This window comes from Hemicordylus capensis, chromosome 3 (assembly GCF_027244095.1).
Source record: "Hemicordylus capensis ecotype Gifberg chromosome 3, rHemCap1.1.pri, whole genome shotgun sequence".
Taxonomy (NCBI): domain Eukaryota; kingdom Metazoa; phylum Chordata; class Lepidosauria; order Squamata; family Cordylidae; genus Hemicordylus; species Hemicordylus capensis.
The window spans coordinates 320532611-320604360 of NC_069659.1; the positions used below are offsets into that span (position 1 = coordinate 320532611).

Here is a 71750-nt window from a genome sequence, read left to right on the forward strand (position 1 = left end):
GGGGGGCTTCCTGTAGGCCACGGGGGGTCCGTGAAGGTTCCCCTCCCCCCGCCAGCCTCTTAGATTACCGCCGCAGCCGAGTAAAATGACTATCGGGCCTCGGTAAGTGCACACAGCGGCCATTTTGGCCACCATACATGCATAAATGGCCTCTGTGAGGCCTGGCATGGCCCACAGCCTCACAGAGGCCATTTACGCATGCACGGTGGCAGCCAAAATAGTCGCCACGTGCAATTACCATGGCCCAAACGGGCTGAAAAGAGTCATTTTACCCAGCCGTGGTGGTGATACACTAGGAATACACTAGGAAAAATGTATGCCTAAAGCAGGGTTGGCCAACCTGAGGGTCTCCAGCTGTTGTTGAACTACAATTCCCATTGTCCACAGCTATTATTTACTACAACTGGGGATTATGGGAGTTGTAGACCAACAACAGCTGGACTACTCTCAGGTTGGCCACCTCTGGTCTAAAGATTTGATTTGCTGCTGTTCCTTTAAATAAAGATTTAAAACCCTGCACACATTCATTTTAATTCTTTAAAATGTTTGCTATACTTGCTTTGCCTATACAGGAGACTCTTGTTAACTGCGGTTTCACAGATTGCGGTTTCTTGTATGTGTGGATGGGACACAGAGACCTAGTTTCTTTATCCATGGCATGAAATCTAGGCAGCTTTTGTCTATCTCTGGTTCCTGAGTGGCCAGAAATGACTTACAATGTCATTTCTAGTCACCATTTTGAAATACAGAGCCATTTTTGTGGCTCTTTTAATTTTTTTTAAAAAATATTTAAAACAAAAATATTTGGGGGATTTGGGGAGGGGCATTCCTGGAAACCTGGAGAACAAGGTACTAGGGATGTGCATTTCATTTTGGATACAAAATGTTTTGTGCACAAAACAGGCCATTTCGGCTGTTTTGTAGCCAAAACAAAACACCCAATGCTCAAAACAGATTTTTTTTTGGCCAAAACAAAATGTCCCTGTTTCAGATACAAAACATTTTGTTGTTTCGGCTGTTTCGGAACTCCATTTTGCAATCGCAGAAAGTCTTTCTCCTTCAGTCTCCATTTTGAGTTTTGACATCTGTTTGAATTTCCAGCCCTTCCAGCCTGCAGATTGGCCAGCGAAAGCATGGGCTGATCTGCTGGCAATTGCCTCCTTATTCCTTTTAAGCAAATGTAAGGGTAAATTTTACCTTCATTGGCCAGTGGGGCAGTGTGCATTTCATTGTTCTTGTTTCACACTATTGTCTGTAGATCAATTGCATTTCGGGGGGTGGGGGGGGGATGTAGATGTGCATGACCTTTGGAAATCTGCCTGATTTTTTCCAAAGCTCTGCTGTCATTGATGTGTGATGTTGATGTTATTTGGGGTGGATTGGGGGCAGAAAGGGGGCTTTAGGGGCAGAAGAGTGGTTCAGGTGGTAGTGCTCCAATGGATGCCTGCTGCCACTCAGATTCCAAAGGAATTGGGAAAAGGGCTGATTTTTAAAGAATTTCTGAAGTTGAAATGTCTTTGGGGTAGATTCGGGGCAGAAATGCAGCCTGAGGGGCAAAACAGTGGGTTGAGTGGCAGTGCCCCAAGGGGTGCCTGCCACAACCCAGATTCCAGAGGAATAGGGCAAAAGGCTGATTTCTTAGGAATTGTTGGAAGTTTACGCTTCTTTAAGGCCCCCCCCCCCAGGGAATAATGGAGGTTTAAGCAGACCCATAACTCCACCTGGGGGGCACTGGGGTGGCCGGGAGTGAGTGGTGGTGTAGTGCACATAGGGTGCCAACCACCCCCATGGGTTGCTAATCCATGGGGTGCTGGGTTCTGTTGTTTCTGAGGTGTTCTGAGTGTAGATTCTCTGGTAGCATATGATATTTTCAATGACAAACCATGAATCCACTCTCATATGCTACCAGAGAATCTGAATCTACACTCAAAGCATCTCAGATTAGACTCTTCAACGGGGTCATGACGTATCTCCGAAGTGTGCTTCCACACTTCGTGTGTTGTGACACCGCAGTCCCTACGCTGACAGCAGGGTGCCGTTCACATTTCCGATGCCTTGTTTCAGATTTAATTGCTGCAATTTATTGCTATAATGTTGTATGTCCAGCATAAAAAGGTTGCTGTATTTTCCAGTTGTTAGTTTTCTCGAGACTGCTCCCCCTGCTGGGTGCTTTGCGATTTACATTTTGAATGCAATTTGCCGGAACCGAAGCATTTTGCCACTGTTGAGCAGGTAATCTGGAAAGCGCCCAGATGATGCTGAACTACAATTCCCACCAATAAATTGTGTCTGGGGATGATGGGAGTTGTAGCAGCTGGAGAGCCAAGACTGCCTACCCCTGCTCAAATATAACCAACTTGTTTACAAGAAGATTCTTAGGACCAAACTAGACTTGAATTTAATCATGTCATTGGCCTTGGCATGCCTTAAGAAAAGCGGGGGAGGGGGGGGGAAAGCAAGCACAGGACCCTAATCCAGATTAGGATCACAGTGCAAAGAGTAAGAGGCTTTAACCATAATCCCACCATAGTCCCAATCTGGATCAGACATTCTGTATATGCTATTAGCCCTAGAAAACGCTTTCTACTGGCTCCAACTGGAGTGTTTCTCCCCAGGGAAAATAGCAGGCATAGGGGGCCTGATATGAATGGCAGGGTAGGATTAAAGCCCTTTCCCCACTTCTGTGGAGCTGATGATCAGGGGCCCAGATGTGCTATTTATAGGGAAACACAAGTATGCAGGGCTGATAGCATCATTAAAAACAGATCTAGTTTGGTCTTCAAAGACACAAACCATGCAAGAAAATACCACTTGTTTCTCCAGAACAGGTCTGCACAACTTTGGCCCTCCTGTAGATTTTAGACTCTAACTCCCATCATACTTGACTATTGGCCCCTGTGGCTGGGATTATGGGAGTTGTAGTCCAATAAGTTGGAAGGCCAAAGTTGTGCAACCCTGCTCCAGAACATGTTCTTTAAAGCCACCTCTCTGGACTGCCAGTTCCACATTTTCTGCTTTCTATCAGCCTTCCCTTACTGCAGAGGTAGCCAACCTTAGCTGTTGTAGGGATGATGCTATTGTGGCAGAGGATGATGCGAATTGTAGTTCAGCAACAGCTGGGGAGTCAAGATGGCTTACCCTTGTCTTGCTGTTTATCCATGTCTTTTCAAGTTCCCCATTCCCCAAGCCTTATCACATTTACACTGAAATAATTCCCACCAATTTCAATGAAATTTAGTTTTTTTAAAGAAGTGCCTAGGAATAGATTGTAGTCTTAACCTCTGGGCTGCGACCTCTGTATAGATTGTATAATCTATAGATTGTATAATCTGGTTTTGGTTTTTAATAGCAGTATTTTTCCATAGCAGAAATCAGACAGGCAGAACACATTAATGTATAACATTGTTGTACCTTACTAGATTCTGTCACTTTCTAACATTAGAAGTGATGCCAACAGCTTGGCATTATTTCCTCAGTAATTACACATCAATTACATTTCCATTTATGTACTGCGTCCTCCCAATATATCTTCTTCACAATTGCTTGGGAACAGCTCATTTGTTTCCTGCAGTTTAGAATGGAAGCCTGTAGTCCAAGCTGGTTGATAACAGAATAATAGAATGTTAGGGTTGAAAAGGGCCTTGAAGGTTTTTTCATCCAAACTCCCCACTCAGTGCAGCAGAATGCGACAGCAGTTGATAAATCAGCATTGGATCCACTGAAGGCAAAATCTCCCCCCCCCCCGAAGGGTCCAGGTGAGAGAGCCCCTGGAAACAGCACATTCACTCAGTCTCATTCCTCAGAAGAATGGGGCAGCCCCATTCCAGTTGATGGCTGCACCCTCCCATTTAGTCCGGATCGCCATTTCCACAGAAGGGAATCTCTTTTCTGAAGCGCAGTCCTCTTCATAGTGATTTTCTTCCCAATGATGGGAATGAGTGTCTGAAAGAAAGGCAAGACAAGAGCACCAGTATTTGACTGGACAGTGAATTATCTCTCATTTGCTCTGCAGAATTACAGTTTTAACTGGGGCAATACCGTTTTGTGTGTGTGATGTTTGGTTCTGCTTTATTTTCTTATAGTGTTTATGTTTTTGAGACTGTCAGCCATTATGGGACTACAAATTGCAGGAAAAGTGGGCAAACTTCAAAAAACAAAACAAAACCCTCCACCCAAACAACTGTTTAAAAACAATATATAATAAATGTAAAATAGAGGACCCCAGTATTGTCTTCTTGACTCTTCTCAAGCTCTGTCATGTTTTAGCTTTCTGCTTTGTTGCTTTCTTATACTGATGACTACTTTTTAAAAGCACTGTACCCTTTCCCCATGGGTAACAACTTTTTAAAAAGATCATGAACTATACATTCAAGGTATTAGTAGTCCTGATGGGCTTAATTTAGCCAATAACAGCTAGATCAGGCCCCCCTGTGGACTGAAATCATGGTGGGAGGTAGGGTTAAAGCCCCTAGTCCCCTATCACGATACCAATCTGTAGGAGGCCTCCTATTTGGCTGCTATTGGCTAAAAAGAAAACCCAAAGCTATCAGGACTAGCACCACTTGTTCATTTATTTATATATTTACTTGAAATGTTTATACTCCCCCAGACCCCCGGCCCAGCACACTGCTGCTCGGGGTGGCTTACAATAAAAGCATAAAAACATAAAATCCATGATAAAAGAATAAAAATAAAAGACAATAAAACACGACAAACCGTCCTAAAACACAGTGAAAGCCTGAGCAGTGGTGGATTAATGGAGACGGCAGAGGAGGCATTTGCCTACGGCGGCAAAATTCGAGGAGCAGCAAATTTTGCCCCTCCTCAAATTTTGCCACCCCTCTCTGGGGTGGAGTGGGCGAGGAGAAAGTCCCCCCTCTTTTACCTTTTTTTTTTTAAAGGCAAGCCTTTTTTGTTTAAAGAAAAAGGATGGCAAAAGCCTTTTTGCCTATGGGCAGCATAAAGCTTAATCCGCCCCTGAGACCGAGCCGATAATGAAGTCATTCACATGACTGGGCGGGTGGGGTGGCAGGCGGGGTGAGGGGGAGGCTGGTTAAGCTTACCTTCTCCCCAGACAAGCAATGGCCTGTTTCTCGGAGTGCAGACTGCCCCCTCAGACAAGCAGTGCTGTGTACCTGCAGTGCACAGTTCCAGAGGCGAGGATGACATATCCTGGCCTCCTGGGATCCCACGATGCACTGCACGATGCATTGGGGGATTCCCCCAGGAGACAGGCACTCTAGGCGCCCGTCTCTGTCTCCACTGTGAACACACAATCTGCAGTGAACACACAATCCGGGAGCCCGGGTTAAGGGCTCGCTCGAACCGGGATTTTAAATGGGGCTGGGCCCAATCTTGGGGGTTCTCATGCACTGCCTAACCCAGGCTGGGCTTCCCCAGCCTGGGTTAGGCTGTACGAGAGAACAGCCTCAATATAAGACAAGTGGAATGCTAAAACGTAACCAAGGTACCCTGTCACGGTCTGAATGCTCCCATGAGTGAAAGCAAACAGGAAGTACTCCTACCAGGCAGAGGATGTCAGAAAAAACCACTTGGCAGCTGCACTTTGAGGCACCTTCTGCATTGCAGGCATGCTTCCTGTTTGCCTCCACTTATGGCCTACTTGTATATATATATATATTTTTTAAAGTACAAAAAAGGTCATAAGTCTCCAGTGCTCTTTCATCCAAAGGAATCTAAACCAAGTCGCGCTGTCCCTAGAGATGCTCAGTACTTGGGAAAGGGGGCATATGCACTGTGCAGAGTCACTAGCTTCTCTGATTGCAAACTGCTGTGGCTTCCATGCACCAGGTGATGCCAACTGCAAATTGCAATGGCTTTCATGCATCAGGTGATGCCAGATTTTCCCAAGCTGCTTTCTAAAAAATCTGTGCATCGCTCGTCAGCCTGTTCCTTATTCTGCATAGCAGCACGGTACTTTTTTTTTACATTCATTGGCCATTGAGTGCTTAGTACATAAAAGGATTTGGACTCTTAATGGATTATATAGCCTAAAACGACTGGGGTATCCAACCCCCCATTGATAATGCTTTCAGAATTTCCCCCAGGGACCATCTTTCTCTTTAGAAATGTCCTCCTCTCCTAATTGCTAGTCTTCTTTCAAATCCACTCTCCATCAGAGCTGCATTTTGTGTACTGTTTACTGTGACTTGCCTAGGCTTTGGGCATTTTTGTAAGTGTTGCTAAAAACACCTTTTATTCATGAATGCATCACTTCTGAGTGTTGTTAATACAGTATGGGAAGGAGAAGAGAGCCAACTAAAAAACCAAAAGGTGCATGCAAGTCAATATCATCCTTTCATTTGATTTATGGAAAGGAGGAAAGGCATAAAAGTGGATTTAAAGCATCGCTTGTGGAACAGGCCTTGATGGACGGATGAAATTGAAATAATGACAAGGGTATTCATTTAAAGGTTCTCCACCAGAAAATGGATATGCCTACCTATTGTTAGATGCACTGTTGTCTTCTGCGAGGGCCGCCCATTATATAAATACAAATCAAAAAGATGTTCCATTTTCCAGTCAGACAAGAGCAACCTGTTAGTACTGAAAAGAACACTATAGGTCCCATTGATGTTGCACAACCAGATGGGCAATTTAGGAGTCTTCAGCATGCTTCCAACCTAAAGAGAAAGCATGAAATCTATATGCAGTCACATAGAGGGAAGAAGATTTAAAATAAAAATTAAGGATTTTAAAGCACCCTTCAATTTGAGAATTTGAGAAAAAGGGGGCGGGGTTGAGGCTGATTTCTGCAAACAATTGGTGGTGTCACTTGTAAAATATGTACGTACCTTTAGGTCCAAACAATGCTGTTTATTAATTAACAGGTTAACAAACCTGTTATTTTTGTAGCCTACAAAACCCATTTTGTAGGCCTGCAACCAGCACAGCAGTTCAGGAATGCATATTGAACATGCTCAGTAACTGTTGGGGGTTGTAATTTTTAACCCCAGTTAATCAGCAGAGCACTAAAGAAGTTACCTACTGCAGTTACAGAGTAGAATGCAGAGTTTAGTTGTTGCAGGTATTTAGAGAAGACACATGGAGATTCTTGTAGAATAAATACTAAGTATTTATTGGTGAAGTACACTTTGGATAGGAAAGACCTAATCCTTAATCTAAAGAACTACATAATGAATAGGTAGGGAGAGAGAGATTTGTTTCCATCTGCTCTCTAAGAGGAAAGGAAAGGATTCTGAATCTCACAGGAAATACCTGAAGAGTCATATCAGGGGTCATTGAGTAGAGACAGGCAGAACAGCTAGGGAGACCCTTACTCACTATCTCTACTCCCAATGCCCCCCAGTGGTCATTAGGATGGTTAGTGCAAAAGCACTGGAAGTCCATCTCCAACAGTAACCACAATGAACGAGATTACTTCAACAACCTAGAGGCTATACTCCTAAGATATACTTTATCACTTGTGTCACTGTATGGAGATGTGGTCATTCTGGCATTAAATGTTGCCATTTTGATGGAGCTGAGATCCCTCTGGTTCTATTACCCTGTTTCCCTGAAAGTAAGACCTACCCCGAAAGTAAGACCTAGCAGTAATTTCTGATGTACCGCTAATTGCCCTAGTGCATTTCTGGGGGCTAAAATTAATAAAAGACACTGTCTTATTTTCGGGGAAACACGGTATTTGTCTTTCTTTAGGACAATTGTGATGGTGTGCATTATTTTTAGTGTTTGTGAAAGGTTTTATTTATATTGTATGTAATGTTAATGCATAGAACTGGGTGTAAACTGTTATTTTCAGTATGTGCGGGAGGTTAACTGACAGCAGCAGCAGCAGTAGAGACCCTTGCAGGAAGGACAGAGAAACCCTGCTTGGATAAGGCAGCTACAGTGAGAGAGACAGTTAAAAATCAGTTGAAGGACAGTTGGTCAAACAGTGAGGAGGGGAGAAGGTAAGCTAGAGGCTTGGATTAAGAGAGGAGAAGTGAGGGAGAGGCAGAGAGTAAATCTACTCTCTAATAGAGAGCCTATTGCCTGTTCGCAAAAAGACCGGAAAGTCCTGAGAGTGATCAAGTCAGACTGATCAAGCCAGGCAACCAAGCCCTGTGTGGAGAAGAAAAAAAGGAGGAAAGAATCTTAACTGTGTAACTTCTGCGAAATGTTATAAGAATGTTGATGTCACTCTGAAACCACTACACTTGTGTACATCTGAAACCTTGTAACCATCACACTTTTTACAGCCTGTGTTAAAACAATAAGCCTTGATATAATTTCATCAAGGAATATAGTCTGTAAGCAAATGTACAAAAAATAAATAAATAAAAATTCTATGGGATCCATGATGATACAAGAATAAGTGAGGTACCATTCTTTTCCTTAGAGCATGGAGAATCAAGTTTTGGATGTTGATAGCAAACCCTGGCAGATAAACGTTATAGGGGGGAAACAAAATGGTGCACTATCTTGTGGTCTACAGAAAGGCTTTGGAGCCCATCACAATCCAGAACCCGATTTTCTATGCTCTAATGAAAAGAATGGTAACTCACTTATACTTGTACCATCACGAATCTCACTGATATACATTTGCATACAGGGGTTGGCAGCAATTTTGTCCCCCCCCCCCCACCATAAATTTATCTGCTGGAACTGAAGTTCTGAGCAAGATTACAGTCCCCAGAAGCCTGAGCATCCTCCCAGCCGCCACACGAAGTTCCCAGTGTGCACGGCATCACTCCCTGCCCACCTCGCCCAACTCCCGAACATCACTGTGCCGCCCAGTTGCCCCTGCACCAATGCCAGGCGGCCAGTTAAAGGACAACCACCACTAGTGCACTACCTAGGGCAGTTGCCCCATGCTCTGATGCCTCCTAGTGGTGAGGACCAGAAATTTTTTGTCAGAATTTCTGATTTTCTGACTTGCACAGGCCTGTAATTTGTTCACTCTGGGCAAGATCAAGCCAAAGCCTGATTTCAGTGTAACACTGAAGCATGTTCCTGTACTTCCACCATTAAAATCAATAGGATTTTAAAGTCCTTAACTTTGGATAGATCATGGTCATTCATACTATTTCTGCATATATTACCCTAAATATATTTTAGCCCTATTACTTGCCCTGAGACAAAGCCTGCAAAGCCTGTATCATTCTTTTTGCCATCTTACTGTTTCAGAACTTAGCTGAGGCATGTTATTAGAGCAGATTCATTTTTAAACATAGCAAATGAAGCTGAATGTTATATGAATGACACTCCTGTATCCAAAGATACTCTCAAGAGCCATCTGGGGATTTGAGTTTTTGTCTCACCTGTGGGAGTTTGTAATGCTCCACTTCTTCTTTGCTCCAGTGTAAATAGCCCACATCACTGCGGGACAAGATTCCGTGCAGTAACTTTTGCACACTGCCTTCAGTGTCAAGCTTCTGGAACCCATTAAACACATGTGGACTTGCTCTGCCTGTTAGAATGATGTTCAGAATTGCCTAAAGGGGGAAATGACCCAAATCATTCATTCATTCACTCATTTATTCATTTGATTTCTATACTGCCCTTCCAAAAATGGCTCAGGGCGGTTTACATTAAAACAACAAAAAAAAATTAATTAACAATTAAAAACAGGGACTATAAAACACCATAAAACAATTAACAGTTAAATAATTCAAAGGAGTTTAAAAACCCTGGAAAATCAGGTTACAGCAAGTTAAAAACATTTCCAACAAATTAAAAACCCCGGAAGGCCAGGCCAAACAGAAGACCAATGATGAATTCAAATTACAGATTTATGCAAGGAGTACATCCCACAGCCCAAGGGGCAGCTACAGAGAAGGCCTGTCTCTGAGTTGCTACCAGACGTACTGGTGGTAACTGGAGACGGACCTCCTCAGATGATCTTAACCTGTGGTAGGAATCATGCAGAAGAAGGTGTTCTCTAAGGTAACCTGGACCTTAAAGCCATACAGGACTTTAAAGGTAATAACCAGCACTTTGTATTTTGCCCAGAAACATATCGGCAGCCAGTGCAACTGTTTCAAAACAGCATAATATGGTCTCTCCAGGTTGCCCTAGAGACCAATCTGGCTGCCACATTTTGAACTAACTGAAGTTTCTGAACTATGTACAAAGGCAGCCCCACGTAGACCGCATTGCAATAGTCAAGCCTGGAGGTTACTAGCTGATGCACCACTGCTTTGAGGTTGTCCTCTTCAAGGAATGGACGCAGCTGCCGAATCAGCCGAAGTTGATAGAAAGCACTCCTGGCCATAGCCTCCACCTGAGATACCAGGGTGAGGCCTGGGTCTAGGAGTACACCCAAGCTGCGTACCTGCTCCTTCTGAAGGAGTGTAACCCCATCCAGGACAGGAAAATCTAACTCATCCCTCAGATTCTGAACCCTTACAATGAGCAACTCCATCTTGCTTGGATTCAGCTTCAATTTGTTATCCCTCATCCAACCCATTACTGCCTGTAGGCAGACATTTAGGGAATAAATGCTATTTCCTGATGATACAGATGAACACCCAGCACCAAATCTCCTGATGACCTCACCCAGCGGTTTCATATAGATATTAAAAAGCATTGGTGACAGAATGGAGCCCTGAGGGACCGCATATAACAGCTCCCATCTTAAGGAGCAACTGTCACCAAGCTCCACCATCTGGAATTTGCCCTAGAGACAGGAGCAGAACCACTGCAAAGCTGTGCCCCCTATCCCCAACTCTCCCAGGCAATCCAGAAGGATACCATGGTCAAACGCTGTTGAGAGATCCAAAAGAACCAACAGAGTTACACTCCCTCTGTTGATTCCCCGGTAGAGGTCATCCATCATGCCACCAAGGCTGTCTCAACCCCATAGCAAGTTCTAAAACCAGTTTGAAATGGGTCTAGATAATCAGTTTCCTCCAAAACCGCCTGTAGGAAATTGCACTTTCAGGTTTCAGAGCAGAAACCTACCTCTAGAGTTGGCTCCACTTTCTGTTGATCAGGTTTTAGCAAGATCTTTCTGAGAGTGATGCCAAGTTAGATGTGGATATTGAAGTTCTGTTTATTGGAACCCAACATTTCCTTCCCCTAAAAACAGCTGCAGAGGCAGGGTTTGGGACTGGGGCCACAGGGTGAGGCAGTGTCCAACCATTTCCCCCTCCACTGCAGCCCTGATCTGTGTTCCTTGTAATAGGGATTTCCAGATGTTGCTGACTACAACTCCCATCATCCTCAACTGCAGTGGCCTTGGTTGGGGATTATGGGAATTGTAGTCAGCAACGTCTGGGACTCCCTGTTACGGAAACACTGGACCTGATGCAGATGCACCTCCTTCAAAGCTGCTATTGGCCACACAAGAGAAAACTCATAGCTAATAGCAGCTTTTCAGGTGGTGGTAGGGAACTTGGTGTTAGAGAGCTTGGAGAGGAGATTTATTTATCTACCCCAGCTGCAGCAGAAGTGCATGAGTAAGGAGAGCACTTCTAATTAATATTGTCTGGAGACATGGAGTTAAAGTTCTGAATAAAGTAGTTATTCAGGAAATCCATCAGGGAGATAGCTAAGGCCTACATGCCTTGCTGCTAGCTACATACAAGAAGTGGGGAAGGGAGAGGAAATATCTCTCTTCAAGCTCTCTAAAGTTTGGAGCAAGACTATGGTACGGGGGAAATGGTTAGAACTCCCCTCAGGCTCTGGCCCCAATCCCAGGCAGGCCTTCTTCAGTTCTGTGACTGGGGGTCCTGACTCCCCCCTCCACATTAAAGCCAATGTGGAAGGCTCCGGTTTGCTTGTTGGTTTGTTTATCCTACTGTAATACCACCTTTCTGCCTTGACCAAGGCACCCAAAGAGGTTTACAATATTAAAAATAAACACACGTTACATAAGGTTCACAAAGCAGCACTGCCTCAAGCCACTGGTGGTCTTTTCAGGAGCAGAGAGCAAAAGCCCCCTGACCTGGGTTTTGATGAGAGACGTGCAATTGCGGGAGGGGGTATTTACTCCTTCCTTACACCATTTTCCTAATCTAAATTGACCTTCTCAACCTACTGTAAAATCCAGGGGGGGGGGGAAGAAAGGGATGGAACTGGTCCCTGCCTTCTTTGCCCTGTGAATTTAACAGCTTGAATGAAAATCAGAGTCCCCCTATGGCTGCTTTAAAGTGGAGTGAAAAAAAACCCCATGAATACAAATATGACAAATATTTATATACTGCTTTCCAACAAACATTCCCAAAGCGGTTTACATCGATATAAAAAACAAAACAAAAATTTGGGGGACCTCTTGCGTCACCTCTGTTTCAGCCCACAGTCACATCTGTGCATTTTATCTTTTAATTCTGTCTTTACCAGCCTGGCCTTAAGAGCTGATATGTCAGTTAAACAATTTAATTGGGTGGTTCCAGCAGCCATGTCAGGATGTTATGTTGGCTGTGCACTGATGCAAATATTTAGGGTGAAGGCAAGAGGCATGCGGGAAGAACCTGACATCCAACTATCACCAATAACAGTAGCAATTCTAACAACTAATTAGCATTAGCAATGCCAGAGTTAATTAGCCACAAATTAACTGTGGCCAGCCTCCCTCACAGGAATGTACAATGAGGTGGTCCTTGGAAGAACTAAATTGCTTACTTCATAATGTTTAGCATTTGACCACTAAGAAGTGGGACATGATTTTAACATCTCTCTGGTCATACCAGGGATCACCCCTTTTACTATGACACTTTGCTTAAGGCTCTTCACAGCCTGCTGTATTCGTTTACTCTACACTGGGTAAGCTTTTTACTGATTAAGAAGTCAAGAGGCTGATTGTACTTTGGGGATGGACAAACTTATACTACAAAAACATAACTGGTCATGGTTAACAAGTGGTCATGGTTAATAGAGTGGTTCTCAAACTTGGGTCTCCAGAAGTTGTTGGACTATCATGCCTATCATCTCTCTTATACTCAGTGGCCTTCCACATGATCATCTGAGGGTGGTTATGGGAATGGGAAAGCCCTAAGCCTGATGCCACAGATGACCAGAGCCTCCATTTGGCTCTCCTAACCCACCACCTAGACATAGGAACATAGGAAGCTGCCATATACTGAGTCAGACCATTGGTCTATCTAGCTCAGTATTGTCTACACAGACTGGCAGCGGCTTCTCCAAGGTTGCAGGCAGGAATCTCTCTCAGCCCTATCTTGGAGAAGCCAGGGAGGGAACTTGAACCTTCTGCTCTTCCCAGAGCGGCTTCATCCCCTGAGGGGAATATCTTACAGTGCTCACACTTCTAGTCTCCCATTCAGATGCAACCAGGGCAGACCCTGCTTAGCTAAGGGGACAAGTCATGCTTGCTACCACAAGACCAGCTCTCCTCTCCTAACAACTGTGGCTGCTGAGAGCTGGGATGAGGGAAGATCTTCCAAGTATCAGGTGAGACTTCCCACAATGCACCATGCTGCTAGCTAGCTCACAGAATGAAAACCTCAGTTCTATCACAACCACCCTCTGATTGCCCACAGGAGAGAAGGAGGCTGGGCAAGCCCCATTCAAGCCATTTTGAGCAAGCAGTCATAGAGTGTGCTGTGCGGAGTGGCACATTCACAGTTCCCAGGCCCTCTAACTGCACCACTCTCTGACAAACATGGTGGCTGGCAGCCAGGACCAGCAAAAACAGGGGAAAGCAGACACACAATCAACAACCCAAGGTAGGGGGGTTCACTAACTCTTCACTAACCTAGGTTAAGATTTGAGGTTAGAAGCAAGTTACCCAGATTCAGACTACCAGGGCTTGGGCAGTTGGAGCTGGTTCTCATGAGCATGCAACCCTGTGTTATATGCCCCTAACCCAGGTTCTGATGGTCGTGTGAAAAATTCCCCCTCCCCTCTGCCTCGTGCTGCGGGGAGGTCCTTTTCCCCAGCCCAGCTCAGCACGAGGACCAAGAAGGGTCCTGATTGGCTGGCCGGGCTTGGTGGGCGTGGTTTCGGCCGAAAATGGCCGTTCCACGCTCTGAGCCGACCAGTCCTTTTTGGATTGTCCCCTCCCTCCCTTCCCTGGTGCAGAGAGGGTCTAGAGATTGGTCGCCTCTGGGGCCGAGTAGGAATTTTTTGCCCTTAACCGATTGGCCATGGTTGGGGTTTTTTTCGCCTACTCCGTTCTGTATTCAGTGAGTAGTTAGGTTTTAGGTTGGCCACGTTAGCGGTAACAGTGCGGGCTGAGGGGTAAGCAAGGTATAGTATCGGTGAGCACCCTTGGATATTTAAAGGTGGATTGGTTAATCGCTCCTTTGTTGCCTGTGCGGCGCGGGGAGTAATTGATGGCCATGAAACCTGCTCCAGGTCTTCACCATCCTTTGGGCTGCGCGGTCCGGGGGGGTGAATACCTGGAGCTGTCCAGGTCCCCTCTTCTAAGGGGGTGGTTGGCTTTGATGGAATAGGGCAGGGCGTGCCTGCCCCTTTCCAGAGCCAGGGTGTGTCGCCCAAAGTGGCAATGGGTAGGATGAGGGTAATCCTAGCCCTTGCCTAGGAGCCCGCACTGTTTCGTTGGTGATTCATCACCCACTGTTCAGTTCGCCTTTGCTGGTTGTTAATTAATCAATAAAGAGTGGCCCTTTACCCATAAAGAATGTCTAAGTGTCTTCTTGGGCTGGGGTCTGGGGAAAAGCTTAGTGTCAGAAGATCTGTCTAGCTCAGTATTGCCTACTCTGACTAACAGTGGCTCTCCTGGGTTTCAGACATGGATCTTTCTCAGCCCTGACCTGGAGATCCCAGGGAGTGAACATAGGACCTTCTACATGCAGAGCAGATGCTTTACCACTGAGCTATGGCCCCATCCTCAAGGCATTTGAAACCAATCACAACAATATATATATGTTATGCCATGCCACTCTTCTTTCCCCTTTTACTCTAACAGTAAACTGCCCAGAGACATAGGTTTGGGGCGGTATAAAATATGTTAAATAAATAAAATGAATAAATAAAAATAAATAACAGACTGTGCAAAAGTTCTTGGATTTGCACAAGAGACAAGGGCCCTCTTTAGGTATTCCAGCCCAAATGGTCTTCCACAAGACCAGGAGAGCTGGTCTTGTGGTAGCAAGCATGAATTGTCCCCTTTGCTAAGCAGGGTCCATCCTGGTTGCATCTGAATGGGAGGCCACATGTGAGCACTGTAAGGTATTCCCCTCAGGGAATGGAGCCGCTCTGGGAAGAGCATCTACATCCTTGCATGTAGAAGGTTCCAAGTTCCCCCCCTTGCAAGTCCAGATAGGGCTGAAAAAGACTCCTGCCTGCAACCTTGGAGAAGCCGCTGCCAGTCTGTGTAGACAATGCTGAGCTTGTTGGACCAATGGTCTGACTTGGTATATGGCAGCTGCCTGTGTTCCTATGTTCCACAGTGGAGAGGGAGATGGGATTGCTCTGGTGACCTATGCCCTTGCGTTGATGATGTGCCATCTAACCATACCCTGGCTCTCTCTGCATTCAGTGCTAGTCTGAAGAGGAAAGTGCTGAATTCAGGAAGAATTTATCCCCACATTCTAGGATCTTGGCCTGCCAGAATAATATATGTGGCGGCCAGAATAATATATGTGGCGGCCAGAATAATATATGCACAGAAATGGAAGAGCAATGAACTGCCTTCAAAACAAGATTGGCTGATAAAAATTTTGGAATATGCGGAGATGGCAAAACTTACAGTATTGATAAGAGACCAAAATTTAGAATGTTTCAAAGATTTGAAACCATTTTTAATGTATTTAAAGAACTATTTTCCTAATATTGATTTTACAACAGGGTTTGAAATTTAGTAATATTAGCAGGTTGGGTAGATCAAAATTGTGTTTGTAAGGTTTAAATCTATGTTTTGAATTATCATTATAGCAAGAGTTAATTTTATAGTTGGTGATTCACGAGGAGGTGTGAGCGGGAAGTCCATGTTTGTTTAATGTGTTATAAATGATTATTGTTAAAATTAATAAAAATTTAATTTTTTAAAAAAAAGGATCTTGGCCTGCCAGGAAACTGGTAAGAACTGTGTGTGAGCATGGAGTGTTTCAGTACAAAGGTCTGGCTAGCTAGAATACTCCTATTCCCCCTTTCTCCACACTCAGGCTGAACACGGGGATAATGTCTGTGGAGATCTAACCTCACTCAGAAATAGACTTTCCAAAAACATTCAAGTATTGCAAATCCCTGAAAACTGATGGGTTCTTCAAATATGTTCATTCCATTGGCATTACTTGTGAATGACTGGGAGCCTTTGAGTAAACCAGCATCATGCATGAGAAAAGCATTGAAAGGAAATAAAACCCCATCCACAAACCTACTTGTCTACAGCTGAAATTTCCAAGCCTGCACTGTAACAGATGAGTTGTTGTGAAGTCGAGGTCTTTCTGAAGCCTATCAAACAGAACCAAACACAAACAAAATATTACTGTCTGTAGTTTGATGTCAATGTGTTAGCCATCGCTAGCCTACATGCCAGAAATCCTGAGCCAAGTTCTAGGCTTTTTATGGGGAAAAGCCATCTTATGAAAAGGCCTATATTTTCAGGGATGGAACAGCACCAGAATATGCTGCACTGAGTTGTTTGGGAACAGTAAGATAATGGATGACATTTTCAGCTCATAGGATGTCTCTAATTCATAGAAGCTGAGGGTTTCAAAGGAAAGTGCATTACATATCATTTTGCTGGGAAAAGGCTGGTACTGAAGGATGGTTTTTAAAAACTCCTAATAATTAAAGTTCAGCTGTATATGTGTGCACTGTATGAATGAGTACCCAACTGCTGATGTGGCTATGAAGCAATAGCCAGCTCTTCCAGCACCTGTCATCTAAACGTAACAGCTACTGGGGACTGTCATTAGTGATTTCTTCCATAAAGGCTCCAGAAGGGAAGGATGATGCCAGGCTCACCTAAAGAGGTTATCTGAATTCTTTTTGGTCTTTTAAAAAAATTAGAAATGATATAAACATACAACCAAACATACGAAGCTGAACATGCAGTTTATAAAACAGTAAAGAGTCTTGTGGCACTTGCTTCAGCAGTCTAACAAGACTACCCCCTGACAGTTTATAAAGTTAAATATGGAGGCTATTCCCACGATCAGCCGAAATTGGGCTAGGGGAGCCTAGCCCGATTTTGTCTGATCATGGGAGCCACCGGGTTGGCAGGTGGGTCCGGTTGCCTCCCAGCGGTTAACCCACCAAACAACCCCTCCCCTTAAACTGGGTTTACGGAGTGACCGCTCCACAAACCTGTTTTTTTTAAATCTTGAGTAGCTGCGGCGTGGCTCTGCGCCACAGCTACTCATGAGTAGACCCCCGGAGGGGAGGCGGAAAGCTGCCTCCCGACTCTGTGGGTTTCTCCAGTATGCCCTGCGCGCTTGCGCTTGCGCAGGGCATATTGAAGCTTCCGGGGGCCACGCGGCCCCCGATCCTCCTAGCCCCCTCCGGCTCTGTCACGGAGCCGGCAGTCGTGTGGGCGGCCGCTGCGGCCGCCCAGAGCAGACTGGCTAGTCATCTGTGAGGAGAGTGGGCTTAGCCCGCTCTCCTCGCAAACCCCATAGAGGCTCTTCTCCATGATCGTGAGAAAAGCCTCATGTTATTCTAGTTATAGTTAAGTTAATTATTAAAGTTAAATATGTTAATAGTTAAATATGTTAAATATGTTAAATATTTTAAAGTTAATAGTTAAATACGTTAATAGTTATAGGACAAATATAAAAAGTAAGACTGACTGAGATTTTTAAAGTTGTGAATAAAAGAGAACATTGCCTAAATTGGGTGGCTGTCATCCTAACAAAGTGCTTGTGCTTCTAGGGCAGGGGTGTCAAACTTCAGCCCTCCAGCTATTGTTGGCTAACAACTCCCATCATCCCTACTCATGGTGGCCAGTAGCATGGGTTGATGGGAGTTGTAGGCCAACACCTGCAGGAGGGCCACAGTTTGACACCCCTAGTCTAGGGGCTGTACGGGGTGCGACAGAAGCCCTCACACAACTCCCCCTGCCGCCCAGCACAAGCACTGTTGCGCAAGAGCCTTTAGTGCTCAAAGAGCTCTGGAAGGTCTCTGCAAGAGTGGAAACACTCAAACCACTGTTAATTACCATCAGAACCAGGTGCGGAGCCAGCCAAACGGCAGCCTGGGTCAGACCCTGCCTGGAGGCCCCTCTAGTGACATCCCGTGTGTGTGATATCATGTGCATGGGGTGTGGCTCGGGCTCCTGAAGAGCCCCGGTCATGTGCAAAGGGGGCATGGCCTTGAGCTCTGGAGCGCCTGAGCTCTCCCCTGTCATTTCAGGCAGCACTTGCTGCCTGAAAGCATCTATTTCCACTTTTCTCCCTCACTGGAGGGAGAGACAGGGAAATAGATGCTTTCAGGCAGCAAACGCTGCCTGAAAAGGACAAGGGAGCACTCGCTCAGGGCTCTCAGTAGCCCAGGCATGGGAGGTAGTGGGGGGAGTTCTCTCGGGTCTCTTCTGAAGCCCGAGCCATACACCCCTGTGGGCTTCAGCGGCCCTTTCCACTGGCGGCCCAGGTTCTTTGAACCCGTTCGCACAATGGTGACTCCACCCCTGATCAGAATATCACACCATGGGTGAGTTTTACACTTGGACTTGGCCTATGTGGAGTTGGACTTGGAAATGTATTTGGTTTCTTATTCTTCAGTGTTCCATTGGATTTTCTTTCATCGTGTCACGTTCCTGTTATCTGCAAGAGCCTTCTCCAGAAATAAGAAAACATTACAAATGTCCAGTTAGCATGTTCAAACCATTCCATGGTTTCCCCTTATGTTTTGATTAGTATGCTGGCGAATCATTTTCTTCCTTTGAATGTTTTTTCTTCAGTAAAACTTTGATAAGATGCCATTTTAAGGTGAACAAACTGCTTTGTTGCTGAACTTAAATCTAAGTATTAATAAAGAAAAAATAATGTTTTACCTTTCAAATGTTCTTGAGAAAAGTAAACTATATAGGAATAAGATGACCCCATGACTTCCTTCACAGTTCAACTGATGAAAATAAAAGAATTATGAATATTGCTCAGCCTTTTGTTGACATAATGCTTACGCTGCACCTCTTTGTAAAATTTAGCTGAAAAAAGGTCGTGCTAAATATAGAAAGTAATCCTAATCGCTGTGGAAGTTTTAATAGCCAAAAGGTAGGATTTTATAATATTGCTTTTATTAGCAATATTTTATTTATATAATAATAAATTATATAATGAAGATAATGAAGAAAATAGGGAGGGGTGGAGCTGGGGGACCCTCAGGAGCTGGGCCCCCCAGGGTTCTTTGAACTCACCTGCTCAATTATAGCTACACCCCTGCCTGCGCTATAGATTCCCACTGTTGAATATCTTTTCTTTTTACCAGTTCTCCTTCATTTTGGTGCTATTGTCCATATTAGGGAGGGCCACAGCTCTGCAGCAGAGCACCTGAAGAACGTCCTGCTATCAATCCCCAAAGAATCTAAAGTAGCTGTAGCTAATGTTTGCAATGGTCTGATTCTTCCTGCTTGATGGGAGGTAAATGGCCTGAGGGAGGCACTGCAGTGGAAAGGGAGGGAGGGAGGGTTAAGCATCTTCTATCCCCTGCTGCTTCTCCCTTCAAAATGCCCCTCTCTCTAACCCCATTCAGATGTTTGAAAAAGAAACTTCGCTCAGAGTTACAGTGCCTAAATGTGGGTAGGAAGTCCCGCCCCAGGCTGTCACTCACTCTCTCCACCACGTCCTTCACAATTACAGAGCTGTTTGTGTGAAAGAAGTACCAGAGCCATGATGGCCAGCACGTCTGTGATCAACTACCTGGAGTACTCCAGGTTGCTGATCGCGGAATGCCGGGCCCGCCATAACAGTTTTGGCCCTTCTCCCTTCACACAAACAGCTCTGATATTTTTCAAATCTCTGAATGGGGCTAGAGTATTCCTGTTATTTGGCAAACACAGGGATAGAAACCCATGCTTACAGACTTAACATAATTCCACCTTTAGGTATAGCTAAAAGCAACCCAAAACTAGGCAACAACAAAAATTTGAAAAGAAACTGCATATCTTTCACTTACACAATGTATGTGATCACAGAGAAATTGCTCAGTAGTTTCTTTCTCAAAAAAGTCAAACAGCTGAACCTGAAAATTAACATTAAGAAGTTCATGAACTTTAGAATGAAATATTAGAAAATGGGTCATCCGAAGGACTAATTAACTTATTCCACTTGACTGCAGGCAGTCACTGTCTATTCCAAACTTCTGTTTTGCTCTGAACATACTGTTATGAATACGAGTTTTGTGAACAAAGATCTTGCTGATTCTGGGGTCCATCTCTTTCAGTTCAGGCTTGTGTAGTATACAATAGGGGTGTGCAATTCGGATTTTCGGTGTTTCGATTCAGATCCGAACTGAAACACCCCTGTTCTGTTCTGTATCTGAATATGGCCCATCCGAATCACCCCTGATTCGATTCAGATCCGAATTAATCCGAATCCGAATCGATTCGGATTAAAAAGCAAATGAGATTTTCAATGAGACACCATGAATCCACTCTTATTTGCTATCATAGAATCCACACTCAGAACACCTCAGAAACAACAGAACCAAGTACCCCATGGGGGTGGTTGGCACCCTATGTGCACTACACCACCACTCGCTCTGGGCCACCCCAGCACCCCGCAAGTGCACTTATGGGGCTGCTGAAAGCTCCATTATTATACCTTATGAGGAAAAACCTTAAAGACACGTAAACTTCAACAATTCACCAAAAATCAGCCCTCTGCACAAATCCTTTGAAAAAATTCAGGTAGCTTCCTTGCCCCTACCTGGCACTACCACCAACCCCACACCAGTCTAGGCCACCCCTTTCCCCCCGAAGTGAAGCGATACACCCTCCAATATACCTAATGGGGGAAAACCTTAAAGACGCATAAACTTCAACAATTCACCAAAAATCAGCCCTTTGCCCAATCACTCTGCAATTGGGGTGGTAGCCTCCACCCATTAGGCACTACCACCCCACCCCACTCTTTTGGCCCAGATCCCACGTTATGCCCCCAATCTGCCCCAAAGACACTAAAACTTCAAAAATTCACCAAAAATCAGCCCTTTGCCCAATCCCTCTGCAATTGGGGTGGCAGCCTCCACCCATTAGGCACTACCACCCCACCCCACTATTTTGCCCCTGGGACCCGAAATTCGAGTAGAAGAATTTCAGACCTTTTTGCATTGAAGTCAATGGGAGGCAAAAAGGCAGGAAATTCAAATAGACATCAAAATCCGAAAATCTGAATATTCGGAAATTGGCTGTTTTGGGTACAGATCGTTCTGTGCCCGAAACATTTCGCACATCCCTAGTATACAAGGTTTTCCAGATGGCACACAGAAGGTAATGGTTGAGCTACTGCATATGTTCTTTCTTGGACTCCATATCTGGGATGAATTTGCAGGCTCAGGGAGTTCTCTCCCTGAGCCTGCAGATTTGAATGTATGCAAGCCCAGAACCCATTCTCACTGTTGTGGTACTGTATGATCACTGATCATTGAGTGAAACCTCTGATCAGGTCCCAAGGCTGCAATCCTATGCATGCTTACTGGGACTTGAGCACAGTGGAACTTCTGAGTAAACATGCATAGGATTGTGAGGGTAATACTCTTCTAGAATTTCTTGCCAGCTGTCCCTTTCTGGTGCATATCAGCTGCCTGGAATCTTAATTCTCCCTCCGCTTAATCTGCCAAATGAGCAATTATACTTCAGAGACATTGGGCAATATCCAGACTAGTTAATTATGAATGAATAAGCACCACTGGCATCAATGACACAAGTTATTCATGATAACTTAATTCCTAGTTAGTTAGTTAGTTAGTTAGTTAATTTGTCGTATTTGTATACTGCCCTATATAGAATCTCAGAGCGGATTATTGTAATTAATTACAATTAATTAATTAATTAATTAATTAATAATAAATTAAATTGTAATTAATTACAATTTAATTAAACAGCAACTAAAACCTAAACATCATATAAAACAGATTAAAATTACCAAAGCAAACATTAGAACTTTAAAACATCAGTGCAACATAGTCCTGACTAATTTAGCCTGAATGTTGCCTATTTGTTTGTTGGTTAATAATGAAAAAAAGAGTTCTTACTCTTTCAGTAAAATGATCCACTTTGTAGTCCATACTTGGAGTAAAATAAGTATCACTGGTGATGAGACAGACAGTAGCCTTCTGACCTTCTCCTGCTGTCCACAGAATATCTGCCACAGCTGCTGCAAGGGCCTTTTCTTGTTCTTTTTGGCTTATTTCACATAAACTGCAAAGCCAGATACAAAAATTGTTTTGTAAACCACCCAGAGAACTTGCATTTTGGGTGGCATTAAAATGTATTAAATCAATCAATCAATCAATCAAACAAACAAACAAACAAAGCAACAACAATGGCAAACCAACACACCACAACACAACTCCTTGGCTTTCAGTCTCAGAAGGCACACTGGATTTATTAGCTGTAGCTGGATTGAGCTACAACCAGCATATGGACTTGGTACTGTTCATGGAACCCACAACTCTATAGAACATAAGTAAACAGTCCATTTATGATTTCCTTGGATTCACTCTTACCCGTACCTTTGAAGGTGAATGTTTTCCTGTTTGTTCTGTACAAACAATAAGTATTTAATGATGTTCACCTGAACGGCCATCTGGACTGCTGTTGCTCCTCCCTGAAAGAAAGCATTAACGGACTGTATGTAAATTGGGCTGTACATTTTTCTGTGTAGTTCCTTAAATTCAGAGTAGTGGTGACCTACATCACATATAGAAGAGACCCAGGCGCATAGGGAGGCTGGTGGTGGCCCATGTGCTGCTGCTGCCACAGCCCCCTGGCCCTGCCTCCCACATCTGATGCCAGACGCAGGGGCCCAACTAGCCATGCCCCCACATCTGACATCAGATGCGGGGGCATGGTCTCCCTCCCAAACGGGACCGCGTGGCCCCATTTGGAAGGGAGATCGATCGGTACCACTGCATTAGCAGCGAGACCAAGAGCGGCTCTCCCTGCCTTTAAGGCAGGGAGAGTCACTCTGGCCTTTTGGCCTTCTGGCCAAAATAATGCCCCCCCTGCATCTGACGTCAGTCGTGGGAGACCTGTTTGGGGCCGTGCTCGCTGCCCCTGATTGGCGGTGGCCTGGGTTCTTTGAACGCATTCACCTAATGGTGGCTCCACCCCTGAAAAGACCAAGGAATCTGATTTAATTCAGACCTGAAGCCACCCTCTGTTTCAGCCAATATGCTCTCATAGAAAATGTTCAGGAATCTATAGGATATTTCCTTTGGGTACTGTTGCCAGGAGGCTTTTCACACATGGCTCTATTCCTCTGCATATCTGAAGAGCGAATCTGTTTTGCAGTGGTTTTGAGGCATTTTAATTCGAGGGTTTAGATGGACCATTTGCACAGCCATCAGCACCTCCTTCGCATAGCCATCAGCACCTCCACCAACACTTTCGAAGAAAGCAGAAGCCCCCCGGAGTTTTTTTCAAAAGCTGCTGGAAATGGAGGATTTTTTTACCCTGGACATATAATGGGCTAAGCCAAAATTTGCAGCCTCCATTCAGGGAGAATCAAAGTCCTGTCTGTCCTGGTCCCTGATAGGCCACAGGGAGGTCGGGTTAAATCCAGCGAATATGTGGACTTGCACACTCCAATCAGGATTGGGTTCAGGGGGGAAGCCCTGTCCGTAAAACCTCCAGGTAGTTTTAATGTAAACTGCCCTGAGCCTTTTGGAAGGGCGGTATAAAAGTTTTCATAATAATAAAAAATAAATAATAGTGGAGGGGGCCGCTGTGGCAAGACTTCTGAGAAGGCTGAAATGGGACTCTCTAGCTGGTCACGGCAATGATCAAAGTGTATCGCTGCTGCTACAAGCAACTGGAGGCTTCTGTACATGCGAGGGCTGATCCTCATACTTGACCCAGCTTTGTCAGGAACCCATGGGACTGACTGGGAGCAATCAGATCTGTATGTGGCTCTAGTCTGGAACATCCCCTGGGCAGTGAAGAGTTTTCTGGAACGGCTCTGTCCACCTTGCCTGGCCATTGGGCCCTCCTAAGCAGTAATAACTATCCAAGGCTTCCTATTTTGGCCGAGACTTTGCCTGGCAGCCACTTTCATGGCTTTGTTTTGTTTGGGTTTGTTCCTCCAGCTGCTTTCCTGGCTTTGTTTTGTTTGGGGTTTGAACCTTCTGATTCCCCAAGCTCCTCTTTGACAGCTGCCCTCAGCCTAGCTCTTACACACTCTTGCATTCCTCTAGGAATATCCAGATGTTTTCAAGGTCTGCCCCAGGGCTCTCAAATGGGCCCCCAGATGTTGTTGGACTTCAGCTCCTATCACCCTCAGCCAGAATGGCAAAGGCCTTTATGAGGGAAAGATGGAGGGCCCCTGGTCTACCCTAATATGGTATATAACTCCTCAGATGAGAATTTGCTCTACAAGAAGTCATTTTCATCCTCACAATTCTGTGAAGGAAGTTATTCTAGTTCCCATTTTACACTGGGGGAACTGAGCCAGTGATTTTGGATTGAACCATCTAGTGAGTGCACAGCTGAGCCAGAATTAGGCTGAATCAGAGAATGATGGCTGGCAGAGATACTACCTTATCGGTCTCAAGTGCATAGGCCAGGTCAGCATGTGGCTCATGGAATCTGAAATAGGATCTTTTCCATTCATAGCTGAAGACATGGTATGTGCTTCCAAATAGCATCCTCCGTAGTCCCTTAAAGTGAAAAGAATAACAGTCATTTCTTACAATAGAGATATTTTGGGTTTCTTGGGAATGAATCTATATTTCACTAAAATGATCACAGAGTTGGACCATCCTGCCTATAGGGAGAAACTAAAGCATTTGCAACTTTTTAGCTTAGAACAAAATATGACTACAGGTGGACCTTGCTATTCGCCGGGGTTCCGTTCCCGGCTGCAGCTGCAGATATAGAAACTGCAAATATTGAATCATTGGGGCTATGGGATTGCGGGGGTTAGGTTCCTGGCTGGCCAAAAATGGCCGAAAATCGGCAGATTTTCAGGCAGAAACATGGGGGGAGCTTCATACACTGCTTTGCTGCTCCCCCTGAGTCATGTCCTGGAATGCCCCCCAATTGGCAAAAATGCTGCTTTTTTCTTTCTTTTTTATTAAATGGTGCAATTTTGTGGCTCCAATGAACAAAATGGCAGACAGAAATTACCTCCGCGGCCACCCTGACCCACAGATACGTGAGGTCAATGTGTTTTTTTCTCTTTTCTCCCAGCGTATGCCGAGGTCAGGTGTCTTTTACCCGACCATGGATATGCGAATATGCAGATACCGAATCCATGGATAACAAGGTTCTCCTGTATAGGGGGACATAATATAATGGCCAAACTTCCCTAAATGTGTTCCCTAAATGATAAGCTTTATAAACTTATGCATAGTGTGGAAAAGGTAGAGGAAAGTTCTTATTCCTTCTTTTAATACTAGAACGTGGGGTGATTCAATGAAACTGACTGGCAGTAAATCCACGACAAAATAAAAAATTAGTCACAGAATGCATAATTAATCTATAGAACTCACTGCCACAAGATGAGGTGCTAGCTTAGATGCTTGTAAAAGGCGATTAGACATACTTCTAAAGAACAGAGCAATAAACGTCTGTTCATCATGATGGCTAAATACAGCCTTCATAATCAGAGGCAATATACCACTGAACACCAGTTATTGGGGGGCAAACAGAGGAAAAGGGCTATTGCCCTTGTGCCCTGCTTGAGGCTTCTTGGAGCATCTGATTGTCCACTGTGGTAATGAGGATGCTGGCCTAGATAGACTTGTAATCTGATCCAGTGGCTTTCTTCTGTGTATATGGTCCAATGCCAAATTACAGGGAGGCCAGAGAAGGCCAGACCCTCAGCCACTACAAATTGGATCATTTTACTGAAAGAAATGGACATATCTTGGGTATCAGCCAAAGCTGATAGAAAACCCTTCTGGCCACTGTCTCAACCTGAGATACCAAGGAGATGTTTGGGTCCAGAAATACTCCCAGACTACATACCTGCTCTTACTGGGGGAGTGTAACCCCATCCAGAACAGGCAGATCTAAGCCATTTCCTAAGTTCTGACCTCCCACAATAAGTACCTCTGTCTTACTTGGATTCAGCTTCAGTTTATTCTCCCTAATCCAGCACATTACTGCCTCCAGGAGGGATTTAGGGATGTTAGGCCATTTCCTGATAAAGTTGACATGGAGAAATAGATTTGGGTGTCTTCAGGATATTGATAACACCCTGCACCAAATCTCCTGACGATCTCTCCCAGCGGTTTCATGTAGATGTTAAAAAGCATTGGAGACAGAATAGAGCCTTGTGGGACCCCATACAATAGCTTTCATTCTGAAGAGCAACAATCTCCAAGCGACACCATATGTAACCTACCCAAGAGGTAGGAGTGGAACCACTGCAAAGCAGTGCCTCCCTCCCACTTTCAACCCCTTCAGGCACTCCAGCAGGATACCATCATCGATGGTACTGAAAGCTGCCAATAGTTCCAAAAGAACCAACAGAGTTACACTCCCCCTGTCAATTACTAATTGGAGATCAGCCAACAGGCTGACCAAGGCCATCTCAACCCCACAGCCTGCTCAAAAGCTGGTTTGGAATGGGTCCAGAAAATCTTCTTCTTCCAAGACTGCTTGGAGCTGAAACACCACCACCCTCTCAAACACCTTGCCCAACCATGAAAGGTTGGAGTCAGGCTTATAATTGCCTGAGGGATCCAATGCAGGTTTCTTCAACAGTGGTTTCTTCTAATAATTGCCCCCTTGAGACAAGGAGGCATCCTGCCTTCCCTCAGAGAAGCATTAATGATCTTAACAAGACTCTCTCCAGTGACCGCTTGCTGGACTGTATGAGCCCTGTTGAGCAAGGATCAAGAGAGGAGAGGTAGTAAGATGAAGTGTCCCAAGCAGCTTGTCCACATCTTTGAGAGTCACAAACTGAAACTGATCCAGTTTAACCATACAAGGGGAGCTGCTGGACACTTCCACAGTTGACTCTGCAGTAACCGTAGAGTCTACTTCAGCTCAAATACGAGATATTTTATCTGCAAACAACTCATTAAAAACATCACAGTGGGTAACTGATGGATCCAAATTCTCATTCAAGGGAGGAAGGGCATCTACCAAGTACCAGCCTTTTCACAACCCTAGAGAACTCTGCTGGACATGAGCTTGCAGAAGCAATGCGGGCAGAAGAGAACTGCTTCCTTCCAGCATGCATTACCAGAACATACTGTAGATCTTCAAATCTGTTGGATTCAAGCCTAGTCTTTCTTCATTTGTGCTCTAGCTGTCTACCTTGCCACTTCAGCCCCTGTAGTTCTTCCATATGAATTTAGAAGCAGATTGGAGAGGGAGTTTAGGAGCAATTATGTCTACTGCCCTAGAAAGTTCATTATTCCAAGTCTGAACCAGGGCATTGACAGAATCGCTGACAGAGCCAACCTTAAAGCTTCCCAAGCCTTCTTGGAATCCTATTGGATCCAATGGTCTTTTTGAGGGGACCATCCTAATAGGTTCTTCACCCCTGTGGAGGAAGGTTGTGGCTGTGAGTCCAACCTTAACCAGATGGTGGTCCATCCATGACTATGAGGAAATCACAGGAATCTCCACCCACAAAACACCATCCTGATCAGAACAAAAAACCTTTTGAAGTCTGAGGTGCTGATCTGGCTAAAACTGGGGGAAATCAGTTATTACTTATTTATAAATAAACCAAATATTACAAAGAAATCCTCTAGTGATCTGTCACCCAGAGGAAGCCCATAAGAATAAAGAAGTGAAAACATTACATAACAATAAAGATCTATATAAGATCTTTATAAGATATGCCTAATTTTGTGTATTCTTCAACAGCAGCACCCTTGAATAGAATTTCAAGTAAACAATTCTCATTATATTCCTTTTTAAATTATTTCTAACGACGAAGAACAGCCTTGATTCCAGCAGTGCTCCTGGATACGATTTCTGTGCCTCTTTAATTCTGGTGAGATTACGTTTCAGCTCATACTTAATTGACAAGGTCTGCCTTACCACTGCCATTTCCAGGGAGATGGGCTGCCCTCCTAGGTTTGATGAGACTGTGAGAGCTTTGGGAACTAGGTAAAGAATACTGGATGGAAATCGGTCCTGTTTTAGGGAGCTTGTAGTTTGTGCTGCTCCAGCTGCATCCTCTTTGTCATCTTCAGATTTGTGATCTTGACACTTCTATATAAATAAACCAACAAACAAAAACCAAGCAGTATGGCATATTCCTAATTGTGTTCTCATCATGTTATTCTCTTCCTGACTCCTTTTCATAGCATATGCTACCTAAACAAAGGAACTGTAGCAAAATATTATCAGCTTATATGTTCTGTCTTTTGTCTGCAAGGAGATAAAAGGTTTTGTATTGTTTCAAAAGTGTATGTCAAGAACCTAACTGCCTTTTCAGAGTTCTTAATACATCACTTTTAAACAGTACAAGATGGCAAAGATTGCCAGCAGCTTTACACAGAGCACTGTTTACAATAGTCATTTTATACCTGCCTTCTCAGAGCTGCATGTACTTAGAAGTAGCTTCCACTAAGGGGACCATGGGGACTTACTTCTGGGTAAATATAGTCAGGAGTTTAGGCCTGAGTTCAGAGCCACATAAATTGTTGCTACAATGCTGCACTGTGGTAAACAACAAGCCAGAAACAACTCTCATGCCTGTCAAGAAAGAGTTGCTTTCTTTTCTGTGGCAAAAAAGACACACATTTTTTTACTTACTAGTTGACTCTTCCTTACTTCCTCCTGCAAAATTTCTATGTAACTCAGCCTGGAATCTACCCATCTTTTGACCTGCTGCACTTTTGATCCACTATCCATACTGTACCAATCGAACGAAAGTCGTCACAAGGAGAGTTACCTAGTGACAGGTGACACTTGGAAAGGAGACCCGCTTTGGCTCCTATCCTGGATTACCAGAGAACAGCAGCTCTCATTCTTGTTTAGAAACAAACTGGCTTTTGTCAATGTGGCAGAAGCCTGAAAATAAAGATAGCATTGCTTTCAGGCAGAAACCTTAAAAGGTTCTATTCACCATAAAGACTCATACTGGTTCTCCTTTTTTTAAAAAAGCCATATTTTATTTTTCCTTCTGTTATGTATCTGAGGTTGATTCAGAGCACTAAAGAATTAACAATTGCTTTTTTGTCATTCAAAATTCAACCATCTGAATCTTGGCAAAATATATTGAAGGCCAGTAGCTGAGGGGCAGGGGATGTGCAGGGAAACTAGATGTAAAATTTTATAGAAAAATGTACTAAACGAAAACTAAATGTAAATATAGATTTCAAAGTGAATTCTGTTCTACAACATACATCATCTAAATCTCAACTTTATTCCAAGTCAACCCATTTATTAATGTCAGGATCCTTAAAATATACACTATTTTATTTCAAAAATCCATGTTATAAGCATGCTGGCTACAATCTAATACCGAGTAGAGCACACGTGCCTACTGAGTTCAGTTTGCTTTAGCATGCCTAACACCATATTAGAGTGTGGCCACTAAAAACTCCAGTAAGTGGAATGTAGTTCTATTTTGTTGTGCTATTAATATGATGTTTCAAGATGTAAGGGCAATTGCTATGTGGGCATCTATTTTGCCACACTCTCTGAAATAGCCTTGGTTTATGCATGCATTCTGTCAACATTTGTCTGATTTACAAATATGCTGGTTCATGCAATATCTTTTAAGGAATATTATTTCAAATACACCATGGCCCTAATCCAGCAACAGCAAACCATGTATGAAGGCAAGTTAGAAAGCAACTACCTGTAAAATTGGCAACCCTATCACAGTGTGACTTCTAAAAATTATGTGTTTATATCCTGCCTTCTCATATGTTCATATCTATCTATCTATCTATCTATCTATCTATCTATCTATACATACTCTAGGTGGTGTACAGATATATCAGAAACATGTGATATAAACTGCTATGTATGCATGTATGTATGCGATATAAGTACATTTTAAAAATCTCATCACTGTTATTTAATTTCACAAGGGAATGAATTATGAAAACATCTCCGAAATCCATTTAAAAGTTTCAGAAAAGAAAGATTGGCATATGAATACAACTCAAAAGCCTGTTTTTACAGTTTGCTTAATTTGTTTCACAAATGAATGCTGTCATCTACTGTATTGCCTTCATATACAAGTCATCTCTTAAATGTGGTTGCTGCTGGCAAGACCATAACATTAAACAATCTGGGGGAAAGTTACCTGTTGGGATGTATGACTGATTTCCAACCTGAAAATTGAAAATAAATAAATAAACACAACTTAAGCAATTGAAAGCACTAACCTACCAAAAATATTTCTTTGGTTAGCAGGGAAACTGCTTACATAAATGATGACTAATGCCATATTACCACTCAAAGTTGTGCTTCTCTGACTACATCGACTACTTCAAAGTAAATTCCATGGAATTCAATAGGACACTGTCAGGAAAGCATGTACAGGATTGTGGCTATGAAGGTGATCTAATTATTGGGACATGCAAGAATAAAGTAGAAACAAATTTCTTACCCATGGAAACTAAAGATCTTTCTCCATTTGTCTAGAGTTGATATTTTGCTGGATATCTCCTCTAGCTCAATTTGTTGGAAGTTGGGTGCATCACTGGATATCTCCTGGTCCATCTGTTCGCTGCACAAAATGAAACATAAAAACATGTGGTAAACATTAAAAATCAGGTTGGAAGCTCTCCGGCGCATTAAAAAGTCTCATCCTCTTTTAGATGAGAGTCCTCAGTTTACAAAGTGTTCTGATCTTAGGTTTAAATGGCAGGAACCTCACTCTTCTTTCTGTCTCCACTCTGCACTTATTGTAAACTCAATACTGTCACATTGCAATTAAACTTTCATTAGAGTTGGACATTGTCTGTGTTTTTCTGTCCATTGTATATACACAGTATAAATGTTTAATTTCAAACACAGATTTATATAAAAACAGGCTGCAATTACATATCTATTTCAGGGAAATCGGAATTTTTAAATAATGCATGGCATGAACCATGGTACAATACAGTAGGACTGACAGATTGCTTTTCATGCAGCAGGATGGGGTGGCAGTGTGCTTAAGGGTTAATGCTTGATTCTGTTTAAGTTGATAGCAGAATGCCTGGGGGAAGAGAATGAGACCCAGGTTTTATCCTGAACGAATGCCTGACAAATACATTTCCTGAAGATCTCCTTGCTGTAAACCCTAATATGCTTTCAAAAGGTAAGGTAGTGTTCTGTTTAGGAACTGCGAAACTTAAACTGAAGAGAAGCACTTGATCTTTGATGGACACCTGCTTATTAGCAGCTACTGTTGCTAGCTGAAGGTGAAATGACCAGATTCGTGGCACAGGTGGCTAAATCTGGGGAAGCTCAGGTGTTTCAGCTTTCAGGACTTAGGTAGTTGGTTATTTTAAAAAACAAAAACAAAACCCACCCTCAGTTTTGTGAGATTTAACAGCTTTGTGTGTATTACTGAAAATTCCTGTCTTCTGTTGAAGTTTCAGCTTAAGTAAAGCACTTTGTAAAAGCTTTAGCTCAGATTTTACCCTAACTGAAGCTGTGTTCTCATGCAGTGGTTACTTTTTCTGGTTGGTTGGTTGGTTGATTGATTGATTCCATCATTGACCTCAGAAGTGGGTGGCAGAGGAGTCTAGAGTCCCTCCTAAAACTGGCCAGGGTAGATGAACCCAACCCGAAAGATGATCAAGGCAAAAATGTCTGCGGTTGTAGTTGAGGATGCTTGATAGAGGATGAGGTGCAGCCCATTCTGTAAGACCCTGCAGCCAGCTTACAAAAGAAGAGCCCTGCTGGATCAGGCCCTAGGCCCATCCAGTCCAGCATCTGCTGGGGCACCCACCAGGTGCCCCTGAAAAACCCACAGGCAAGATATGAGGGCATGCCCTCTTTCTTGCTGTTGCTCCCCTGCAACTGGTATTCGGAGGCAACTTGCCTCTGAGGCTGGAGGTGGTCTATAGCCACCGGACTAGTAGCCATTTATAGACCTGTCCTCTATGAATTTGTCTAAGCCCCTTTTAACGAATCCCCTAGTTCTAATGTTGTGAGAGAGGGAGAAATTTTTCGCTCTGTCCATTCTCTCTACTCCATGCATAATTTTGTACACCTCTATCACATCTCCCTGTAGTCACCTCTTTTTCAGACCAAAAACCCCCAGATGCTGTAGCCTTGCTTCATAAGGTAGCTGTTCCAGGCTCCTGATCATCTTGGTTGACTCCTTCTGTACCTTTTCCAGTTCTACAATGTCCTGCATGTCAAATTGTTTAAAAGTGTTGTTTCAACAGTTTGTTTTATTTTGTCTTTGTTTTGAACCGCCTAGAGCAGAGTTTCTTAACCTTGGGCCCCCAGATGCTGTTGGACTACAACTCCCATCATCCTTAGCCACCAAGGCCATGTCTGGAGATGATGGGAGTTGCAGTCCAACAACATCTGGGGGCCCAAGGTTAAGAAACCCTGGCCTAGAGCCTTTAGAGTCATGCACTATATTAAACAAACAAACAAATAAATATGTTTGCAGAATGAATTTGTTACAGCATGGCCATTTGTGACACACCCACACAAGCCCATTCTCCAGCAGATATATCAGGAGATGCATCACACACCCCAATGTCTCCAGGGATTTCTATTATTTTCCTCCCCCAAGGCCCCCTTCCCTGACCCATGCTTGAGTAGTGATGTATAGGAAGAGGCTAGAGTCATTTATGATTTGCCCTTTTGGTTTTTGGTGATTTTAATCTATTTTTGTACCATTTGGGAGGGGAATGGGGGGGGGCTCTACCGATCTCTTAATTATTAATTGGCCTGTAATTGCCATTGAAATAATAGCTCACAGCATTCTCTGCAGGAAAAGCGCATTTAAAAACAGTTGCTGCAATGAACAATGGAAGAAACTGTTAACTGCTGTGGACTATAATGAGATTTCATGAGAAATGGAGTGATAAAGAAGGCAGCTGGAACTGGAGAGCCTAGTAAGACATGCAAAGGGGAAGGCTTTGGACAGTGAGAGAGAACAGACCGCTGTTGGAGCAAGCTGTGAAAGGAGCCCAAAATAGCTTTCTTTGAAGTGAATTCATTTTAATGTGGGAATTTTGCTCTGTCACTGCGAAGCTTTGGCTTGGCTCCAAAGAGCCATGGAGGGAAGAAGAAAATGTATTTGTGCTCTTCGGTGAGGACTTTGCGAGTGCTAGTGGAAGGCTTCTCACAGCGCAATTCCACAATGCACTAGGGGTTGTATTGCAATTTTTAAAAACACATGGTGAGTAATGAAGATACAAGCTGTAGCATACAGTGGGCCATTGATGGGTCCTAAAAGTAGCCTGGGCAAAGTCTTGCACAGCAAGATAACTTCTCTGATTTGATGCCGCTTTTCTCCTGCAATGTTCTCTGGCTAGGTGGAAACTAGCAACTCTTCCGTGAGTGGGAGTGGCTCCCTGCTAGTGGAAAGGCAACTCTGGATCCAAGCCATCGTGTTCAATTATGTAGAAAAGACTGTATTTCATAGGCTTGTTCACATGACTGCTGGCAGGGTAGGAGCAGCACCCAGCTTAGGTAGGAGAGCAGGGAGAACGATCATATGTGAGGTGGCAGCTGGGTAGGACGGCTTTTCCTGCTTCCTCGCTAAAATGCTGGGGATGGAATCTGGGTAGGGTGTGCTCATCCTACCTAGCTGCTGCCTCACTCATGATCATTCTCCCTGCTTCCTACCTTAATGCTTGCAAGCACACGATCAAGAATTGGGAGCGCACCCAGACTGGGTGCTTCTCCTACCCTACTGACAGTCGTGTGAACGAGCCGACTGTATGATCATGTTGCCATTTTTAACATCTCTGCACAGACTTGTAGTGAGAATGATCAGAAGCTAATATCTGCTGTAAATAATAGTATCAAATCAGTATTTCAGCTACACCTAGAATGACTGAATAAAAAGGAAGGCAGGGCTGCTTTACCTTCAATATTGGTACAAAAACAGATCCAATACAGTTTTTCTCGCCCTTGCCTGACAAGTCTCACCTGACAATTTGTTTGGCTTTGGATTCAGTCGCATCTTTCCATCTCCTTATGTATTACCATTTATTGGGCTGTTAGCCCCAGTTATATATGGGTACTGTGATCCTAAAGCTGGAAATTTGGAAGGGATTGACAGATATCTTCATGGGTCCGCAGATTCTGGCTGGCGTTGATAGACAGGTAGCCAGAATATATGACAACCAGGCCTCTGCCACCTCTTGTGTAATCCTGTACATGTTTGCGCAGAAGTATTCAGTGGGGCTTACTCCCAGGTAAGAGTGCATAGGGCTGCTATACACACTGACCTGGTAATAATGCTCTTTGAACTTAGTGGGATTTACTTCCAAGCAGACACATAGAATTGTACTGTCCCTTTACCTATAACACCTTGAACAGTTTGGGCCTGGGGTTTTAAGAGAACACCTTCTTTTCCATGAACCCCATTGTTTATTAAGATAATCTGGGCAGGTCTGCCTATGGTTGCCACCAGCTTGTCTGGTGGTGACTCAGGGTCGGGCCTTCTCTGTAGCTTTGGAATGCACTCCCTGCCAAAATAAGAACTTCAACATCCCTTACAGTTTTTTAAGATGCATCTGTTTAACAAGGCCTTTGATTATTTGCAGTGGTGCAACTAGGTAATTTTGGAGCCTGGACCTAATTGCTTTACCCCCACCCCCTGCAAGATAAATATCTTCTCCCTACACACACACACGGAATCTGGCTAGTAATTTTTTTTTTTGAAGACCCACTTGGTTATGCACGTTTAGACATTATGAAAGCACCTGCATAATACACAAACTGTAGCAAGCAAGGTCTCAAAGGAGGAATAGTATTCTTGTGGGTTTACAGAGAAAACAGAGGCATTCACCATCATTCTTGTCAATGTTTAAGTAGCAGTGACAAACACAAATGTACAGAGAAACACTTACCCCCGGACCTTGGGGACCCGGTCCATGGCCTCCAAGGTCCAGGGGGGCCTCCTGCTGCCACCCCACCCCACTGCTGCCCCGAACCGTGGTGCCGGAAACTTCAAGAATTCTAGCTGCGCCCTGTGTGTGGCCGGGGTGTGGGGTGTGTGTGGGTGAGCCAAGCAGGCCTCCCCCACCCCCATGGTGGTGGTGGTGCCATTGGCAGGTGGAGTGAGAGCGGCTGCTGGGCTTGACCATTCAACCAAGCGGCCCTTGAGAACTGTGGGGAAACTCCGTTGTACCTGCTCAGTGAGCAGGCAGAGCTTCCTTGCAGTTCTCAAGGGCCATTGGGCTTGACCATTTGGCTCAGCAGTCACTTCCTCTCCACCCAACGATGCTGCCACTGCCACCACGGGGGTGGGGAAGGGCTGTTCTGTGCACCCCCACACACCCCACACCCTGGCCACACACATGAGAATTCTCAAAGTTTCCGGCACAGCGGTTCATTGCAGCGGGACAGCCATGGGTTGGGGTGGGGGCAGGAGGTCTCCCTGGGCTTTTGTAAGCCCTCCTGGACCTTTTGGTGCCCTTCAGGTCTGGGCACCAAAATTATCTAAGTGCACCCCTGCAGATGCACTTTCCTTGTGATGAAAACTAGGCAATGGGCACCTTCTCCTCGACTATGCAGAATTAGTTCAAACAGATACAATTGTTCCAAGTCATTTTTAAAAACTATTGATCCCAGCTGAAGGTACATAAAAAGTACATAACTCTAACCCACACCTCTTACAGATATCAAATTTTGCATGGACAATCCTGCCACTAGAATCACTGCAGTTTTCACAATACAAATTTCTTTTGGCTCAGTAAAGTGAAATGGAGTGCATTAGAAAACATTGCATGGGCATTGCATCTGCAAATTCATATCCAGAAGAGTTGTCTAGGGTTGTGAGAGGGCTAATACAAGCTCACCACCCTCCTTGAATTTAGAACCATTAGTTACCCGCTGTGATACTTTTAATGATTTTTTTCGCAGACAACATCTTTTGAATTTGGGCTGAACTGGATTCTTCATTTAGGGCAGAGTCTGTTATGGAGGTATCCAGCAACTCCTCTTCTGTGGCCAGACTGGATCACTTTAGGTTTGTGACTCCTGAGGATGTGGGCAAGTTGAAACACTGTTCATCTACCATCTGCTCTCTTGACCCTTGCCCAACTTGGCTTTTATATGTATTAATCAGATTGTTGGAGAAGGTCCAACGACGACATGTTGGCCTTTAATTCCTTTCCCAATTCTCATCCCCTTAACTGCCCAATAAAAGTTGAACACAAATAGATTCCCCCCACCCCCGTTAATTAACTGGCGTGATGCTGCACCTCAGGCCTCAGGGGCCACGATCCCCTCAGGAACATTTCGCAGCCCGAGGCTACCAGCCCTACTCAGCATTGCGGGATCAGCTAACATGAGGGCTCCATGTCTCTCCTCCTCACAAACACACAGCAGCCACCCTCCCTGACTACAGTGTCGGTAACTAGCAGCAAGGTGGGAACAGCGTCCTCAATAAACTGGGCGTTCACAGGCTGCCGCTGCAATCTCTTGCTCACCCGCCGGTGTGTTCCAGCTAATCATGCATGTGCGGTGCCGACGCATGCGTCCACCCACCAGCCAATGAGAGCAGGACGGGGCAAGGACAGGGAAGGAGGAGCCGAGGCAAAAGGGTGGAGATGGGGAAAGGAGGGAGGGAGGGAGGGAGAGAGAGAGAGGAGGAATATGGTACAGAAGAAACGGAAGGATTCGGAATACCAAAGGAAGCCTGGGCGGGCTCTGGGGAGTCATGTCACGTGACTTGCCTCGGGGGGGGGCTTGAGGCAGCGGGCTGGGAGACAACTGTCTCCCCTTGCCCAATAGATGGTACGCCCATGTTTCCAATGACTCCCAGGCGGCAGCACAATCCAACACAGAATTAGGGCACGCCCAGTGGGGTTTATTATAAGAATTTCTTCAAAGTTCAAAAGAAGCCAGTGCAGCCCCCCCTCTATTCCCAATCTGTGAGCACCTCCTAAACTATTTCTAGTTCAAAAACAAAAAAGTAATAGGGAAGAGAAACAGCAAATGAATAGAAACTTAAAAGAAAGAGACAAAGAGCAAGGAGGGAAGGAAGGGTAGGAAAATAAGAGAAGGAAGAAAAAAAGAAGGTGCCTTGCGAAGTATGGATGAGATTATTTTCCTTCCCAAAGTATAATTGAGGACTGAGACATTTTCCTCTCATCTGTTTCTACAACTCAGCTCCTTATTAAATCCTCATATTTCCAAATGCACTAAAACCTAGTTTATACTGCACACTTCCCCCACTACTACGGCACAAAATGTGTCCAGCTGTATTTTTATTATTTATTTTATTGTTATATTATTTTGTTTCTTCACCAGCCATTTCACAGCTTTGTGTTTTTGAGGGGGGGGGAGGGTTGAAAAGAGGCTGGGACTTCATACCAGTCCAGGCCCTGCCCACCCCCCACCCACAAAAACACCCAGAAAGCAGATAATACGAGTTGCAAACTGAAAAACTACAATGGGTGGTTTGTATAACAACTTTGCTCAAACCACATCAATAGATGGAAAGGAAAACTGTATAGTTAACCTGTGCCACTAATTGAGTCATCTTGAACTGTAAGACCAGGGGTAATAGGGTTGCCATATTCTGACTTTCCAAATGCGGGTGCCTAATTTGCATATCACGTAAATTGGCTTGAAAATATTTTTGCATATGCAAATTAGCAGCTGTACTTTCCAGTTGACTTGTATTTGCTTGGGATATCTACCAACAATAGTTGGGGAAGACTTTGCCTGAACATTTCCCTTGACATATTAACAGCAGCAATAGAGCCAAAAATAAAATAAAATAAAATACACAGCTTTTTAATTAAGGCTGCAATTCTGTACACACTTATTTGAGAGAAGAGCTGATTGAAACCAATGGTGCTTACTTCTAAATAGGCATGCGTTTAAAACAAAGCCAAGAAAATCCTTAAACATTACAATACACAGCCTGGTAGGCAGGCAGTGATTTACATCCAAAGCAAGCTATCCTCTCAACTGTCTGAAAGAGATCTGCTACTGATAAAAAACAAAGGCAACATCCCTCCGGGGATTATTGTACTTGTCAAAGTGAAATCCTCTCATCGAGCCTTCTGTGCTACCTCTCTTAATCCAAGTCTAGTGGTTGAGCAGAATAGTGACTGCACGTTTTGCTCCATAACTCCACTTCTACAAGGAATAGAGCTTAGCTTTTTTATTTTATTTTAATGAAAACTGAAATCCGGGCAAATCCAGGTGGGCTAAGCAATCCAGGTGAGATTCTCAAAATCTGGGTGAAATTCGGAATTCCAGGGGGCATGGCAACTCTAAGGGGTAAGAGGTCTAAAACCTCTTAGGTACACTATATTAATGGGCATGGCAAGCACAGCATTTGTTAAATTATTTGGCTAACACAGAAGGTGATATTAGAAAAAAGTGTTAGAAGCTGTTTATATTATACAAAATAAAAGCATTTCTTTCAAAAGTTTTTGTTGCATTTATGAATGACTGCACAATACTTTTGACAAACTGTTGTATCAGAAGCACTTAAGAAAATGAAATGGTCATAAAATCAGGGCAAGGACTAAGATTCTGCTGCTCCTGGCTGTTTTTGTTTGGGGAAAGGGGGTTAGAATTCACAATGGGGAGATAAATACAGTCATCCCTTGCCAACCGCAAGGGTTCCGTGCAAAGAAAACCTCGGGGTTGGCAAACTCATGGTTGGTAAGGCTAAGAGTCTATGGGAATCAGGGGGTTAGCAGAACCATGGCCGCGAATGAATCACAGGGAAAAGGGAAAAAAGAAAAACCACTGAAAACCACTGAGTTGTGGATCAGGAGATATGGGAGATGGGGTTGGGATGGGTGGGCCGGGATGGGATGGGTGGGCCATCCCATATGTCTGGGATGGTGTTAGGGTTAGGGTGGGTGGGCTTGGGGGGGGGGCTATGGGGAAGAGGGGGTGCCTGCATCCTTCTCCTCTCCTCCTCCATGCAAATATGCTACACACTCCACATTCCAATCTTACTAAAAATGATTTCATTGCAGATTAAAGGTGCATTTATTGAGCAAAATGTCATCACCTTTCAGAAATCACATCTGCTTAGGTCCAGTGGCAGAGCCAAGTAAGCGGCGGCCTGTGTCCTGCCCTGCTGGCAGGCCCTCCAGTGACACCCCATGTGCGTGAGATCATGTGCACATGGGCGTTCATGGGCTCCGGAGAGCCCCAAGTGAGCATTCTCCATCTCATTTCCAGGCAGCGTTTGCTGACTGGCAGTGTTTATTCCCTTCTCTCTCCCTTGCAGGAGGGAGAGGAAGGGAAATAAATGCATGCAGGCAGCAAGCGCTGCCTGGAAATGAGATGGGGAGAGCTCGCATGGGCTATCTCGAGCCTGGGCCATGCCTCCCGTGCGCAAAAGGGACATGGGCAAAAGGGGCATCCACAGGCTCTGAAAAGCCCCGAGCGAGCTCTCCCAATGTCATTTCCAGGCAGCAAGCGTTGCCTGGAAAAGAGATTGGGAGGACTGGGGTGGGCCCTCTGGCAATCGAGCCACGCCCCCTTAGCGCATGACATCACATGCAACCCTGTCGCTCAGTGGTAGCTCCGCCTCTGCTTGAGTCTTGGTAGACAAGCCTGACTACAATAATCCAGTCGCATATGTACAAAACGATGGTAGACAAATCCGTGGTTGGTGAGGGATATCAGTACTGCAGTTATTGGAGCCTTTCCACTTAATTAATTTCTGAGTTGTCTTGAAAACCAGAAAGTCAGCTCCTTTGGTCTCTACAAGTCTCACTCACTCCCATGGCTCATGCCGCTTGCAGTCTCATGCTTGGCCTCGGAGGAGATTTCAATCCTTCTGTACTGTGCCTGGGGAGTCCAGAGTGCTGCTGCTGATCGGGACAGGGTAGGGTGGCACTGATGGTGGGGCGTGGCATGGCGGGGGGGGGGGGCAACAGGGTGGGTGGTGTGTGTGCTGGCCCACTCAGTGTCTCTGGCCTGGGCTTGGGAGGCTTCACTCTCTCACTACTGCCAGCCTGCCTTGGCAGCCTCACCCTCATTGCTGCTGTTGCTAAAGTCACTGGAGCAATGAGGCACCTTTCAAAGTAGTTATTCCCTTATATATAGCAGGGGGAAACCAACTGGCCCTCTCCAACCCCAGCACAGCATCCCTTCAGTGGCTGTTGTTGGTGTCTACCTTATGTTTCTTTTGAGATTGTGAGCCTTTTAGGATAGGGAATTGTCTTATTCATTATTCTGTGTAAATCGCTTTGCAAACTTCTGTTGAAAAGTGGTATATAAATATTGGTGGCAGTAGTAGGGCAGGCTGAACAGGAAGCAGCAGCAGCAGCAAACTGGAAGGGGCGGGAACAGCTCAAGGTGCATGCAAGCGTGCTGGCTGAGCTGGCCGGCGTGCTGGGAGTCAGAGGGAGGGTCACACGGTGCTCAGCTTGGCCTCCACAGAGAGATCGGGTGCACACGCTGCTGGGGCTACAACTGGCTAGCTTGCCACACTGGCTTTGGAAAGTCATGACTGCAGCCCAGCTGTAACAGGAGATTCCTTATGGTGGCAGTGGCCGGTGGGAGATCGGGCAGAGGGGCTGCAGCATTTGGGGTAGGTGGGTGGCAGAGACAGCAAGGACATGGACTTGTGCCCCGAAGTCCATTGTTAATGGTATAGGTAAAGTGTGCTGCCGAGTCGGTAAGTATTGACTCCTGGCGACCACAGAGCCCTGTGGTTGTCTTTGGTAGAATACAGGAGGGTTTACCATTGCCATCTCCCGTGCAGTATGCGATGATGCCTTTCAGCATCTTTCCTATATCGCTGCTGCCCAAGAAATACAATTTCATTGTCTGCACTACTGCTGGGAAGATATGATTGGCCATAACTTCCCTGAGCATGTACAGGCACTGTATGTTCTAAATCAGCTAAGGAGATTGAAGTGCATATCACTTTCTGGATCAGGAACTAAGAGGAAACAGATGTGCACCCTAATGCACAGTGGAATGTACATAAAGCAGATTAAAAGCAAAGAATGTGCTTCTTTGGTTTTAATGGCATGCACATTAGAATGTAAACTTGAATGTGTATCTTTTGCAACAATCTGACAGAACTAGTCATATATAAATATCTCTAAAGCACGATCAGAGCTGGATCAGGGTGCTAGTGAAATATATATGCATGCAAGAGTGTTCATTTAGCAATCTTCAGATGAAAACTCTCTCCTCCACTTAAATAAATTGAAAAGCTATTGCATGGCAAGGGATGCTCTTAAAATTTTGAAAAGCAAGCCACTTTCTCATACAAAAGATGTATTATCTATTTCACTGGAATCCACAAGTATGTAAAAACTACTAGCGCAATCTTATGCACATTTACTCAGACATAAGTCCCACTGAATTGTAAAGGACTTGTTCTCAAGTGATTGTGTGCAAGGTTGTAGTCTAAGGCTGCAATCCTAGTGTTTGCAGTTACTTGAGAGTAAGCCCCATTGAAATCAGTTAGATTTACTTCTGTGTATCCATGCACAGGATTGGGATACATGGGTCTCCAAGTCTGGGCAGCCCACATTCACAATATGTAGGTGAGGATAGTATAAATATTCCTCATTTCTTTTTCATTAATTAGCTTGCTCTACTTCCTTCACTGCCTAGAGAGGTCTCAGGTTGCAATTACTATAGCTATTAAAACTTCCTTTGTTGCTAGGTTTGCTTACCTCTTTTTCTCATTTACTCTTTTAATTTGCTTTTCCTTCGCACCATTCTGCCTCAGACAATGTCATCAGAATGTTTTGTCTCCAAGCTGCTGGTCAAAGATGAACTTCTGGTTTCATAGAAGAGCATAGCTGAATGCTTGCTTAAGCACTGCTGGCCATGTGCAGAGTTACTGCCCTCCTCTTGGTTTCTGTGGAAATGTCAACACTGAAAAAATGGCTTTTCCTGCCAGGCCTACAATAAGCCATGAAGTAATAGTAAACAACATTGTTTAAAATAGGTACTATCAGTTTACGTTTTCTTTCCTTCTGAAAAATTATTAGGTGCTGACTTTTGATATTTGCTGTGGTATATTTTCGGCCTCTGCTGCCAAGTCAGCTCCTATCCTATCTGAAACTGACAGAGAAATTATCTGCGCCGTGAGAAATCATGGATCATAGGCGGCACTTTAAGAGGTAAAGAAATGGGGGGTATTCTTCCCTCCTTGCCTCCTTCTACCCTCCCTGTGGACAGTTAGCCACCAATACCGTGCCCCATCCTGCCGTGGCAGTGGCAATTTTTATAGACAAAAGGGGGGGGGTGTTCCCTTGCGATCCCTCTCCCTGCGGCAGGAAAGAGGTTAATCTGCCCCTGTTCCTGCCACGTGGTCTTTGAGCAGAATAGAAAACTAGCCTAGAAAACTTACTGGAAGGTCTGGCTTCATAATAATTTAAAAAGACAGCATTTTCTAAAAGGAATTGAATTCCTCTTATTCCATTTTCTGAATAACTTTGAAAATGTCAAGCAAGCTCATACCTGCAACATGTCCCAATTTTCCCATTCACCTGAATGGGAATTAAGGGACATGTTGGCAGGTTTGTAAGCTTCATTCACAAGGTAAATAAACCAACAACATTGATTACCTCTATAATGATTTAATATATTGGAACGTTCTCTCCCCTACTAACAAACATCCGTTGCCATCTCTTTGCTCCCCCAGACTAGTTGTTCTAGACTAGAGTAACTCTTGGCTGGGTGTTTTCTCTGTGTGTGTGTGAGAGGTTTCAGTTCAAGGTAACAGTAAATCACAGACTTGATTAGTGTGCTGTATAAACTGAGTGTTTGGCATAGAACGTGTCCCAGAATCCTCTGCAATGCATAGTTTGTTCCATGGCAGACAAGTCAGTGTGGAATGTGCACTCCAACGGTAGCAATTTGGAAAAGTACTGTTTTGATACTAGCTGACCTGGCGCAGAGCATCTGTGCCCCTTGTTCTCCCTGTCTCCCCCCGCCTTCAGCCATTCTCCCCCCTCCCTTCAGACCCAGTTCGTTCTCCTCCCTTCAACCCCAGTTTGTCCTCCCCCCTCCCTTCAGCCCTGGTCCATTCTTCTTCCTCCAGCCCCAGTTTGTTCTCGCCTGCGGCCAGGCCAGCTGCTGCTTCCTCTTGCTGCCTGGCGGCCAGTCTGGCCAGTGCTTCCTCTTGCTGGCTGCTCGCCTTCCTTTCCCCCTCCCCTCACTCACAAATTCTCACTAGAGTTGCCACGCATGGGATTAGCCACGGGTGCGTCTTAGCAAATTATATATAGAGATAATAGGAAAAGGAGTGGAAGCAATGCTTATGACGTCTGTGTGCTAGAGCATCTTATGTTTCTTTTAGTGTCGATCTCCACTAAGTCTAAATTTTGATTCAATAGTCATACGTCTTCCCAGGGAACCGGCAGCCATGGTTTAATGACTGGGGTAAGGATCTCTTACAAAGAATTCTCAACACTGCCACCAAACCACTAATCCCAGACTCCCAGGATTCTTGAGGGAGAAGCCATGACTGGTATACATTTTGTAATGTAGGTTTGTCCTTGGAAGACAAAGGAATGCATAACAGGTCTGTACCCAAAGATGTGTGAAGTATCATGAGAATGGTGTACATTAACATCCGTCCACAATATTCTTCTTACATGGGAGTATAGTGAGGTAGGATGAAAATGAAGATGCACATAGATCTGCTTTGCCATGTATATACATCTTGGAAACTTGCTGTCAATTGCAGGAACTAGAAGTAAAAATAGCAAAGGACACAATGGGAGGAATGGCAGGGACACAACTGGCAGATAATTTCCTCACCAGCTAAACCAAATGGAACAATAAGATACTGAATAAGTATAAGGAGTTCCTACACAGATGTTTTCTTGTTCTCCTATTCTTTGTGCATGCTTCCCACTGACAGTCAATTGAAATGGTATGGTAGGAGGGACTGAATTTATTGAACAGTTGAAGCATCAGTTTGCACATCAGAAAGATTAGATCTGTGCTTCTAAAACCACTCTTATAAAAGTGAGAAAGAAGATAAAAGCTTTACAAAACAAGAATATAATGTTACATTGCATTAAAATAAAGGTTCTAGGTCCTATGTTGGGTCCAGTTCTTTAAACAAAACATTAAACACACAGCACTGAGCAACATCTTTGGTAGTGTTGGTAGAAATTAGCATCTAAATTAACTCTATAAATAATCTTAAATTTCATATTAGTGCCTTTTCATGACGGAACCCTTATTCCAGTTTTCTGGAGTAGATGTTGACTTCTTAGTCTTCCCTTTATTTCTAAGAATAACTGTTCCTGCATATCAACTTCTTGTTGCAAAATGGCTGCCTCCACGTTGATTTCTATTTTTAAACATTAACTTTTTAGAGAGCTATTTTCTCATACTAATTCACTAACACTACATCCCTCAAGCACTCCAGTCCATGGAAAAAGACATTGATGCAACACCAAATCATGACTTCTTGTGATGTCTGAACGAACATAATATGACAAACTATGGTCTGTGAGCACCAAAGCTGAACCCAGATTTACAGTATGATTCTTGTTTGCAAATCTTAGTTTGGTCAAACAGTGGTTTGATCTTACGTATGGACTAACAAACCATGGTTTGGCACATTAGCCTGCTCTTGAAGTTTGATGTTTGGGAGCGTATCAAGCAGTGGTGTAGCCACCACTGGGCAAGAGGAGACAAATGTCCCTGGGCTGCCAGGGTCTGTGGGCCACTATTGTGCCCCCTCACCCCTCTTCCTGCTTCCTAGCTAGTTAATGAAGCACTTGCTGAGAGTGCAAGGCATGGGCCCTCTCCTACTCCCAGCTGATGTTTCATTCACTGGTTGGGTGCTTTCTTTCTCTTCCTTGTTCTAAGAGAGGGAGAGAAAGAAAGCACCAGCTGGCAAATAAAGTACCAGCTGGGAGCAGACAAGAGGCTGCACGTTCCCCCTTTTCAGTACTGGCCATGTCCTCTGCATTGGTGTGTGTGACACTGACACAGGGGGCATGGCTAGTGTGGGTGGGTGACAGCCTGTCCCTGGACCACTGCCAATCCTGCTATACTCCTGGTATCAAGAGATTCTCTGGAAAGGTGGAGGGAAAGAAATACCATATAAACCATGGTTTGCCTCTATGTATGGAAAACAAACTATGGTTTTGAGTCTAAACTACATTCAGCACAAACCATGGTTTGGTACTACAGCTGAACCTACAACTAACTTCCTAGCTAAAAGCAATCACCTACTGAGAGTAATATTACTCTTATTGAAAATAACACATACTAATTAATTCATTGTTGTGTGTGCTGCTATATCACTTTAAACGTCTCTGGCTCACAGCATATGCATATTTTTTTTAAGCAGCTCTCTAAACCCTTATACATTTGTTGTCTTTGGGCAGAGCCAAGATGAGCCATTTGCATGGAACATGATTCAAAATATGTCTAGTACATTAGATCGACTGCTCCATTTGCTGTCTCTGCATCTTTTGACTTTGAAAAAGGAAACTCAAATCCAGCGAGGCGTATTAGCAAAATGTTGAGAAAGTGCACAAACGAGCACACCAGGATGATCCAGTATGAATTTGCAAATTGCTCACTTTGAGTTTTAAATATAAAGCTTCCTTCTTTATAGTTCGCTATTTTCTCTGAGAGGTGGTGGATTTTCACTTCTGATGAAAACAGTATAATGATAAGACAACTACAAGAAACTGAAAAAGAAAAAGAAAATGAAAAATTTTGTGAGTTTTCTTTTTAAAAAAACCTTTTAATCCACATCGACACAACAGGCTAATACATCTATTTTTGTTGCATTTCAGTATTTCTAAATCAGCCTTTCTAGCTGCATTCTGTGCCACAGCCCAGTCTAAAAATTAAGTCCTTTTTAAAAACATCCATGGCATGAGGACTTTAATGATCACTCTAGTGAAGTGATTATACATTAAGACATTGTGTTCCACTTATATTTCATTTCAAAACATTTTATCTTGCTTTTGCCATGCATGGTGGCCCTAAGTGGCTTACAGTCTCAAAAAGGTAAAACAATGCATTAACCATGTATAATGATGAAATAAACTTAGTTGGCCACCTGAGTTATTCATGCTTATTGAACTATTCTTATCTTGAAAAGTATCACTTAGATTGTGCTTTCTTAATAAAATAATGATGATGATGATGCCTAACATTTATATAGCACATACTGAATGTTCAAAAACGTAATGTATATTCACTAAGCAAGGGTGGACCTCATTATCTGCAGGGGTTCTGTTCCTGCAGATTACCATGGGTAATGAAACCATGGACAATGAGGCATTGAGTTTATGGGATCTTGGTGGTTAGGTTGCTAGACTCTTAAGTAATGTGATTAAAATGTTTTTTTTTAAAGGAGAAATGGGCCAAATAAAGTGCCCTAATGGGTGTCCTGCGGTTCAGCAATGCCCCCCTAAGGTCCAAAATGGTCCCAAAAAGTCACAGATTTTTTCCCCATTTTTATTTTATTTTTTTACTAAATGAGCCACAAAATGGCTCCTGCAGACAAAATGGCAGCCAGAAATTTCCTCCACAGTCATTTCCAGCCATCTAGGAACCACAGATACATGGGTTTTAACCCTTGCATATCCATGGATAACGAGGTTGAGTGTCTATTCAATACCCATGGATATGCAAATAGTAGTTCCGTATATAACATGGTTTGATCCAGGCCAGCTCTTGAACGATGCTTTTGATTAGTTAAAAAAAAATCAAATCTCCAAAGCCAGAACTCTCTAATCGAGCTGCTCCCAAACCGCCATCTTAGCTTCAACCCAGCTTTAGATTAGTTACAGCTTAGTCCAGTCCTAGAATGGGGGTGGGGCAGAGAGGAGTAGATTGCTTTGCTGTGTTAAATAACTAGAAGTATTTCTTCATTAAGTTCTTGAAGTTGTTGATTGTGCTCCACTGCCTGATCTTTGTGTACTACAACTCTTCACTCTCTGGATTCTTCAAGCACATGCTTATTGTATGCAGAAGGTCCTAGATTAAGTCCCTGGCATCACCAGGTAGAGAAGGAAAAGACCCGGGCAAGCAATCAAGTCAATGAAGACAATTCTGAGCAATGAAGACAATACTGAGCAAAATGGACCAATGATCTGAAGGCAACCTCACATTATTCCCATCTAGCAGAAAGACTACCTATTGAGCTTGGGGTTGAAGTGAGATATAAATTGGGGACTTCAACCATAACCACTACACATGGTTTAGTTTAATAATTTTTATATTGCCTTTCTGCGTTTAAAACAGGTACTATACTGGCTTTCAGCTTTGTTGATAGCTAAAGAGATTAAAACAAAGTGCCCTCAAATGATTCAGTTCTTTCATTTGCAATTGACAAAAAACCCCATGTACTTTTAATATAGGGAAAAGAAGGGAACATTAGCGGTGTGCATAAAATTGGTTTGGTTCAAGTCCAAACTGGACTCAAACAGAACCAGGCATGTTTGGTTTTGTGCCACTCACACAATCCCCCCACCGCTTGGCTTTAAGCTGTTCTGGGGTTCTAATGTAAAATAGATAGACAGACAGACAGACAGACAGACAAAGATTCACTCACCAGCAGTCTTGGGGGGTGCTGACATGGCCACCAGTGGGTCTCCGCAGTCTCCCACTCCCCTCACCGGCCTCCCCCCAAATGGGCTATTTTGGCCTATTTTGTGGTAATTCTGGCCCTTTCTCCGGTGGTGGTGGCCACTTTGGAGAGTGCAGCACATGTGTCCTGATCATTTGCATGGCCTAGGTAATGACCTGGCCATGCAAATGGCTAGGGTGCATGCGCGGCGGCCTCCAAAATGGCCACCACCACCGGGAAAGGTGCAGAATGGTCCTTAGAGGACCGGAGGGAGGCTGGCGGGGGAGAGGGAAACAGCGGAGACACCCCTCCCTCCAATGGTCATGCCAGCATCCTCAAGGTCTCTGGACCCACTGGGAAGAGATTCTTTTTTAAAAAAAAAAAATAATAATGTTAGAACCTCTGAGCCAACCCTGAGCTGGCTGGGGTGGGTGGTGGGCCGGTTTCAGCTCAAGAGCATGCCCTCAAGCTGAACTAGTTTGATGGTGAGCCAGCTCGACCTTGAGCCGGTTCACACATCCCTAGGGGACATTAGGAATAGGTACACAGTTCTGAAATCTGTTTTCCCCAGGCCCGCTGGCTCTCTTTGCTCACAACACCTATACACAAGTTTCTACAAATACCCACTTACCTCCTTCCATTTCCTGCATGCATTTTCTAGCACTCCACCAGAGCCTTCCATGAGGCGTGGCGAGGCAGCTGATGACTGGGGTGCCATCAGGGTGGCAAGATGCCCCCTGCCACTGCCATCGGAGCAGCTCCTCCAGACTCATCCAACAGCTGTAAGCTTTGCAAGGAGTGCCTCTCCTCACCCTCCTGGCAAAGCTTGCAAGAAATGCAAAGAGAAAAGAGGAGGCTGCTGGCAACCTTCCCTCCTCCCTGTGCCATTTACAAAGCTCACAAGGGCTGGTTTTGAAAGGGGGCTGGCCCCCACCAGAATTGCAAGGCAAGACAGCACTTGCCCAATATTGCCTCGGGTGTCACAATTTCTTTGGCTGCACTGCAGTGTTCCCTCTTATTATTTTCATCTCTGTGCAGAATGAGTTTTGTTCTGGGTGGCAGTATCAAGGCACTGGGTGCGCACCTGCATTCAGAGTGGGGCCTTCCTAAATCAACCTGAGTGGACATCAGAAAACCTGTGAGCATGCACATGTGCACACACCTTAGAGGAAATAGTGCTGTAGGGATGTGTGAACTGGTTCAAATTCGAACCAGGGTGGTTCAAAGGTTCGAAATCGAACCAAACCAGCCATCAGGTTCGAGCTGCAGGTTCGAATTTGAACCAAACAGGGGGGTGGTTTGATTTGAACCAGTTTGAACTGGTTTGGACCGGTTTGGACCTCCAAAAGTGGATGGGGTGGCAGCTGGCACCCATGGGTACCTACCACCTAAACCCCAAAGCAATCGGACACTCGTACGATTTTTTATGAATTTTTGAAATTTATATATTTTTTCTCATAGGGTATAATGGGACTCGAACCAGCCCATTATTCCCTATTGTGCAGCACGTATGGGTGCCAATAACCACCCAAACGCTGAAGCAATCAGACACTCCTACGATTTTTTTTAATGAATATTTGAAATATTTTTAATTATTTTTCTCATAGGGTATAATGGGACATGAACCAGCCCATTATCCCCTATTGTGGAGCACCTAGGGGCACAAAAGTGGGGGGTGGTTGGCACCCTCTGTGCACTAGACCACCACTCACTCTGGGCCACCCCAGCACCCCACAAGTGGCTTTAAGGTTTTTCTCCATAGGGAAGAATGGAGGTTTCAGCAGCCCCATAACAGAACTTGTGCTAGGGTGGCCCAGAGCGAGGGTGCCAACCATCCCCATGGGTTGCTAACCCATGGGGTACTGGGTTTTGTTGTTTCTGAAGTGTTCTGAGTGTAGATTCTTTGGTAGCATATAAGATTTTCAATGACAAACCATGAATCCACTCTCATTGCTAACCTTAAAGACACATAAACTTCAAAAATAACTTAAAAACCAGCCCTTTGCCCAATTTCTTTCAAATAATTCTGATAGCTTCCTTGCCCACCCTGGGAACTACCACCCACCACACTCCACTCTAGGACACCCCTTTCCCCCCGATGTGAAGCTATACATTTGCTGCAATCCTCATTATTCCCTATGAGGAATTAAAAATACTTTTAAAATTCACCAATAATCAGAGGAGTGTCCAATTGCCTTGGGGGTTTGTGGGTGGTAGGAACCCCTAACTATCTACCACTCACCCCACTTTTGTGCCCCTAGGTGCTCCAAAATAGGGGATATGGGCTGGTTCATGTCCCATTATACTCTATGAGAAAAATAATTAAAAATATTTCAAATATTCATTAAAAATCGTAGAGTGTCCGATTGCTTCAGGGTTTGGGTTGCTGTTGGCACCCATGGATGTTCCACAATAGGGAATAATGGGCTGGTTGGAGTCCCATTATAACCTATGAGAAAAAATAAAAATAAAATTCAAAAAATCATAAAAAATCATACGAGTGTCCGATTGCTTGGGGGTTTGGGTGGTAGGTACCCATGGGTACCAGCTACCACCCCACCCACTTTTGGAGGTCCAAACCAGTCCTAACTGGTCCTAACCAGTTAGAAACTGGTTTGAATTCGAACCGAACCGGAGGGTGGTTCAAGCAAAACCAAAACCGAACCACCCCCTCCTGGTTCAAACCTGGTTCGAATTCAAACTGAACCGGGCAAACCAGTTCTATGCACATCCCTACAGTGCTGCCCCTGCGCTTCACTGTCCATGCATCCTACACAGCTCTGCCTCCCCACTTCTCTTCAATCAAGAATGTTAATTGGCTAATTAAGAACCCATAACCCAATGGTGACCCGTGCAAATGGGCTAGGGAAGCAGAAAACAAGCTGCAGATGTGGGGCTGGATGCTCTCATTCCACCACGCACACCTCTTCCTCTCTCGTCTTGCCCCACTCTGAGCCCAGTTGGCTGGTAATTCCCCCAAGGGGAGCTCAATCCCAATTGGGCAAGTGACTAGATTGCTGGAAAAGGGGAGGGGTGAGACAAGAGAGGTGGATGGGATGGAAGTGGGGGGCATCAAGCCCCAGCACCGTGGCTCATTTTCTACCTCCTCCTCTCATTAGCACTGGCTGTCATCACTGCCATAACCTTTCCCAGAACCTGGGAACCCAGAACATCATCAGCAACAAGAGCATGAGCTTAGAGCTTTGGACATATTTATGGTAAAACCAGAATTAGGTGGTTTCCTTCTGTGGTCATGTGCTGAACAGTTTTTCTTTGTGTGTCTCAAGTAATTAAATTTGGTATAGGGCACATATTGGAGACCCCCTTGGAAATGAGAATGCTTCAGCATGTGGTAGATGCCAGATTTCGTTGCATGGTGGGAAGAAGAGGGATAAAGCTAAATAAGAGGGAAATGATGGTGGGAGAGAAAATTACCTACTTGCAGGGATGTATCTAGGGTGCAGGCAGGCCACGTGCCCCGGGTGCCACTTGAAGTGGGGCGCCATTTTTTAAAAATTAAAAATTAAAAAAATGGCCATTGAAAACAAAATGGCCACCGCACATGCTCAAATGGCCTCTGTGAGGCCCTAGGCCATGCCAGGCCTTGCAGAGGCCAGTTGAGCATGCACGGCAGCCATATTGTTTTCAGCGGCCATTTTATATATAAATGGCCACCGCACATGCTCAAAATGGTCCCCTAGAGGCCAGAGGGGGAACCTTTGCAGACCCCCCATCCCACCCCACGGCCTTTAGGAAGCCCCCCCCGAAGGGGCTACAGGTAATTTTTTTAAAAAAATCAATATAATATAAGTCACTGTACACATATTCAGACTGGCACTATGTACAGAGAATCAGGGCTTGTGAATACTGAGCTGAAGCTTATGAGCTAGGATTGTATTCATTTGCTCTTACATTGCTTCTTGTGATAAGTGAGTTAAATGTGATGTCTTAATAATATGGCTATTAATGGTGAGTTTGTCTTTGAATCAATGTGAAAGCCTTAATATTAAGGCCCACTGGGAGTTCCTTGCTCTCTTTCTCTCATTTTAACTGTCTTTCTGAAATACTAGAATATATTCCAAGCAGTGACACAGTTTACTCTGCATATCCTTTAATTATTTTCAGAGTATCTGGGAAAAGTCAAATTCTCCATTTATTTTTAAAACTTATGTAATAGTGATGCTACAATGCATAGTAGAGAATTAGAGAAGCACTTCTGTTTAGTTTCCCAAGTACACCTCCACATAGTATTTGGGTATTTCATGAGCCCCAGCATATTGAAATTTGTAGTTTCTCGGCATTTTTTGGTCTGGCTACGTCCACTGCTAAATAGTTTTTGAAATATTAAAAGATTAACGAGCTTGACTTGTATTTTTCAGCTGATATTATGGTAAAGTTATCTGAAAGATGGGTGTCAGATGCTTGGACAGGGGGCGCAATTTCAATGCTTGCCCTAGGCGCTATTTTCCCTAGATACTCCTCTGCCTACTTGTGTGTGTTTCCGTTTAAGAAAGAAGTGGCAAAAGCAGGCTAAAATTAGGCTGTGACAAATACATTGATTGACTGTTCTGTTCCAGTCATACCTTTCTCTCCAAAGCTCTGATGAACCGAACCATGGCAAAATATTTTCATGCAGAATTATATTAGAAGACTTACATGATATGAAGGTCCACAGGTAAAGTCCTAATGGACCATGCAGTGTTTCATAGGGTTTACCAAATGCATTGTACATGAAGAACCCTGTTCCAATCAGGGCAAACACTAACAGCACCAAACAGAAGACGATGACACTAACATGGATACTTGCAGGGATAATTTTGAACAAATCTGGAAAAACTAAAAAGAAACAAATATGGTATTATTGAAAACATTAAGAAAGGTTGTCATTTTTGAAAAATTCAACATGCTTATTCTACTGGAGCATTAAAAATCCATTAAATTCCATGGCATGTAAATTGAAAAAGGACCAGTTGTTAGCAAATTAATTCTAAATAGTTATAAACCATAAAGACAACTTTTCATAAAATTCTGCTGTGTCATATTGATCAGTGAAAAGCAACTAGCAGTGTCTAAACCTTAGTCTGGTGTTGTCCACTATGTATATAATTTATTGTCCTCTCTGTGCTCACTGAAAAACCCACTTACATTTCTGTGCTTAAAGGCCCAGGCCCTTATCTCAGGGACCAAGAAAACTGTAACAAGAAGGATACACATGAGAACTGAACTATGTGTGAAGAGCAACACTGTGCATAATAACAGAATGATATAATGTCAACATTAAGTTCTGATACATATCAATTGTATCAATTTAAATATCAATTTAAAAATTTTAAGCTGGTTTTAAATGATTTTAATGTTAATGTTTGAATGATTTTAATTGTTTAATTGATTTAGTTTTTATTTTAACTGTTAATTGATTTTAATTGTTTTTATTTGTTGTAAACTGCCCTGAGCCATTTTTGGAGGGGCAGTATATCAATCAATCAATCAATCAAATAAATAAATAGTCTGGAAGAAAACTACTGGTATGACCCTTGCAACCTAGCTTTAGGATTTCCATCTTCAGGAGAATTAGAGGTGTACTTAAACAAAAGCAATTTCAGTCTTAGATTAAGGCTGAGAAATTTACATTTGAATTTATTCATTTAGGAATGAATATTGAACATATTCATGTGGTGACAGCCACCAGTCTGGATGGCTTTAAAAGGGGCCTAGATAAATTCATGGAGGACAGGGTCTATCAATGGCTACTAGTCTGAGGGCTATAGGCCACCTCTAGCCTAAGAGGCAAGATACCTCTTAGTACCAGTTGCAGATGGGCAACAGCAGGAGAGAGGGCATGCCCTCAGCCCTTGCCTGTGGGCTCCCCAGAGGCATCTAGTGGGCCAGGGTATGAAACAGGATGCTGGACTAGATAGGCCTTGGGCTTGATCCAGCAGGGCTGTTCTTATATAGCTGTATATGGCAAGAATCACCTGGAGAATATAAGGGTCTTGCTCATATGTATGAATCGACAACAGGCAGATGCTATGTAACTCTCAATAAACAGAATAATATCCGGGTCTTCCAGAAGTGGAGGGTGAGATCCTGCCTACATGTTACATTCATTTGGTGAAAAGAAGCCATGTATAATCCAGACTCATCGTTAAGAATTCTGAAGGCTCCCCCAGAGGCAGACAAAGAAATTTGATGGGGATTGTTCACTGTCCCACTTGGCAGCTGCTTTACACAGTTTTTTAAAAAGTATGTTCCTTTTGTTCTACAAGATTCAATCAGCCAGGGATAATGTAGCCAGGATTATAGTGTCACATTTCATGTAGCCAATCAGATCTAGAAACATGATGGCATAACAAAGCCAAATCAGAGCTAGGGCAATGCTTTCCGCCCTCACTCTGAATGGGAGAACATTTTTACCTCATTTCAATGGCCCCTGAATTAATGCCGAAACATGGGCATATTCTTTATTTTTCTGAAACACACCTCCTGTTTGGGCGCAACCCAATGTAAGTACAGTATATATGCATAGTAAATAAATCAACAAATATTTAGACGAGAGTGGCTTGTGGCTTGCCACGAAAGGGTGATTTCTAAATACTTCTGCACAGTTAGTGAAAACAGATATTTTAGAACGAATCACAGAATACAGTTTAACTGCTCCTAGTCCACAGGGGTGTGATTAAACTGGTGTTAATAACTCCTTAGAACTGCCTGACTGTGGTTAGAACATGCTGAGAAAGATCTATGTAGGCACTTCAAATAAATTTATCTACCATGTAAAATGTAAATTACCAGCAAGTGGGTTTGTAGTCTGTAAAACAGTCAGCAAGGTGAAAAGCTATCTAAGATTGAGCCAACATGGTCTAGCTACTATCATTTTATCTCTTTACAGAAGACAGATTCCTGAGAATTCAGTTTTCATCCCCCCCCATCAAGTTTTTAGCCTATAAGGCTGTTTAGTCAAATTCTTTCTAAAAGTCTCAGAAGCTGGTGTGTGTGTGTAAGGGTACTGAATTACCATGATGCCACAGCAGGGGTCAACTCCAACTTTATTGTTTGTTTGTTTGTTTATTTATTTGATTTATATACCGCCCTTCCAAAATGGCCCAGGGTGATTTACAACAAAATAAAAACAATTAAAACCAGTTAACAATTAAAATCAAAACTATAAAAACAGAATAAAACCAATTAAACATCCAAAGAGCTAAAAACCCTGGAAAACCAGGTCAAACATTTAAAACAGTTTACAGTAGTTTAAAAACCCTGGAAGACCAGGCAAAACAGATAGGTTTTAAGGTTTCTCCTGAAAGACAGTAATGAACTCAAATTACGGATTTCTGCGAGGAGTGCATTCCATAGCCCAGGAGCAGTTACAGAGAAGGCCCACCTCTAAGTCGCCACCAGATGAACTGGTGGTAACTGGAGATGGACCTCCTCAAATGACCTTAAAGTGCGGTGGGGATCATGCAGAAGAAAGTGCTAAGTTGTCAAAAACCAGGACTAGATGCCAGCCCCGGGGGTTTAAAAGAGGAGAAAGGGGTGGACTTCAACATAGACAAGGCCAAGTTCCAGAGAAAGCAGAGCAGGAACTAAGGCCATAAGAAAATTCTTATGGCTAGGGCTTGAAAGGGCTTGAGGTCTGTGAGGTTCATTAACCGGATGTGAGTTCTGTGAGGTTCATTAACTGGATGTTAGGCGCAACTATGCATGCATATGCATAATAAAACAGGTTGTAGAACTGAGCTTTTCTTGTTGCAGAATTTTGTGTGGGTATTTATACTTAACTTTTATATCGCCTTTCATAAAAAAAACCCCAGAAAATCACATTTAACATAATACTATAAAATTACACAATGAAAATATTAAAATGGAATATAAAAATACAAATCTAATTAAAAGTTTTAAAAACATACACAATATGTTACATGAATGAATGAATGAATGACTAAAACCATGTAATACAAAGCAGTGTACACACACACACACACAACCTTGGTTATATTATATAATGCAATTGACCTTTATTATGCTTATCGTCATTCCATGCCACTGGAGGTACAGGCAATTTTCCTCGATAGCTGCATTTAGAACTTTTACATATCATTAAAGTTTTATAGGTGACTATCAGGGAAAATTTAATTCCACAGCAATGTTGCCCTGGAAGCAAAACCGTCCCTTCATTATAACGAATTAATCCGTGTGCCAGTGGCCTTTAGAAAACGAACTGCTGACCCAGAAACTGACGAGAGCCAGAGTAAATGAAGCGGAAGGCTTTCCTGAGCCTGAATAGGTTTACAGGCAGAGCAAATTCACGTTACAATTAAAAGAGTGGCTGGTAGGGAGAACATTTAATGGGAGCAAACGTAGGGCTAAAACAGGGCAGATGATTTAATCCATTATTCTCAGTCATGCTATATGGTGCTTCAGTGTATTAAAATGCAAACCCATCTATCATTCGTAAATTGTATTATTTCCTGGGACATTTACAACAATGTGGGTCTTGCTGTGGATGTAGTTAAGAGCAACCAATGGCCACGCTGAGTGTGACGCAGGAGGTATATGACTGCATCTGGGACATTTGTCGGTCTCCAGCCTTGTTTCTGTTCTGCTTCATCTCCACTTGCCTACCTATCTCTCCTGGGCGCTTTCCAGATTACATGCGAAACAGGGGTAAAATGCTTCAACTTGGCAGGATCGTATTGAAAATGATCCCCAGAATCTCAAACTCCTACAATGGGAAAATACAGCTATTTTTCTGCAATGAACTTGCAATGTTGTAGCACTATAACGCAAAGATAAAATCTGATAGGCGGCATCAGAAATGTGAACGGCACTCTGCTGTCAGCGCAGGGACTGCAGTGTTACAGCACAGGAAGTACGGAAGCACACTTAGGAGATCCATAGTGACACTGTTGTAGGGTCACACTTAGGAGATCCGTTGTAGGGTTTAATCTGGAAAGTGCCCTGCTTCTATACTTGTCTGATGAGAACAAATCTCCACAGGTATTCTAGTAGGGATGGGCCTGGACCGTTGAAATAGCCTCTGGACCGGTCCGGACCTGGGTGGTCCGGTTCGGGTGGGGGGGTACCTTTAAGAGCGGCGGGAGGGTTTACTTACCCCTCCCGCCACTTTCCCAATCTTTCGCCATAATTGCCAGAGTAATTGGGGCGGCAGGATATCTCCCTGCCTCCCCTTCCCCGACGTTGCTGGGAAAACTCCCAGCAGTCCTTTGCGTGGCGCCGAGTTTTCCCAGCACTGTAAGATATTCCCCTCAGGGGATGGAGATACTCTGGGAAGAGCAGAAGGTTCCAAGTTCCCTCCCTGGCTTCTCCAAGATAGGGCTGAGAGAGATTCCTGCCTGCAACCTGGGAGAAGCCTCTGCCAGTCTGTGTAGACAATACTGAGCTAGATGGACCAATGGTCTGACTCAGTATACGGTAGCTTCCTATGTTCCTATTTCTGCAATGAAGGAAGTAAAAACCAACTCCTGAGCATGTTCACTTAGTAGGAAGTCCCACTGAGTGTAATGGGACTTACCCTCAGGTAGATACACTGTGTAGGATGATAGCCTTAACAGTATAAACTATACCACGCAAGTCCCTTCCCAAGTATAGGCAGGTCTCTAGTGTCTTTAAGGCCGTGCCCAGGGGTGTAGCTATAATTGAGGGCATGGGTTCAAAGAACCCACCCGCCCACTCCTGAGGTCCCCCCAGCTCCACTCCTCCCTATTTTCTTTATTATCTCTCTCACTCCAAGGTGCTGCCAGGGAGAGCAGCGAACACAGCCCCACTCTCCCCTAGTGACACCCCTGGATTTGCCCAAGCCACATACTTGAAATTGACTCATTGGGGCATGTTCCCTTGTTTTGTAACTTTTATGCTGATGCCCGGAAACAACTAATAGCACTTTTACTGGCCACTTTTTTCTGATAGATCCACATAAACTGCTTATCAGCTGTTGGTCTGCTATGGATCCCCTTGGCAGGGGTTAATTTGAGAGGAGAGCTGGTCTTGTGGTAGCAAGCACGATTTGTCCCCCTAGCTAAGCAGGGTCCACCCTGGTTGCATTTGAATGGGAGACTTGATGTGTGAGCCCTGGAAGAGATTCCGCTCTAGGGATGGAGCCACTCTGAGAAGAGCAGAAGGTTTCAGGTTCCTTGGCATCTCCAAGATAGGGCTGAGAGAGATTCCTGCCTGCAACCTTGGAGAAGCCACTGCCTGTCTGTGTAGACAATACTGAGCAAGATAGACCGATGGTCTGACTCGGTATATGGCAGCTTCCTATGTTCCTGGCAGTGGCTGCTAACAGCAGAAGGCAGATGGTTATGAAACCTGTAAGCAACAACCTTTTGGGCTGCTCAAGCCTGGGTTGTTGTTATTTTGCTGTTAGTACTGCTCCCTACATGTGCTTCTGGGGGTAGGGGCAAGGGGCAGTTGCCCCCTCCCCTGAATCAGGCAGTCTATTTGAATTAAATGGGGCTTACTCCCAGGTTAGTGGGTATAGGATTGCAGCCTTTGCCCCACCCTCGAAAAAGTCCTGTGGATGCCCATGGCTCCCTGTAAAGTTTTGTATTTGGATATTTCTGTTAAAATTTGGCCCATTGACGCTAATATGTGATTGCATTACATATACCATATATGTTGGTATGTGGTAACCCTATTAGTGCATGGCAAATGTTGTTGAATCATTCGATTCTTCCCCACTTCCCAAAAGTGCTTGGGGGAGAAAAAACTCACCTTACTACAGTAACAGTGTACGCTTCCTTTCCTGTCTCATTGAACCGCTAACATAGCACACTTGAGCCATGCTAGTTGGAAGAAGGAACATGCTAATACTTGGGCTGAAGTAGAGTTCAAGCGGCAATTAATCAAGAGGCAACTGTCTCTGTAGGCCATAGCTGGGATCCACACATTGGATCCCATGAGCCACTGAGGAGATTCTTATGATCGGCAAAAAGCAGGCTAAGGGAGCCTAGCCCACTTTTTGCCGATTGTCTGCTGCCACGGGAGCTGCGTGGCTTCCGGCAGCAAACCTCCCAAAGTACCCCTCCCCTTAGCCGAGGTTAACGGAATGAGCGCTCCGTTAACCACGTCTTTCTGATCATTTATTGCCACAGTGCAGCTCCGCGGCATGGCAACACACGAGGAGACCCCCGCCGGGAGGCTGAAACAAGCTTCCCGGCCCTGGGGGTCTCTCCAGGATGGCCCGCGAGCTTGTGCGGGGCATCCTGGATCTTCAGGGGGCCGCATGCCCCCCGATCCCCGCCAGATCCGTGACAGAGCCGGCAGTCGTGTGGGCGGCCAATCCGGCTGCCCAGGGCTGCAATTGTGATAGTCTGCGGGGAGAGCGGGTTAAGCCTGCAAACCCTCTTAAGGCGGGTCTCGCTGATCATGAGACCTCATTGTCCCCTCATTGTCTCAGACTGCTATCCTGTGTATACTTGCCTAAGAGTAGTACAACTGAGAAAAGTGGCACTTATTTATGAGTAAACATGTATAGGATGTCACTGTTAGGGGCGCTGCTTATGGGATTGGACTGTAAGCCAGTCTGACAGGCCCATGACATTAATAAACAAAATCTAACTACTGCTTTCTACTTTCCATTCTGAAAATTCACAGCAGACTGCAACTCGAAAAGTAGAATAGCAACATACTGTGACAGCAGGGGTAAGTAATAACAAGGAGAACTTTCAGAGATGTCTTACAAATGGCTAAGCCGCCTACAGAATTTAATTAGACCAAGCAATTCTCCATAATAACCTAAATGAATTTGGTCTACTACCTCTTCAAAAAATAGAAATGTAGTCAATCATTTTCATGCATACAGTTAAGGAAATACACAAAAATGACTCCTGCAAGTGGTGCTGTCTTCGCAAGATTGCTTGCAAATTGTTTTTGGTAAGAAAATAAATGTGATATGGCATATGATGAGCTGCTGTGCTCATGTCCATGATTTCTTTTTAATATGGTGCTCTCTGTATAAGTTGAGCGTGTGACTATTTTAACGATCTTTTCTCCTGGAAGGTAAACGGATAACTGCATGCAGTTCTGCACCTCCAGTCATGCATATTAGTAGCACAATACATGTTGTACTTTCCCAATTAAGACTCAATTCTATACACCCTTACTTGGAAGTAACCATTGAGCTCAATGTGGCTTGCTTCTGAGTAAATCTGAATAGGCTGTGGCATTTAGATTTTTCATTATTCATGCTCTGTTTTTTCAGAATGCAAATAAATACCTGCATTAGTTCTTTCTCTGCCCTTCCCCCAAAAGCAACAAAAATACAAAGCACTAATTGAAAAGGAGTGTGTGGAGTGTGTGTGTTTTAAAATAAGATCGCCGTCATATGCACACGTACTTGCTGGGAGGGGGCCCTACTGAAAACAGTGCGTCTTACTTCTGAATAAAGATGCACAGGATCAGTCTGCATGTTTGTTCTTCCAACTAACAAGGTGCATCAACATTACATTTTGAGAGAAGAAGCCCATTCCTGATATTATAGCAGCAGCATCTCATACTTCCCACCTGTGAATTCTCCGGGAGAAAAAGGGGCACGCTTGTGTACTTATCTGTCAGACCATGCTAGCATGCACTAAAGTATTAAATAATTCAAATGCCATTGTTGCTACTTACATGCAAACCGAAAAGGTCTCCCTCCGAGTCCGCATTGTCTAACCATCTCCCCATAGAAAAGTCCATACTGAATTTCACCAATAAACTTCTCTAATTCTTGCCCGGTTGCGTTGACCAGCAGCGCTCCCGTTTTGCAGAGGATTCTTCCTTTGATCCACAGCTGAGTCCCGATGGCTGCGGCAATACCCAGAGCGCAAGCAAAACTTAGTACACCAGCTATGCAGAAAACAACTTTCTTCTGTTGGGCTGGCATATATAATCCTAGCCGGCAGTCAGGCAACTTGAAAATATGGTCTCGAATAAAACCTTTAGCAAAGTGTTTCCCCCCCAGTGTGCTTCCTCTGTGCTACTCGAGAACAAAGGTTTAAGATAACAGATGGAACCCTCGGTGTAATTTGATGAATGCCTCCCTCTTGTCACAGCCCTTTGTCTGATTGGGTGAGAGGCACATTCTAGACTTGACTCTCTGGTTAAGTTAGCAACTGTGCAAAATAAGTTATGCAGGTTCAAAATGCTTTAAAGGGGGCTTTAAAAGTTGGTACTGTGAAATACCTTCTGATTTTTATTCTGTGTTGTATAATATTGAAGAAATGTGCATTCAAAAAACAGAAGGCCTTGGAATAAGCGACTAAATTTCTTTCTTTCTTTCTTTCTTTCTTTCTCAACATATTTTTATACTGCCCAAAACTTACATCTCTGGGAGGTTAACAACACAAAATAAATGAGAACATAAAAATTAAAACAATAGTTAAAATAAACAGCAAACAAGTTAAAACATGACAATTTAAAATTCTAAAACAATGTTTTAAAATAGTGTTACTATTAAAACAGTATTTAAGTAAAAGGCTGGGTGAACAGATGTGTCTTTAAAGATTATTTTTTAAATTGTCAGAATAGAGTTGATGCTACGCTATTGTGGTTGGTGTATTTAGATGGGGCATTTGAGAGGAGGGCAGATGGAACAATCAGAGGTGCAGCTAGGTAATTTTGGAGCCTGGACCTAAAAGCCTTTGGAAGGCCCCCCAGCCCCTGAAAATTAAGCATCATCATGCTCCTCCAGGCAACCACACCACCCAGGATAGACTAAAGAGGATTTGGGGGGCCCCAGGGGCTATGGAGGCCCTGGACCTCAGCCCTGAAGTCCAGGGGTAAGAGCACCTCTGGATTAGTCTAAGACTGCTCACCACACAGCAGTTCAGTCTGGATGCTTTGCTTTAATCTACTTTGGTTCCATTTGAGCCAATGCAAATCCAAGTATTCGAACCTAGCTGATCTGTAGGTTGGGCAGTCTGTCGTTTTCAACATGTTTTTATCAAATATGTCGACTTTTTGAGTGCAGTGAGAAATTGGCTTCAATGGGGTGAGACAGGCTTACTGCAAAGCTTATGCATTTTCTAGATCCTAGTCGTAGTTATATCACTGCAAGTCCCCAGTGAATACTCCAGGATATGTGTAATAGTAGCATCTATCCATTTAATTTAAGCTTGTTCCAAATTAAATCATTCTCAAACAGTTTGCACTGTACACATGGTGCACCAAGCAAATCAGTACTTAAGTAGATGCACACCAAGAGCTGTGCCCAGCACCATGTCATGAAACATTATATTATAACAGTATCTTGGCAAGGTATATCAATTTCATAGAGAGATACATATACAGGTAACAGCTTTCCTCTTGCTTTTGTCCACAACTCCTTTTCTTTGGTGGCATTCCAGAGGGGATGCCAAATGCAAATCTTCCAGTTGGCATTCTGTCTAGTAGGATAGATTTTTCCCTTGTTGTTGTTGCACTGTTTTAGTGACTGACATTCTCCTGACTAAATTATTCAGTAGTCAGGGGCATAACTATAATAGGGCAAGGGGAGACAGTTGTCTGGGGGCCCACTGCCTTGGGGCCCCCCCCAGAGGCAAGTCACATGACCGAATCCCCCAGCCGTTCACCCGCCCGGGCTTCCTTGAGTTGTATTCATCCTCCCAAATTGATGTGAGTGTTAAGACCTGAAGCTACCAGAATAGCATGTCTTTCTCTCGTACCATTAAATGACTTGCATCGTCCACAATTTGCAAAACCTTAAAATAATTTAGGATGATGTTCTATTGTGGCACATAGGTGTTTATACACACACACACACACACACACACACACACACAATGCTTTTTATTACCACTATTCAGCCTCCTTTAAGATTTCTTTACTTCATGAGCTGAGCTTTAGTGAGGGGGGGCCATTTTAAAATCTTGTCTTTGGGCCCACTCCAACTTTGCTACACCCCTGTCAGTAGTACTATTCAGGAGTTACTCTAAAGGGCTACTAAAGTTCAATTTAACTTCATCTAGTACAAATAGATTTATGCCAAGTCCTTCAAAACATCTTGAAAAACAGATCTTGATAGAACAATTTTCAAATTTCTGAGCTACACAAAATATCTCTACCGTTTAAGGCAGGGAGACACAACCTTGGCTGTCCAGTGGCTGTTGAACTACCATAATCCCCAGTCACATTGTAGCTAGGGATGGTGGGAGTTGTAGTTCAACAAAGGTAGCCAAGGTTGGCAACCAGTAGCCAAAGCTGCCTATCTCTTCTTTAATGTGTACAGTACGTCTTATAAATAACACCATAGTATTCTGCCCCCACGCCACATAAATCAATAGTGAAGTTATTGATTTAAGTAAACAGGGCTTAATTTGAGTCAGGTCTGAGCTTTAGAAGAGGCAAACATAATCCCATAATCTATTATTGTTTCCAGAGCTCAGCCCTGAAAGAAGAGAATTCCTCTGAGCTCATGCAGATGACATTTCACTCGACTCTGCTAGTGTATCCTCCTGACACACCTGAGATTAGAAGATGGTGTTTCTAGGTCAGAAGTGTGGACTCAGGAAATGTAAAATCTGGAATGTGTGCATGCCTCTTTTATTATTATAGCATCATCAGTGTACACTGCAACGTACACAGTTACATAGATGAAAATCAGGGGCGGCCCTTCCATGAGGCAAGGTAAGCTGGTCACCTCAAGTAGCAAATTACTGAGGAGCTGGCAGAGCAGCAAAATACTCATGGATGCCTTCTGCTGCAGTGGGGTGAATCTGCAGTGGGGTGAATCTAGACTTGAAGATTCTTAGGCAGAGGTCAGTAAACTGGGCATGTTGGTGGCTTCAGACAACATGCCCAGCAAAAGTCCACACTTCCCAGGAACCTTTTTGAGGAACACATGGAGCTGCCTTATACTGAATCAGACCATTGGTTCATCTAGCTCAGTATTGTCTACACTGACTGGCAGTGGTTCCCAGAGGAGATGTGTACATAAAACAAATATTTCACACCTTGAGTCTATGGTCCTGTTTACTTCAAAGGAAGCCAAAACTCAAGAAGTACACTGCCCCTGGAACTTCTTACCACTCAAGGAAGCGGAGAGAGTGTGCAACAATGCCCCATCCTGCAGCCTCATGCTTGGGGATGGGTCTTTCCCTCACCCCCTAGCAACATCTTCAAGGAATGCCCTGAGTGGACAGAGCTAGAGGGGAGGTGGGACTTGCTTGCTGCCAAGGTTGCCCCTTGCCTTCCCTCTTCAGTTTGTTTGGACTGGCTTCCCCTCCCTCCTGTCCCTAGGGGCAGAGCAGGTTTTGCTGGTTGTCCTTTTGGAGGCTGAGTAGGAATTTTTGGCCCCTCAAGTGATTGGCCATGTTGGGGGGCCTTTTTGCCTACTCCATTCTGTCTTTCCTGGTGCTAGTTAGTCTTAGGTAACAACTGGGCAGGCACAGTGTGGGCTGGGTAGAGATGTAGAAGGGTTTGAGATTGGTGAGCACCCTTGGGCAGTTGGAAAGGGTGGATTGGTCAAACGGTCTTTAGAGGCTTCACGGCTTGGGGACTTCAATTTGCCATGATACCTGCTTCAGGGCTTCACTCTTAAAGGCTGAGTGGCTTGAGGGGTGTGAAGTGTTGTTGTTGTTGTTGTTATTATTATTAATAATTCGATTTCTATACCGCCCTTCCAAAAATGGCTCAGGGCGGTTTACAAAGAGAAATAACAAACAAATAAGATGGCTCCCTGTCCCCAAAGGGCTCACATTCTAAAAAGAAACATAGGACACACACCAGCAACAGTCACTGGAAGTACTGTGCTGGGGGTGGATAGGGCCAGTTACTCTCCCCCTGCTAAATAAAGAGAATCACCACGGTAAAAGGTGCCTCTTTGCCTAGTTAGCAGAGCTAGAAGTTGCCTTGACCCTTTGAGGATGGCAATGATGGAGATGAAGCAGGATTGCATAGCTTCTATCCTGAGTCAGGGTGTGTTGCCTGTTCAAGGCACAGGCAAGGACATAAATGTCTGAACCCGGCCTTTGGTAGGCCCGCACTGTTGGGGGACGGCTGGAGTTTATTCCACACTTAGTTTGCCAATTTGATTATTTAATAAAGTTGTGGTCCTTTTACCCAAATGGAAATGTGTCTGTGTCTTCTTTGCAGCTGGAGTGTGGGGGCAATATATTTAGTCCCTACAAAATGATATTTTAGATGGTGAACTTATACCTCTTCACTGCCAAAAACATCATGGAAGAAGGGGAATGGGCTCTGAGAACATTCAAATTGCCCACTGCTGAAAGGTACAGGGGGGACTGGTCTTTGTTTCCTCTGAGTCCAGTACTTGTGTTTCCTGTTAATATTCCTACTTGTACCTGTTTTATAGGCACTGTGTTTTTATACACACAGTCTTTTAAAGTCTCATACTTTTATTAATAAATTAAGCACATTCATTAGGAATGTGCATGAGCCTGTTTGGTGGTCTATGCACAGACCGCCAAACATGTTCGGAACCTCTTCATTCAAACTGGTTTGAACGCAGGGATAGGGGTCTCTTTAAGGCGTGCGGACGGTCCCCCACCATGGTTCCCCCTCCGGCACTGCATTAAAAATTGCTGGTGTGGGCCATGCACGTGTGCGGCAAGAGGGAATACAGCTGCCCCATGCCGGCAATTTTTAATGCAGCGCTGGAGGGGGAAGCGCAGAAGGGGAGGTAAGAACATCTCCCCACACCTTAAAGAGACCCCCTCCTGCCTCCTGGGTGTGCACAGAACTGGTTCTGTGTACACCCCTAAATGATAACTGGTGAGGGGCCATACTTATAGGTATATCATGTATCAGAGAGTGCAGGTAAGAATTTGACAACAAAAGCATAGCTGGGAGCACAATGGTTTGCTTGTTTACACAGCTTTATGCAGCCGGGGGTGGAAATCTATCTGTCTAAAGACAGTAATGGGCTGCATGAGGGATAACAAATTGAGACTGAATCCAAGCAAGATGGAGGTGCTCATTGTAGGGGCTCTTAATCTGAGGGATGAGTTAAATCTCCCTGTGGTGGATGGGGTTACACTCCCCTAGAAGGAGAGGTGCACAGCTTGGGAGTACTCCTGGACCCAGGCATTACCCTGGTATCTCAGGTGGAGGCTTTGGCCAGAAGTGCTTTCTATCAGCTTCAGCTGATTCGACAGCTGCATCTATTCCTTGAGGATGACGACCTCAAAACAGTGGTGCACCAGCTGGTAACCTCCAGGCTTGACTACTGCAATGCGCTCTATGTGGGGCTGCCTTTGTACATAGTTCGGAAACTTCAGTTAGTTCAAAATGCGGCAGCCAGATTGGTCTCCGGGGCAACCTGGAGAGACCATATTATGCCTGTTTGAAACAGTTACACTGGCGGCCGATATGTTTCTAGGCAAGATACAAAGTGCTGGTTATTACCTTCAAAGTTCTGAACAGCTTAGGTCCTGGTTATGTCAGGGAATGCCTTCTTCTGCATGATCCCCACTGCATATTAAGGTCATCTGAAGAGGTCCATCTCTAGCTACCACTGGTGTGTCTGGTGGCAACTCAGAGGCGGGCCTTCTCTGTAGCCACTCCCGGACTGTGGAATACTTTCCCTGCAGAAATCCGCAATTTGAATTCTTTATTGCCCTTCAGGAGAGCCTTCAAAACCTATCTGTTTGGCCTGGCCTTCCATGGTTTTTAAATAGTTGTAATTGGTATTAATGTTGTAACCTGGTTTTTCACGGTTTTTAAATTGTTCTGATTGTTTAATTGCTGTTTTATGATGTTTTAATTGTTAATTGTTGTTGTTTTACACTGTTTTATAATTTCTGTTTTAATTGTTAACTGATTTTAATGGTTTTGTTTTAATTGTAAACTGCCCTGAGCCATTTTGGAAGGGCGGTATAAATAATTGAATAAATAAAATAAATAAATAATAGGTAGGATGAATCAAACATCAGCTTCAGGGAAGAAATGGGGTGGGGGAAGGAAAGAGGGAGCATGCCTTTATCTTCTGGTTGTCAGCTACCCAAAGGCAGCTGGTAGGCCACTCTGGGAAACAGGGTGTTGGACTAGATAGGCCTTGGCCCTGATCCAGCAAGGCTTTTCTTATCTGCAGTACCATGGGCAAGGAAAATGCCCCTCAGTCAAGTAACTCACCTCCTGCTCCCCCCCCACCCCCCATTGCTTTGCCTCTGTGGTAACTTGAAGAAAATATATACACTCTTGTAGTGATCAGCCACCCCTCCCCTAAAGTGTCAACCAGAAGTGAACCCTCTCCTGACTGGCAGGCTGGTGAACTCCAGAGCTCAGCCAATCAGCACACCAGGTGGGTGGGACCTAGAGAACCATTGGGAGGAAGGAGAGGCTCTTTGTCAGAAGAATCAGTCTGGGGGGTGACAGCAGGATGTGTGGCCATGGAGTATGGCTGCAGAACTTGGACGATGGGACTGCAGGGGCTTGATTCTCAACCGGAGTTTTGGTGAGTTCAAGACAAAGAAAGCCAGGGCTTTGGCTTCGGGAAGTTTAGGGAAAGTTTATTTAGTCAGATGTTGTGCTAGACTTTCAGTTTCTTTTGTGTGTGCTTTGTATGTTCCTGATACTGGTCTATTATTGCTTACCTTTAATGTAACTAAACTAAGGAACACTAGCCTTCACCCATCCAGCTAGTGCGTTGCAAAAGACTAAACATTTAAAGGTGCTTTTCTATTTTTCTACATACCTGTTCCTTGCAACTGGGTAACCACATTTTTTAAAGTGTGTCACATTAACATAATTTAGGGTGCTTTTTGAAGTATTCTTGTAACTTACTGAGTATTTTTACCTGTAGCTAAAAGCTGAGAAGCTCACAGATGGAAGCAGTCTGTAGCATTTTAATAAAACTGTTTTCTTTTTGTTCTTTTCTTTTACAAGCTTCCCCGGGTGGATTTTTAACTCAGGAAAAGGGGGGGGGGTGGCTGAAAGGGGGCTTTTTCTCTGGTGCAAATATGCCTCAGGAGCTCAACAGATATTAGTGTTCTCACCGTGTATAGGCTTGCACATGGAAGATTTTTGTACTTTTCTAATAGCAAAAGAAAGTGTTTTCCCAGGGAATTCCACCCTAAGCCCAGGGAGGTTCAAGCTCTGCAACAGAGAGGGGTGGCGGCGGCCATTTTTGAACCTACCAGAAATACAGAAGAGTTTTAAGAGTAGCCTTTGCCAGAAAGCTCAGCAGGGATGATTCAGCATTTTTTCCTCTCACATGAGCTTGCTCTGAGTCAAAAGCTATAATTTGCTACAACTTCCAACCCCCAAGATGAAGTGAATTTGGCTCATCTAAATTGGAATTGTCTACAATTACTAGCAGCAGCTCTCCAGGGTTTAAAAGTGGTTCTTTTCCTACCATATCTGAAGATATGAGGGGTTGAATCTGGTACAGATCTCATGATCAAATGACTGAAAAAGTCATTCCCGAGGGTGGGGGAAACTGCCCAAGATCAGTTTATATGCTGCTGTCCATCTTCCTTTAATTTCAGGTGAGAATACGTCCATATACATGAGAACTTCCCAGAGCATTATAGCTTATGCTTTTAGTTTTATTTGATATAAGCTTTCATAAAACAGCTCATCAATAATATTTAGAAAGACTGTTCCTTATCAGTAACTTTTTACCTGGATTTTGACATTGAACTAGTCATGATGTGTCAATTATGAAGGGTGTACAAACATAATTTTTCCTTTCAAAATATACAATCCTTTCCTGCTTATGATTTGAAAGTTAACGATGCACTCCCATCATAATTGATGATAGATTTTATACTTGGATACTGAAGCCCGAGTACATAATGCCACAAAAGAAGAGGCCCTAGCAACCTATATTATCAGTGAGAAATTCCCAGTGAAGTGTTGAAAATTATGAATGATGCTGTGAGGTGCTCTAGGTGATGGGCAGCCATTACATTCATTGAGTTGACTGAGCAAGTAGTATGTACGGATACACACGGGTTGAGCTGTCAGCGAAAAGTCTGACAACCCAGGCTAACAGGTGGAAGTTGGAGACAGTGGTTGACATCCCAACAAAGCACATGTGCAGCAAACAATGAGGACAGTGTGAGTGCATTCCAGACTAAAATAGCATGGGCACTTGCATGTGGGAGGCACAGCACAACCCAGGGAGACTTATTTTTGGATGGCACGGGGTACATCAGCAGACAGTGAAATCTATCTTCCCATGTGAGTGCCCACACACTGCTTTAGCTTGGAACACAGCCACTGCATGCTTCCTTTGCTGCATGTCTGCTTTGGTAGTTAGGATGTCAGCCAGTGAAGATAATGCTAAACTGGATTTCCCTATTGAAACATCAGTTGTCTGTAGGCCCCAGTGTTGAATTCTTTCACCCAGCATCCATGTGACTGAAACTTTTTATAGGCACAGTAGACAAGCCATCCAAGCCTTGAATGTACTAATTAAAAAGCTAAATTAATATTTATGCAATCTGTCAGGTGAGGAGATTTCATGGAGCTCTAAAACCAAAAGCTACAATTTTACAGACGGTAATTGCTCTCCTAAATCAGGCTTCTGCACTGCAGTATTACTCTAAATTTGGTGGAAAGCATGAACATTTAATATTACTTTCCAGTATTGCTCAGAATTAAAAATCCACTGTCAAGGGCAAGCTTTGAGGTTATATAATGAGTTTGACTGTAAAGCATTGTTCTTCATTATGAAGGTTGTTTGTTTTACAAAGCAAATTATGCAAGCTACAATCCATGTACACTGTAATCCATGGTGGAAGAGAAAGTAGAGTTTGAGTCTGAAGATTTTACAAAGTGATATTGCTGCTTCTACTAGTTGTTATGATTATTCTCACTTGGATGGTCAGCATCCTGCCCATGCGGTGCGAGTGGCAGTGGGTCAGGATGTCCTTCAGTGATGTTGGGGCAGGGGTTCTCATTGCATCCCTGTCACTCTTCATGTGTTGGGGCCAGAGGTGCACCTAGGTAATTTTGGAGCCTGGACCTAAAGGCGTTTGGAGGCCCACCTCCCCTGCAAATAAATCATCATCATGCTTGGCTGGGTGACCACACCACCAGGACAAACTGAAGAGGATTTGGGGGCCCCAGGGGCTGTGGAGGCCCTGGATTTCGGCTCTGAAGTCCAGGGCTAAGAGTGCCTCTGGTTGCAACTGTGTATGTCTGAACCAGCCCTGTGTGAACACAGCCTTAGAGTAAGGCAGTGGTTCACAACCTGGATTCCTCCTGATGTTGCTGAACTACAACTCCCAGCTTTCCTAACCACTTGGATGGGGAAGCTGGGAGTTGTAGTTCAGCAACATCTGAGGAACCCAGGTTGGGAACCCCTGGAATAAGGTCCTCTGAATTTTTAAGCTTAAAACAGATCTAAATATTACTAATATACAACTCTAACAGTACATGACAGATGGGTTTTTTAAAAACATCAAAATAGATTAAACCATCCATTTAATGTATATTCATATTATTAACTAGAATTCCCCCACACTATGTTATCTCAGTCTAACCCTGGTATGGCAGGAAATATTGGTACCTGTTAATATATACTTAGATTCCCTGAATATGCTATTGTTCTAATAGGGCACCAAAGATAACTGAACAAAACAGAGACAATGAAGGAAACTGTAACGCGATGACTTCCCTTGGCACTATGGCATTAGGTTCCATTTGACCCACATGTCATAAAAACAAAAAGCACTACTAAACTGAGTCAGGGAACATAATTTCAGGGACAAATGTCCACAACTTTATTCTCAGTGACCATCCATGTACTGCATTTGTGGCAGTGAAGCCTCTGACATGGATTGGCTGAACAAGTGTGATTGTTAAGGCAACAATGGCTCAGAATGTTTAGTGAAGAAAGGAAACTAAATTGAATATTACAAAAAGTACAGAATAATAAAGATGATATCTGACTGGCAGATCAACTTCTGTGAGGGAAAGGAAAGTTGCTAGTTTGGCTGGGATTAGAATCGCATCGCGGAAGGCTGAAGACTCAGAATGGGTTCCAGTAGACCAAAGGCAAGGAGGTTTAAGGAAGAATATACAAGTGGTCAGCAGATAATGCAACTTGAGAAAAAGGGTATAGGAAACAAGGAACTGAGGCAAGGACCTATTCAGAAAGAGGATTCTGAAGAAACTTCACAGTGCTTGAGGAGGGGTTGCATGTAGGAGGGAAGAGGTGAAACCCAGGCCAGGGGTCTACACACCAGCTCCTGAAAAAGTCATCAACATCCTTGGACAACTTTGCTATTTTTGTTGTCTTTCTGCTTTAGTCTTTTAATTGCCTTGGAAGAGGATAGATAGAACACATACAAAGTAAATTAATGAGATAAATTAGGGTCAAAACTCTGTGAGAAACATTCCTGAACTCCACACACTGTAACCAGTCAGTTCTTTTGGTGCAAGCTTCTAATGCACCCTTGAATGTATGACGTCTAGTGACTTATAGACATACTGTCCTTCCTATTTGCTGACTGCATTCTCACCTTGAATTAATGCAGCAAACGTTAATCATGTTTCTAAAGTCTAGTCAGTAGCAACTGACAAGGGTAATTTAGGGCAGCAGTGGGGCAGGAATGTTGTCTCTATTGCATATTTTGTTTTATGAAATATATCCTGTAGTCTCCTGGCACAGAAGTGCCTCCGGTACCAAAATGCAGGAATGCCAGGCACTTAGTGGCCCAGAACCGCAAACCTACTCCCTGGTTATTCCATTATTTCTATTGTGGCTCGGTGTTTAATTTGCATGAAGACTGTATAATTATTGCTCAGCCATAAAGTATGTAAATCTCTGCACACTGATTGGCTGAATGGTGTTATTAGCTGATCACAGGAATAGCAGGGAAGCAGAGCACAGACTGAAAGGTATGCTTCAAGCAAGTAAGCAAATATTTCATGTTTCTAGTAGCAGTGGGGATGTAGGGACTCTTCTCAACACTAATAGTAATAAATTTTAGATAGCCCCATTAGTTCCCAAGCCCCATCTCTGTTATGCTCTGTGCCCCAATTTATAAGAACATAAGAACAGCCCTGGTGGATCAGGCACAAAGCCCATTTAGTCCACCGTCCTGTTTCACACAGGATTCAGCAAGGGTACTACAATGCCTAGGTATAATTTTCTAGGCATGGATCACC

At 43.9% G+C, this 71750-nt stretch overlaps 2 protein-coding genes across 6 annotated transcripts; both read right to left on the reverse strand.

The window, feature by feature from the left end:
• Positions 1-3334: 3334 nt before the first annotated feature.
• On the reverse strand, positions 3335-31639 carry MINDY4B (MINDY family member 4B). Of its 5 annotated transcripts, none has more exons than XM_053310861.1 (13): positions 31606-31639; positions 30585-30704; positions 30279-30306; positions 28055-28228; positions 24589-24708; positions 22564-22658; positions 22084-22249; positions 20005-20070; positions 18884-18954; positions 16269-16341; positions 9285-9458; positions 6464-6644; positions 3335-3942 (listed from the first exon to the last, which is right to left on the reverse strand). In XM_053310861.1, the coding sequence occupies exons 1-13, from the start codon at positions 31626-31628 to the stop codon at positions 3800-3802; spliced, it is 1434 nt and encodes a 477-aa protein (XP_053166836.1). In that variant the 5' UTR covers positions 31629-31639; the 3' UTR covers positions 3335-3799. The 5 variants fall into 5 exon arrangements, with proteins under 5 accessions (XP_053166836.1, XP_053166839.1, XP_053166840.1 ...); XM_053310864.1 differs by having other exon boundaries at positions 31494-31616; XM_053310865.1 differs by lacking the exon at positions 31606-31639 and adding an exon at positions 31351-31401.
• Positions 31640-43997: 12358 nt separating this feature from the next.
• CLRN1 (clarin 1) lies at positions 43998-60643 on the reverse strand. Its single transcript, XM_053310108.1, has 3 exons — positions 60303-60643; positions 52326-52505; positions 43998-45777 (listed from the first exon to the last, which is right to left on the reverse strand). Exons 1-3 carry the CDS (start codon positions 60553-60555, stop codon positions 45512-45514), a joined length of 699 nt encoding a protein of 232 aa, XP_053166083.1. The 5' UTR covers positions 60556-60643; the 3' UTR covers positions 43998-45511.
• Positions 60644-71750: the final 11107 nt, after the last annotated feature.

Bases quoted from the DNA above. Each gene is read 5' to 3' on its own strand.
- MINDY4B (XM_053310861.1), bottom strand. From the start codon at position 31,628: ATGAGAACACAGCTTCAGTTAGG. The intron at 6,645-9,284 runs GTGAGACAAAAA...CTTTCTCTTTAG, and splicing joins AGCATTACAAACTCCCACAG to GTTGGAAGCATGCTGAAGAC. The intron at 3,943-6,463 runs GTAGGCATATCC...CCTTTCTTTCAG, and splicing joins AACAGTGCATCTAACAATAG to ACACTCATTCCCATCATTGG.
- CLRN1 (XM_053310108.1), bottom strand. From the start codon at position 60,555: ATGCCAGCCCAACAGAAGAAAGTTGTTTTCTGCATAGCTGGTGTACTA. The intron at 52,506-60,302 runs GTAAGTAGCAAC...GTTTCTTTTTAG, and splicing joins GAGACCTTTTCGGTTTGCAT to TTTTTCCAGATTTGTTCAAA. The intron at 45,778-52,325 runs GTAAGTCTTCTA...TTTCTTTTTCAG, and splicing joins CCTGTGGACCTTCATATCAT to TTTCTTGTAGTTGTCTTATC.